Here is a 64,355-nt window from a genome sequence, read left to right on the forward strand (position 1 = left end):
ATCATGGACTTCTAGCCTCCAGAAATATGAGAAATAGATTTCTCTTGTTTATAAGCGATATACTCTATGGGATTTTATTATAGCAGCCCAAATGGATTAAAACAGGCACCATCCCAAGTGTCTATTAACAAATGAATAGATAAACAAAATATGGTCTATACCTACACTGCAATGTTATTCAGCTTAAAAGGGAAGGCAATTCTGACTATGCTATGATATAGAAAAATCTAAAGACATGCTAAATGAAACAAGCCAGTCACAAAAGAATGAATACTACATTCCACTTATATGAGGTACCTGCAGCAGTCAAACCCAGAGAGACACAACTAGAATTGCAGTTGTCAAGGCCTGGAGTTAGTGGCTAAAGGGTACAGAGCATCAGCTGCAGAAGATGAAAAGTCCTGGAAATGGTGCTGGTGATGGTCAACAGCAATGTGAATGTACTTAATGCCACTGAACTGTACACGTAAAATGATTAAAATGGTAAAATTTTGTGTTATGGATATTTTACCATGATTTAAAAAAAGTCTCAAACAAACTCAGAATAGAAAGCAAATCTCACAAGCTGATTAAGGGCATAAAAGTATTCTATAGTTCACATTATATCATCTTTATAGCATCATTGATGAAATAGTAAATGCTCTTCCCCAAGACTGGTAACAAATCAAAGATGTCCATTCTGGTCAGTTGCATTAAATACTGCAGTGAAAGCTCTAAGCCAGTGAAATCAGGAAAGGAAAAGAAATAAAAAACATCCTGATTTGAAAGGAAGAAGTGAAGCTGTTTTGGGTTTTGGTACATGATGATTATCAATATAAAAAGTCAGATGGAATCCACACAAAAAAAAACTACTAGACTAATAAGTGAATTTAGCAAGGGTGTAAGATAAATATAAAAATAAACTGTGTGTATATACAAGCTGTGAAAAATGAAATAATAAAGACAACATCAAAAAGAATAAAATACTTAGAAATAAATTTAGCAAAAAAGTCTACGTCTTATATATAAAAACTATGAAAACACTGTTTAGCAAAATTAAAGATCTATCTATCTATATATATATATATATATATGGAGAGAAATTCCATATTTTGAATTGAAAGACTTGGTATTATTAAGATGGCAGTATCACCAAACTGATCTATAAATTAAATAACATATAATAATTACAGCAGGCTTTTTTCCCCCCAGAAATTGACAAGCTGATCCTAAAATGCTCAAAGAAACACAAAGAACACAGAATAACCAAAACAACTTTAAGGAGTCGATTGGGGGCCTCCCTGGTGGCGCAGGGGTTGAAGACACAGCGCTATCAAGCTATCGCCAGCCACTGCAGCGTGAGTTCAATTCCCAGCCAGGGAACTGGCCCTCATGACATGGCAGACTGCTCCTGTCTTGCCCGCTACTCCCCTCAACAGTGTATTTCAGTGGCTCTGCCAATTCTGCTCCCCACTCTGTCTCTGATGAATCCTCTCACCCCGCCCCTGTACCTCTGGCCTACACCCCAGTTTTTCTATGCATAAATAAAGTCTTTTTAAAAAATAAAATGAATAAAAAATAAATAAAAAGTTGATTGGAGAAGTTTTGCTTCCATATTTCAAAACTTACTATAAACTCACAGTTACCAAGATGACATGATAATGACATAAAGACAGAAATATAGATCAGTGGAACAGAATGGAAAGTCCACAAACGAACCTTTATATTATGGTCAATTGATTTCTGACAAAGATGCCAAGGCAATCAATTGGAAATAACAGTCTTTTCAGCAAATGGTGCTAGGACAATTGGATATCCACAAACAAAAAGATGAATTTAGACCTTTATCCCACACCATACACAAAAAATAAACTCAAAATGCATCAAAGCTAAAATAAAAGCCAAACTATATAACATTTAGAAGTAAACACAGGAAAAAAATCTTTGTGACCTTGGAAAAGGCAGAGATTTCTTAGATACCAAAAGCACAATTCATAAAAGACAAAATTGGTAAATTAAACTTTATCAAAATTCAAAATATATACTTTAAAAAACCAATAAGAAAATGAAATGGCAAGCCACACACTTGGAGAAAACACTTGCAAATCACATATCTGACAAAAGATTTGTATCCAAAATAAAAAACTCTCAAAACTCAATAATAAGACAAATACAGGAAAAGATTGAGCAGACATTTTACCAAAGAAGATATATTGCTAGCTAATAAACTCATCATCATTAATCTTGAGGGAAATGCAAATTAAAATCACAAAGAGATACCACTATTAATCTCTTAGAAGGCCATAATAAAAAAAGATAGACAATAACAGATATTGACAAGAATGTTGAGAAATAAGAATCCTCATATACTGCTAGTAGAAATGCAAAATGATACAGTCACTTTGGAAAACAATTTGGCAGAGTTTTCAAAGTCAAATACAAATTTACCATATAATTAAATGATTCTCCCCAGGTATCCACCCTATAAAATGAAATGAACCTATATGTCCCCCAAACATTTTCATTCAGTTTTCAGTGCAGCAATATCCAAAGGTGGAAACAAATAAAATGCTCATAATCTGGTGAATAAGTAAATAAGATATGGTATGTCCATACAACGGAATTCTATTCAACAATAAAATGAATGAAATATTGGTATATGCTACAACATAGAGCTCAAAAGCATTATGCTAAGTGCAAGAAGTTGAATATAAAAGACCACCGATTTTATTATTCCATTGATATGAACTGCACAGAAAAATCAAAACTATAGAGACAGACAGTAGATTAAAGGTTTCCTGAAGCTGGGGGTGGGAAAAGGACTTAACTATAAAGAGCATAATAGATCTTACTAGGATAATAGAAATGTTATAAAATTATAACATGGTGGTTGCACACTCAGTACATTTACTAAAGATCACTGAATTGGTCATTTACACTGGGTAAATTTTATGGTATGCAAATTATACATGCCATTAACTTTTTTTTTAAGCTCACTTTTTTTTTTTAAGTTAAAAGTAAAAGAAAAAACATTCCAGGCATACAAAGAAGCAGGAACATATCATCATAATGAGATCAATCGATCAAAATTGACCCAGAATAGGGGTCTAACAAATTAGCAAACCAAGAGCATTTGAAGTTAGTGTAACTATGTATTCAAAAAGTTAAGGAGACGTTTCTCCAAAGAAGATATGCAACGGACAAATTAAGCCATAAAAAGATCCTCAACATCGTTAGTCATCAGGGAAATATGAATCAAAATTACACTGACAGAATATTTCACACCCACCAGAATAACTATAACCAAAAAGACAGACAACAACAAGTTTGGACCAGGATGTGAAGAAACTGGAAGCTTCATACATGCTGGTTGGCAGGGAAAATGGTGCAATGACATTGGAAAATAGGTTGGCAGATCACTACCATAGATCTTTGCTTGTTGATTTTGCTGTTTCAAACATGTTATATGTATATGGCTTTATTTAGACAACATTCTTGTTTTGTTTTATGTAACGTTTCTTGAAATGACAAAATTACAGAAATAGAGTTTAGGAGGAGGCAGGGCAGGAAGCACAAGGCCAACAGGACTGATCCTTAGGGTGATAAAATGTTTCTGTACCTTGACTATGACAACATCAATATACTGGTCTTAATATTTGAGTTTTTCAAGATGTTACCATTAGAGTAAAGTACATAAAGGATACATAGGATCTCTTTATATTATTTCTTCCATTGTATGTATCTACAACTATTTCAAAATAAAAATTTAATAAAATGTCATAATGGATGTAAAAACATCCTCTTAGTCTGTTCAGGCTGTCTTAACAAAATACCATAGATTACATGACTTACAAACAATGGACTTTTATTTCTCCACATTCCAGAGTTGGTAGTCCAAGATCAAGGTGCCAGCAGAGTTGGGGATGCATAGCCGAGACTTTCTTGCTGTGTCCTCATAAAGTGGAAGGGGCAAAGGAAGCCTTCTAGGGTCTCTATTATGACACCATTAATCATTCTTAAGGGCTCCTTCCTCATGATCTAATCACCTCCCAAAGGCCTAATACTACCACCTTGAGGATTGGAATTTCAGCATATAAATTGTGGGGGGTGGGTAGTGGTGTCGTATAGACACAAACATTCAGCCTATAGTGAGCACTCTGTAAATGTTAAAATTTTGTATAAATAATAATTATTATGTATCTTTAATGAGAATAAATTGCATGGCACCATTATGACTTTAATCACTAATTCAAAAACACACTATTGAGTACCTACTATGTTGAAGGACTAGGTTAATGTTGTAGAGCATACAATGTCATGAATTTATGGTAAAATCACAATTGTTGCCCTATGGCAAGTTTTTGCTGAGCCTGGGTCCTTTTTGTGATATGCAAATCAGTTGAAATATAAGCATACTTGAGGGGGACATATATTTTTGTTTGCTAATCATCACTAATAGCATTAATCAAGATCAAAGGTTCTGAACTAATTGTTTTCACAACTCAGATAGCCAACTACATACTTGATATCTCCACTTGCTCTCAAATCTCAAAAATACAAAACTGAATTGTTGGTCTCACTCCTCAAATCTGTTCCTTTCATCACTCGTTTTCTGCATCTCAATAAACAGTCTACCGCCACTCATTTATTCAAGTCAGTAATATAGATATAAATTTCCTTCCCTAGCCTCCCACATTCCTCTGATGGACCCATCAAAACCTCTATCTCCACAGCTACCACCTTGTTCCAACCTATTACTGCCTTGCTGTATTATACAATAGCTTCTGACAGGTCTCTCTGCTTCCACTCGAACCCCACTTGAATCCATTCTCTGTACAATAATGTGATTTTATTAAAATTTAGTTAATTCCATTCTCCTACATGGCCCCTGTATTAGTGGCCCATTTTATGTAGAGTAAAATTCAAACTCTACCATGGCCTGCAAGGCCTCACAAGACCTGACCCCTGGCCATTTCTCCATCCTCTGTCATATCTACCTTCTTGTGACCTCATTCACTAACAGCTGATTTTTCAGTTGCTAAAATGTAACAGGTTCCTCCCAACCAACTCAGAAGACCTGTGTACACATTGTTTCCTTGGTCTAGCATATTCTTACAAACCCCAGTTCTTCCCAATGCTGATTTCTCCTACTTTATTAATACAGCTGAAGTACTGCACTTACTGTCCATAGTTCTTCAGAAGAGGAACACAGGGCCGCAATCCTCCCAGAGCTGGAAAGGAGTATGCGAAGGAACTCATTTCAAAGCTGCATTTGCATAAAAAAACACATTGTCTTCACTGAGATTAAGTGTAGATCAAAAAAGTCAATGTTTATTTTAAATATTTGTGTTCAAATTTTATATAACATTAGAACATCAGCTGTCCATAAAAATAAAACTTGGAGTGTCTTGGAGGAAGTGGCAATTACAAGAAGTTGGAGAGCTAGGCAAGAATGAAAGTTTTTTTTTAATTTTGTATCTTGAAGATGATTCAGATCTAGTTGCATCTTTTAGGGGTGTGACGTGGTGTTTGGATGAAGAGAAATTAAAGACTGAAAAGCCAGTGAAAAGAACTATTACAGCTAATATTTCTTGCGCATTTAATGTGTGACAGGCATTCATCTAGCAGCTTTCCATTTATGCTAGCAGTTTATGTATATCAATTTATTCCGTTTTCACAGCTACCCAATGTACTAATAGCATCCTCATTTTAAAGACGAGGGGAAAAGGGTGCAGAGAAGCTAAGTGACTTACTCAAGAATTATAAAGCTAGTAAGCAGCAAAGATTCAAACCCAGAGGGTCCTGTTAAAACTCATGCTTTTCATCCATAGCCTATCCATATTCCCCTTTCCAGTAACATTGTGATGATACCACAGGTTTGCAGGGGTCTGCCTCCATGGCAATAATGATGGGAAAGTGCAGAGAGAGATTCAGGAAGCAAACCTGACAATGTGACAGGACAACTGTGAGGCATAAGAGAGAGGAATCTAAGCTGACTCCAAGTTGTCTCACTTACCTAAGTGGGTAGTTGATGGTGCTAGTCATAGAGATGGACAATACAGATGAACCCTGGTGGAAAAAAATAAATTATTGGACACTTCATTTTGATGTGACTGTTGGACAAAAAGGATTGCCTAGAGACAATCAGTGGTACAAGTCTGGGGCTCAAAAAACAGTTCTGGATTAGAGATGTTGATTGGGGAGTTCTCGTCCAAGTGTTAGGAAGAGCAGGTGTAATAAGCAAGGCTAGGGCTAAGGACAAGATCAGGGAAACATCACTTATGGAGTAAGTACAGAAAAGGCATCCGGCAGAGAAGACTGAGGAAGATGACCATGAAGTTAAGATACCAGAGAAGAGTAGTGTCAGGGAAGCCCAGGATGGAGTTTCAACAAGACAAAATTGTCTTTTATCCCACTAGAAAGCAAGCTCCATGAGGCCATGGCACGTGTCTGTTTTGTTCACCAATGTACACCAGCGCGCAGAGGCCTGACACAGATGATCAAATAGACATCCTGGATATGAACAGGAAAACAAAGTGCTGTATAAAACCCCACACAAAGTTCTGGGAAGACAAAGACTGAGAAGTGTCCATTTGATTTAGCAACTTGGTGGGGGTCACTGACAATCTAATCCTGAACAGTTTCAGTGGAAGGGTGGGGCGCAAGCTAAAGGGACGTGGCTTAAAAGGATAAATGCGACGAATGTTTTGTGTATTACTTTTCTACGTTTTTGCAATTAAAACAATTCCTTAAAGGTCGACGGGAGGTGAGGAACTTGCAGCCGCTGACACAGCCCATTCTTGGCCGAAACTTTGTCCCACAGTGAAGGAGGAACCTGGAGCTGCAGTGGCACGGGAACACAGGCGGCTTCTCCCTGGAAAGGAAGGAAACGTGCTTTGTTCGCGGCTGGCCACTTCACAGGCGTTCAGTAAAGCCTCGGGCCGGCCGGTGGCGAGCTGGCAGGACGCGGAGGGACACAGACAGGCGCGGGGGGCTTTCTTTTCGGAGGCGGCGGGGCAGCGAAGGCTCTGGCCGCGACCCCCGCCAAGCGGCACCTGCGCCCTAAGCTCGGCCACCTAGGGCCACGTGGAAACTTGGGGCGGGGAGGACAGACACCCGCGCCCCCAAAGCCGAGCGGTAGGCGGGGACAGCGGAGCTCCGCCCGTTGACAGGCTTCGCTCAGGTCTCCCCGTTTCCCACAGGCCCCTCCTCCGGCGCGTGTCCGGTCTCTCGCACGCTCGGGGGCGGAGCGGAAGTGACGCAATGCGTCGCGCATGATTGGCGGAAGCAGAAATTGCTTTGCGGCCGGCACGGAAATTGCTTTCCTTTTGGCTTCCGCTCCTGACCCATGTGAGAGACCGGTGGTGAGATGAGCGCGATCAGGGCTGCTAAGAGGTGAGTGGGGAGCGGGGTCTCGCTGGGGACCTGGTCCCCTGGCCTTTGTGAAATGGAAGCCGTCTATTATCAGACGACGATCGTTCCCCTCCCCAGCTCTCGCCATTCGTTACTATTTCCGCGATCCAGCCTTTAAAATCCTCTTAATTTAACTTAAGTCACTTTCTCGGCTCCCCAGCTTTTTATGCCTTCTCCCTGTTAGTTTTCTTTCAGCCTTTCCCTCTCCAGCTAAGTTAATGTAGCACTTTACTCATCACGTGACCCCTCTGCTGCCACTGCGCGTCTCCGCCCTCTGTGCAGACAGTGCATGTGTTATAAACTCCTCTTGTCTTGGAAACCTTTGCTGACTGGAGTCATCCAAGACGTTTTCTTTCCGCTGGTGTTTAATGCCTCCCAGTCTGTTTAGTAATGGTTGCCTTGCAGAAATTGATAGTAGAGTCTGATTTGTTTCTGGGTACCAGTCTCCTTAGTTAAGCACCCACTTTGCCGAGAAAGCCCCAGGAAAAATTACTTACTCAGCTGATTTCGTCGAATTCCCTGGTTCCTGGGAACGAGCGATCAAATGTTACTTTTGAGTAAGCTGCGCCTGGAAAGGCGTCTTCCATGTGGAAGATGCTTAGAAATATTAATAGTGACAGTCTTGCCTGAAGGGCCAGCAACAGGGCCTTCTACCACCTTACATAGGACCTGATGTTTTTTACAGCCTCCCAGAGGTCAGTGGAAAATGCAGTGCCAATCACTGAAGAGTGTTAGATTCCCCCCACTCCCGTAGTTGTTGCTGCTTGCCTTCTGAAAGTGCTGCCTGACTTCTGCAGTCTAAATATATCTTGACTGATTTCCAAAGTTGCTTCCACTGTGTGGTTGGCCCCTCTTCCAGGGAATAGGGCTATTCTGGGCTAAGAACTCTAGTTATGCTATAGAGATTGTTTTAATAGAAGAAAAGTTTCTTCAAGTGATAATATTTCTGTTTTATCTCCTTTATAACAGCCTTCTGGCTTTAAGCCAACAGGAGGAACTAGAAGATTTGCCAAAAGATGATCCCTTGAGCACCAGTGAAGATGAGGTGGGTAACAGCTGCTAAGCTGCCTCTTTGAATTTCCCTTCTGCCTGAAAATTGAGGCAGAGGGCACATGGAAAAGATGGGAACATTGTTATTATTTTCTCCAGTTTCGCAAGTAAATTATAAGCAGTTATGTAGGGTTCCATGTATAAGGTAATGTATTAAGGACTGTGGGAATTTAAAGAGACTTAGTGAATTATCCTATTGAAATATACATAATTAAACTGGATCTCTGTTAGATGCTGTCGAATTCAACTCTTTATTCCCTTGACAAAACTATGTCAGGATTTGTTTTTTGTTTTTGTCAGTTTCTGTGTCGGATCACATATCTTCTACACAGAAATATTACTCTCACAGCACTTTTCTTGCCAAAGTAAGTTAAAACCGGAATGATTTTAGCTTCTAGTTACTAAGGCTCTATGTTCCTTATAATAAGGGAATTGGATTTTTGAAGCAGTTCTTTTCAATTGAGCTGGAATGCCTGCACACCAGACCCCTTCTCATCCTCCAGTTCCCTACAAAGGAAAGATTTTATGTGGGCCTCAATTTACAGACTATCTTTCCTCTCCTTTCATCATTCTGACTGTTTTTCCTTCCCTGTGTCTAGGGGGACAGCGATGGAGAGAGAAAGCACCAAAAGCTTCTGGAAGCAATCACTTCTCTTGATGGAAAGAACAGGTAACACTCCCTTCGGTTTAGACAGATTATAACTAGCTGATTCCATAAGATTTATCTGCAGCTAACATTTAATGTGTGTAAGACAATAAAGACAAAGTGTTAACATCATTAAGAGCACATACAAATTTTTATCCTTTGCCCCTCTATTTTTTCAACTAAGAAAGAAGGTGAGTAATAGCGCTTACCTCATAGAGTTGTTGGGACATTTAAATGAGTTAATAAAGTAGTGATCTTTAACCAATACCCAGCATATAATAAGCATCATATAATTGTTACTGTAATTGTATGTGACCTTTGTGTTTGAATTTTTAATCCACACTTAAAAGTCTTGAAGCATTAAGTAGGTATTACTTCTCCCCATTAGAAAAGTTAATTAACTTGCCCCCAGTGTCACTCAGCTCATAAGTGGCAGGCTTGGGATTCTAGTCCAATAGCTGTTCCACTCTGCCCATCTTGTATTGCCTTATGTTTTCGCGGTATTGGGTCTACATTAAGAGATAGTTAGACTACCACATTTGAGTTAGGTTTTGCTTTGTGACAAAACCTGACTCTAGAAGAGAAATATGTGAAACCAAAGTCTTGTGTGAAAACAAGTGTTTGTTTCCCCCCGTAAAATGTGTTCATTCCTACCATGTTCTGTTTTGCCTGATTTCAGGTGGAAAGTGGCAGAGAGATCTGAGGCTAGTCTGAAGGTGTCGGAGTTCAATGTCAGTTCTGAAGGTAAGTTGATCAGAGAAAGCTGTCAATGCATGCTGTCTGTGGAGTTCCAAAATCATAATGGTCACTTCACCCCCTAGAGACTGTTTTTGGTGTGATTAATGGAGCCTGCCATAAATAATTAACAGGTGAGTGGGGGCAGAAGGGTAGTTGTATGCCCTTGAGTTTCTTGCATTTTTAGAAGAAGGCCTAGAAGACTATGGTCAGAGTCTTCTACTGAGCTTGATGAATTGCTTCTGGGAGAGAGGGACATGAATAAAGACAGCTGTACCCCACTAGCTTAGTCATACTTGATATTTGTATCGTTCTTTTTAATGTTCGTGATTTCATTTTTTTTTTTTCAGTGCTCAGCATGTTTTGAGTTTGGACAGGCAAATAATCTCAACAGCTGGAGCTCAGGGAAGTCAGTTTACTTACAATATCAGCCATTAGAGCAGTTTATCCAGTAGCTATCTAAAATAGCTGCCCCCTCCCGCCCAAATAAAATACTGGGGAATAAGATTTCATTAAGCTTTGGAGGAACACAATATTTTATAATATCTAAGATTCCCGCCCACCCCCCACCCCCCCACCCCCGCTTTCTCTCCCTGGGTGGGGGAGTGAGATCACCTCTATTGAAAATACATGACCTGGTAAATAAGAGAGTTGAGGTTTTAACCTGCTACCAAGTCTAGATGGCAAGTCTTTTTCACCATATTTACAACTCGGGCAGTTTGAATAAATTACACATTTCTAGTAACCACTATTGTTAACTGCCCAGAAACATGTTAAAATGGCATTCCAGGTTTACTCAGCAGATACTTGTACCACTTCGATCTATCCATATCAGGAACTGTTTAGATATTGGGGCTACAGTCAAAAATAAGACATGAGGTTGCGGGGCTTGAATTCTAATGGGGGGATAATGCAATAGAAGTGACTGGCTACTTGAGATCAACTGGTCGTGAAAGATCTCTGAAGAGACATTTAAGCTGAGATCTGAATGACAAGAAAAGTCAACCATGCAAAGATAGGGTGAGACATTCCAGGTGAGGGGGCAGCTAATACAAAGGTTCTAAGGAAAAAATACACTCAGCATGTTTGAAGACTAGAAGGCCAATGTGACTGGAACATTCGTGGAGATGGGCGGTGACTTGGGGTTAGAGGCAGACGGGAACCAGGTCCCATAGGATTGTGTCCTTCAGATGGATATGGCTCCAGGTATAGCGAGGAGCTATCAGGATCATGACATGGTGTGATTTACATTTTCACAGTACCACTTTGGCTGCTGTGTGAAGAACAAATTGCTTTGGGTCACGAGTGGAAGCAGAAAGGTGGGCAGAAAAGGAAATGACTTTATAAAATAAATCATTCTCTTCCTGCAACACGTTTGGGAATGTTGCAAAGTGACGCTGTCACTGTGGCTATCGATGGAAGTCAGAGTGCCGCTTCCCTGCACATTGGCCTGTCTACCAGCATTTTCTGTGGAGGCATATCCCAATGTGATAGTGAGATTTTGCCTCACTTCTCAGTCTGACCAGAAAGTTTGGCCTTTCTACAGGATCAGGAGAAAAACTAGTCCTTTCAGATCTGCTTGAGCCCGTTAAAACTTCATCCTCATTGGCCACTGTGAAAAAGCAGCTGAATAGAGTCAAATCAAAGAAGACTGTGGAGTTACCCCTTAACAAAGAAGAGGTTGAGCGGGTGAGTTATAGAGAAAGTGGTCCATTAAAGGGAAGAAATTGAATGACAAGGAAAAATCAGGTGAGAAGAAAAGGGTGGGTGGAAGCCTGAAAAACGGGCAAAAGGGAAGTTGTGATTTCCTCACCATGAAAAGGCTTAAGACTAATCTCAGGAAAGCGCAGTCTGGAGAAGTAAGCAGGAACTCCTCTTAATCTCTGGCATCCTGACTCTTTCTTCAGCTAAGAAACATTGCCTTCTAATTTCCTGCTAATCCTTTGAGCTTGACTCTTAATTTTGTGGCCCTTGCCTTTTTTGTGCTTTGTCTGTTTCAGATCCACAGGGAAGTGGCGTTCAATAAAACTTCACAGGCCCTCTCCAAATGGGATCCCATCGTTCAGAAGAACCGGCAGGCAGAACAGCTGGTTTTCCCCCTGAACGAGGAGCCAGCAGCCATTGCGCCTATTGAACATGTGCTCAGTGGCTGGCAGGTGAGTGCAGCCCAAGGGAACTTGGCCTTGGAAGGTGGATGTGTGGCGTGGAGATTGCAGAGTTGGCAGTTGATTTGGCTGGACGTGTTCTGCCTAAATCTCAGCTGTGGTTTTGGGTCAACGGTGGGGTAGGGAGGGAGGGAGGCTCATGGTCAGGCAGTAGCCAGGCAAAGCAGCCCTGGGGTCGCCCTTCATCAGTCTGTAGGACACAGCACACACCTGTTCGCAGGTGTTTGTTTTAAGACATCTGATTTTTAGCAGAGGGAATACAGTGTTCTCTTTTTCATACCCCAGTTTTTTAAGAGCTTTTACTCACATTCTAAACTGGGAAAAATGGAACTCGGCAGCATTGGTATGGCCAGGTGAGCAGTGAAACCCAAGGTTGGCTTATAGAGGAATGCCACACTAAAATACAACATTGCTGACAATGAGTAGACTTCTAACAAGTAACTTATTCTTGATTTTTAGTGAGTTTGCCATTTGGCAAGGGAGTCGTTAGGAGTCTGGACTACAGAAAATAAAAATGATTCCAGAGCTCGGCTTACCAAACACAGATCCCTGGCAGATTTTTCATACTTCTGAAATGAAGGATGCTTGTAAATGTGGTGGATGTGAGGTTGCTGGCGCTTCTGTATTACAAGGGTGTTCTTTCCACTTCATTGGTGTTGAGAAAAAGGTTTTCTTTTATGAAACGAGGGTGGTAGGAATCGATGGGGTTGGGGATGGAATGGTAGCCAAGTTCTTGTCAAAAATAAAAAGTTGGTTATCCTTCATCCATCCTTAAAGTCTCAATTTTTAATCTGAACAACTGCTTCAGAACAGCTAGCCTTTTTTTTCCAAGTCTATGATGAGAGAGTCTATCTTGAGCACAAAAATAGTCAAAAACAGCAGTGTCTAGATCATACAAAGAGGATCGATACCTTCTTTGTGCTTTTCCTCTGCTTTCTGAAATTCCCAGGGTAAGAGAGGCCCATATGTCAGGACGTTGAGAGAAGTAACACTACCTAAGTAAACATGGCTCACCATTCTAACTAGAACTAGAATAAGGAGTTAATTACTATAGGCATAAGCTCTGTTTCTGAGGTTGTTGTTGAAGTCACTACCATTCTCTTTCTAGGATGCTTCCTTTTCCACATGAAACAGAGATCAGGTTTAAAGTGTGGCTGCACGATGGAAGGGAGACTGTAGGAAAAAATTTTAAGAGGTAATGCAATTTGCAGGATTCAAACATTGAAAGTATAGATGATGAATAGTGAAAAGACTGATCTCATGCCTGTCCCCCATCTGTTCATACCCCCATGCTCACCCAGAGATAACCACTTGCTCAGTTTTATTGTTGTTAACTGGAGAGTTTTATCCATGTATTTGTGTTCACTTTGGTTTTTGATCAACAAAGTGCGGTAATGCACTGTTCTGCCTGCACCTTGCTTTTTCCAAATGACAGTGTAATCTTGCAGGAAAATACTGCATTAAAGATGAAATAGAGGAGGTTATATTAAGAATGGTACAGCCTCTGCTCTCCAGGAATTCCCTGTGCAAGGCAGAATGGGGTCCGGGTGCTCACATTGAGCCTGCCGTACCATTTATTCATTCTGAGATTCATTTTTGAGAAATGCCAACAAGGCACAGAAAACAAGGAAGCGTTGAGGTCAGGGGGTGCTTTCTGCCTAGCAATTCCCAATTCTCTTCTTACACCGTAGAGTGCAGAGTACCAAGGACTTATAATACAGCAGTCTTTCTGGAGATTAAGAGTCCCTAGTCTGCACTATAGTTTTGGTCTAGCTTCTTAAAATTCCATTTCACTCTAGCTGAGAAGAATTAAAAGGGATAAATGTGTGAGAGAGCATTTGTAAACTGCAAAGTGCTAGAAATGTTGTAACTTCCCCCACCCCCTCTCTTCTTCCCTCTGCTAGCTGTCTACACTAGCATTTCTCAAAGCCCTAGTTTCTCAAAATGCCCCACCAAATTGAGGTGGCCAGGTTAAAGCTAGAAAATGCTGTGTGCTCCTGCTGATGATTAGCTATCACTGTGTATGCTAGCCCTTTAAAAGCTATGAAAAAAATCATCGAGAACTCCAATTTGGCCTACTCTAACCAGATTTGTACAATCAGATTTCATTAAAGATCAAATAAGTTGAATTTTTAAACTTAAAAACTGAAGTAAATCCTGTTGTCTGATGAAGAACCTGCTTTGGGAAGAGCTGGTCTCCACTGCTGTCTGTTCTCACTGCCCCCTACCACACTCTTGAAACTTCTTTGAAAGGGCATTAGTGAGGGTCCTCTGAATTGCCACATCCCAAGCCTGCTGAGTCCTCAGCCTGTTTTGCCATCACATTGTTAAAAATGTTCCTCCCTTGCCTGCTGTGACATGCCCCTGATATTTCATCTGACTCTCTCGGTCCTTTTCCATGACGCTTGACTGTCACGTGTCAAGGTGACACATCACTCAACCCCTTCTAAGGTTCAGTCCCATCACGGACATCACTTTCAACTTCGTGCGCTCCAAGCCAAGCCCAGTGTTTTGCTGCCCAGGTGGTGCTGTACCACCACCTTCATTCAGTGACCCCAGGCACCCGGGTTGGGGGCCTCCTTTGCCCCTTAACTGCCACCTCTCTCTTGCCCACACTGGGCTGGTACTGTAATTTCTGTCTCTAATAGCTCCCAGGTCCCTGGTTCCTCTTCTCATTTTCTTTTCGCTCCCCTGATTTGGCACTTGATGTGTAACCCCTTAAATGTTCCCTGGGATTTTTTTTTCCTGAAAACCAAAACTGGTTGTCATTTGCTTGCTTAAAATCCTTCAGTGGCTCTCTACTTAGAGAATAAAACAACAGCACCAGCTTTTTACCTACAATAGATAGCACATCGTCCCCTTACATGCCACTCCTCCCACATGCCTTGTGTTGTTGCTCATACTCCTGTTTTTTCCTCCCTCCTTATAGAATTGTAGTTAGGCCTCAAAGCCTAATTCAAAAAGTCTCTTCCTTCCCCCAAGCCTAACCCACCTCATCAGAATGAGTTGTCTTCCTTTGATTACTCCTATGGAATCCTGCTTAACCCGTTAAGTTGTTAGTGGTGGGTGTCTTTCCTCTGAAGGGCTATGAGCTCTCTGAGGACAGGAACGATCTTAATCAACTGTGTATTCCTAGCACCCTGTACAAGTGCCGGGACTGTAGCTACAATCAATATATGTTTTTAAATTGAATTGTATTGGAGGAAGATTACGAAATTGTAATATAAATCACTGTGCAGCCTGTGATTGATGACTACTGAAAATACTAAAAATAGAGGCACATGCACCTTTACTATTCAGTAGGATAGGTTTATGGTTCAATCAGTAGCACCATGTAGTATGTGATGATGTGTGTTTATGCATTTGTCCAGATATTTGTAAGTTTAATATGGACTGTGATGTTTTTGACTGTTGGAAAAAAATGCATAGGGTGTGTGTGAGGTTTGGGACAGGTGCTGTTACCTAAGGCAATCTTTGTGCCTTGCCAGAGTGGACCAGGGCACCATCAGCCACATTATTCTAGGTATCCTCCAACTGTCAGTCAAGCAGCAACTGGGCTTTTCTGTTTGACAGGTGAAGTAACTGCTTCACAGTCTTCGTTTCACAGGTATAGATATTACCTTGCCTGCACAGTTAGCTGGAAACTAAGGAATTAGAGCCAGAGTTAGAAAAGGACTAGAATTAAATTTAAACTATTCAGGAAGCAGGCTAATTACATGAAGATCTTATTTTTAAGACAGTGTCTTTTTGTGCTCAGGAAACTAAAGCACACACCCGCCATAAACTGCATTTGTAGAATGTACCTAGGGATGCCTTGTTCTTGTTTCTCATATGTGTTAATGACACCAAGAACACATAAGTGCATAAATGATTTGTAGCAGCTGGTCGTGATCAGAAAAGCTGAGGCTCCCCTCTGAGCCACGATGCTGGTTGTTACCACCAGTGGCAAATAATGCTTATCTTGTGACCTAACCCCCCTTGTCCTCTAGAAATATTCTTTAAAGGAGTCTTATGTGAATCCGAATTCCTTAACTATGCAACAAGAGTTCCGTGCAAGAGTTCAGATCAGTGTAACAATATTGGGGCCATTCTGTTTTGCGACTGTCAAGACAATTTGGTACTACTTTGCCGCTGTCCTGCTAGTATTTACCTTAAGTTCATCCTGCTTCAATTCTTAAACATTGGTAATCCGAACACAGACTATCCCCTCTATGATATAAAGTAGCCCGAGTTTCCCATTGCTGAAGTCTTTCTTAAATCAGAATTGAGTACGGTTTTATCTACACGGCTGAATAGCAAGACTTCTCTGCTGTAATAGCCAATCTTATCCAGTCAGTGGTTCCAATGACAGTATCATAAAAGAGAGGGTCATAGGTTGTAAAGAGGGAAAGCATGGCTTGAGACTTACAATGTTCTATTACCTCCGTAAGGCAAGAACTCCCCTGGAGCAGGAAATTTTTAACCTCCTTCATAAGAACAACCAGCCAATGACAGACCCTTTGCTGACTCCCATGGAAAAGGCCTCTCTCAAAGCCATGAGCCTGGAAGAAGTAAGTGCAATAGGCCCTTTGGTACACCTACACATGCTCTGCTTCTCCCAGCCCTTGCCTTTGCGCCCAGGAGTCACTGGAAGTGTCATTTGTTGTAGGCTAAGATGCGCCGAGCAGAGCTTCAGAAGGCCCGGGCGCTACAGTCCTACTATGAGGCCCGGGCTCGAAGAGTGAAGAGAATCAAAAGTAAAAAGTAAGGAGTCCTCTGGGAACGGGCCTGGGGTTCCACGGAAGAAGGTGATGTGGCTAATCACAAACCCTTAGGAAGGAAGCTTTGACATGGCCACTGGGATCATGTAGAAGAGGCCCCAAATAGGAGTGACTAGCCTTTTTTTTTTTTCTTCAACTTCTTGGGAGATTTGCCTGCTTCAATAGTGCCCTCTCCTCTGGCTCTGGTTTTCAGTCTGGGTTTTGCTAAAAAGAGGACTGTTCAATTACTTCCTCTCCCTTCCAGGGTGCCATGGAGTGATTCTGCAGAATGAGCTCTGTATTCTACAGCTGTTGAGCCCACTTGGGCTTGCTTCCTTCCTGCCTCTTTGCCTCTTTGGAACTTGTTGTACTCTTCCCTTATGCTATAGAAGCAGAGGGGACTCTGCTATGCAGAGGTCTGCCCCTGGGGGCTGCAGGGCCTGAGAGCCCCACCAGTCCTTCTCAGGCCCCACACTGGCTCCCTATAGTCAGCTAGCTCTGTGACGTCCATTCTAGCCCTTGCGTCAGGAACCTCTTGGGTAGCAGGGGTGCTTCTGTGTGTGCTGTTTGTGGTGCACTTAAATCACTTCCTTGCTGTCCTTTATAGGTATCATAAACTTCTGAAGAAAGAGAAGGCCAAGAAAACCCTAAAAGAGTTTGAGGCGCTACGGAAGGTCAATCCTGCTGCAGCCCTGGAAGAACTGGAAAAAATTGAAACTGCCAGAATAATGGTGAGGTTGCCTTTCACCCCCACTCCTTGAATCAGCTTGCCCCAGGAAGCGATGAAGGTCTTACCTCTGCCCTTTCTCTCTAGGAGCGAATGAGCCTGAAGCACCAGAACAGTGGCAAATGGGCACAGTCCAAGGCGATTATGGCCAGATATGACCTGGAAGTAAGTAAGACACCAGCGGGGGACAGAGGCACTGAACTCAAAGAAAGGAAAACCCATCCATAAGGGTGCTAGCAAGAGGGAGCTAGGGGCTGAAGAGCTAGGAGGAGCTGTGGGGCTGAATGGGAAACGGAGGATCTAAAAAGGAGGCTCTAAAAAGGCACCAGAAAATCTCTAAGGCAGAGAAGAAAATGACCAGGAACAAGGTCAGGGAAGGGAAGCAGCCTTGCAGGCAGGTCTATCAGAAGAGAGAGGAGCCTTTAAAAAAAAAAAAAACAACAACAACCTTGTTTCATGTGTTGGTTCCTAGAAAACAAGGAATTTTGTCTTCCACTTCAGTCCATAGCTATTAAACACAGTGGTATGTGTACAGTTTAAATGGTAAGTGCCCGTTGGCAATACTTAGAAGAGAGAAGGCAGCTTTAAGAACTGACTGGGAAGGGTGTTGTTGGTCACTGGTGACAAGCGCTCTTCCTCCAGGCTCGCCAGGCCATGCAGGAACAATTGGCTAGGAACAAAGAACTGACGCAGAAACTCCAGGCAGCCTCTGAAAGTGAGGAAGAGGAGGAGGCAGCTGTGGAGGAGGAAGGCGAGCTCCTTGTCCCTGATGCGGTGAACAAGGTGCAGGTGAATGGAGCTGGACCCAACCCCTGGATGCTCAGGAGTCACTCGGGTGACACCAAAGAAGATGAAATCCAGGAGGACCCGGAGCAGCTTCCAGAGCCTGTGGCCCCTGAGGCTTCTGAAAGTGAAGAAGAAACACCAGTGGCAGAGGAAGAAATATTGCTGAAAGAATTTGAGGAAAGGCGATCACTTAGGAAAAAGTCTGGACTCAGCCAGAACACTGACTGGGGGGTCAGTCAGGAAACAAAAGGTGAGTTGAGATAGGCCCCAAGGGAGCCATCCATGGTGCTAGAGCTGCAGAACAACTGTGAGAGGAACACTGAGTGTCCACCCACACACACAACAGGGTACCTGGACTCTGGGAACTTACCCGAGTGTGCCCTGGGGTCCTGAAGAGAAAATTGGTTCATAATAGCCATTTTTCTTCAAAGGCATTTAGTTAATGGTCATCTGCATGGCTGTACAAAGTGTACTCAGATACACTTTCTGCTGATAAGGGCTGACAGTCTTCAGAAAGATAGAACAAATCCACCCTTGGAGTCAGGTCAGGCGTTAACATCACTGGTCTTCATAGCCCAAGAGAAGTGCATACGGTAGAGGTGGCAGATGTGGAAATCCATTCAGACACATAGGTGGATTTTGAGGTATTATGAAACATCTTCAGATTATTGCTGCACTTTTCTGTGTTGTTTATAAAGTAGGAGTGGCATTTTTATCACTTCATAATGCTGGTTGTGTGTCGACATGGGCAAAGACTCCTGGCAGGAATGAGTGGCTCCACAAGGCATGTGGGGAGTTAGAATTGTCACCCCGTGCTCACATTTGATATTTTGTATGTTGTGTCTTCTCTCTGTTATCTTGAAGTGATTTTATATTAAGAACATTAGCACCCTTGGGGCAGGCCATAGAGCGCCCGTTCTGGGAACAGGCGGGGTGTTATAATACCCATGCTCCTAAGTCATGTGGCTCTCTGGACAGATTCTCAGGTCTGATGCTCTTTCCAATGGGAATAATGCATTTAGATGATGCATTTTTTTTCCCATTGCAAAAGAAGAATCTTAGAAGCGCTGTCACTGCAAATGTATTGTAGGGCCTTTACTCAAGGTTTTCAGCAGGAGGGTTATGAGATGACATGTTATGAGCAGCCATTCAGAGAGACTTTGAGAAACAGTGCTCACTGCAGAGATTGTGGGCCAGTCTCTGACCACAGGACACCAGCTGTATCCTCCTGAGCCCCTCAAAAGTTGGTCATCTAGCTGAATGTGTAGAGCAGTTGGTTGTGGCTTGAAAGGTAGATTTGGATTTCCTTGGATAACTAAGTAGAATGCTTCCAAACCTTTGGGGAAACCGTATCTTAAATTAGTGGGAATTCCTGGACCCCAAACAAGATGAGCAAGGAAACTTGATCCTTGAAAAATAAACATACATGTGTCCAAAGGCACTTCTTTTACTACAATGGCTTCAAGCCAAGGCTAGACAGCAGGACAAACTTGAACATGGAGGCAAATTGAGTAATTCAAAGGATACTGCCATGTTTCCCTTGGGACTCTGAGATGCCAGCTACTTGACTTGGCCATAGCAGATTCTGAAATGTTGCTTTAAAATAAGGCAATGTGGGGGAATATAAAAATAAAATTTATTATTTAAAAAAAAAGCAAAAAAAATAAAATAAAATAAAATAAGGCAATGATGGGCTTCCCTGGTGGCACAGCGGTTGAGCTCTGGATTGCGAAGCTGCCCACAGCCTCTGTAGTGCTGGTTTGATCCCCGGCTGCTCCTGGCCACCGGAGGAGGGTCCCACATGGCGCGCAGACCTCTCCTGCCACCCGCTACTGCCCTCAGCAGTGTACCTCAGTCCTTCTGCCTGCTCTGCTCCCTGCTCTGGCTCTGGTGCATTCTTTCACCCTCCCCGGCTTCTGACTGTACCCAGTGCTTGTATAAATAAATAAATAAATCTTAAAAAAAAAGAGAGAGAGACCATGCAGCTTTCATTAAAAAAATAAATAAATAAGGCAATGCTGAATAAGGTTTTTGTAAAAAGGAGATCGCCATGTAAGATTTTTATAAATTACACATAATAAACTACAATGAAGTTGCCTTCTGAGGCCACCTGCTGAAATGGCTTTTTTTTTTTTAATTTGAAACTTAAGGCAGTCTCCCCAGGCAGGGTTTACTATACAGGGAAATTAAGCCACAGTTCCAGTTATACAGTGAGTCATTGGCAAAGCTGAGAATAGGACCCAGGACATCTGCTTTCCAACATGCTGCTTTTAACTACTAAACTCAGTTGCCTGCTACTTGACAGGTAACGATTAGTGAACTCTCCAGGAGATCCAGTGAATGGAATCCTCTTACCGATTTGTCCTCATCGGACTCTCTCCTGCGGTGCCTAGCACCCAGTGGGTGTTCCACAAATGCTTGCTGTTGAGTGAGCTCAGCAAATGCCTCACTGGCAAGGCAACTCCCAACCTCCTTTTCTGATGGCTTTCATTTCTCCCCTAGATTCTAGCAGCCAGGAGGTGCTGTCTGAAATCAGGGCACTATCTCAGAGACTCAACAAGGAAAACCATCAGTCCAGGAAGCAAAAAATGACTTCTGTGGCGACGATTCCACCTGTACAGAGTGTGGAACCTGCTGAGGAAGAAGAGGAGCCCTTGTTGATGCAGAGACCAGAGAGAGCACAGACTCTAGAAGAGCTAGAAGAACTGGGCAGAGAAGGACGTTTTCAAAATGAGGGGCTTCCCAGGCCTGTGTTGGAGGGTCAGCAATTGGAGAGGACCCCCAATGGTCAGCCTGGTGCCGCCAAGGAGAAGAAAAGGAAGGAGCAAATGATTGATCTACAGAACCTTCTAACCACAAAATCTCCATCTGTGAAGTCTTTGGCAGTTCCCACAACAATAGAGGACTTGGTGAGCAGAGCCAGGGTTGTGCGCCATTGTTGGGGTTGGAGCTGGTACAGAAAGGGCCCCTCTCACACAGGGAATAGAATTGGTGATGTTTCGTGGTGCTGGTGGCAAATTTCCATAGCTGACAGGTCCGCAATAATATAGGGCTGGACTGGTCCAGGTGACAGTTTAATAACAGATGGAAATAGGTGTGTGTGACCCAGGCTCAGACATCCAAAATCCTGAGTCACCAAACCCTCCCTGGGGTGTCACTAAACCAGCCCTCAGAAGGAGAATGTCACTGAAAACTCTGACCAGACCCCAGGCAGGCAACTCTAAGGTGAGTCATTGAGCTCTTGCCAACATTAATGTTTTGTTCTACTCAGTGGGGCCTCAGCTGGTCCAGGGGTCCCCTGAGGAAGTCATTGAAACTGCTCCAGTGAGGAGCCCTGGTGTGTATCTTTACAGGGGACGCACATGTGGCTAGGATTTCTTCCTCCACCTGGCAGTTGCCTCCCTGAAAGTTTAAAATTGTGTCATATGATAATGAGCTAGGAATATTTACCCTAGAGAGAGGAAAATTGGAGCATGATTGGCTACTGATTGGTTTGTATTGCAAGGCCCATCATTGTTCCACACTTCCCCCTAGAGGGCGCTAAAATGTCATGACCCAAAATTCCAGTGTTCTTGCCACGACCATGGCTCATAAAAGCAAGCTGTAGCTCCGGCTCTTGTTTCTTCCCAGGAAGATGAAGAGGATAGAGATCAAAAGCAGATGATAAAGGAAGCTTTTGCTGGGGATGATGTCATCAGAGACTTCTTGAAAGAGAAGAGGGAAGCTGTGGAGGCGAGTAAGCCAAAGGATGTGGACCTGACTCTGCCTGGCTGGGGCGAGTGGGGTGGTATGGGCCTGAAGCCCAGTGCCAAGAAGAGACGCCGGTAAGAATAGCAAAGAAAATCTGTCCGAAGGGTACGGGGCTATCCCATCTCTCCCTCAAGTGTCCTCCCTGCTCTTTTGACTCCCTTAATGCTCTTAGTCAGACCTCCTGCTGTTGCTTTCCAGGTTTCTCATTAAAGCCCCTGAAGGTCCTCCAAGAAAAGACAAGAATTTGCCAAATGTGATCATCAATGAGAAGCGAAACATCCATGCCGCGGCTCATCAGGTGAGGGATGGTGAGCTTTTCAGCTGCCTCCTCTTTCTGCCTCGCTTTCTTGCTTAGCAGGATTATTCTAGTCATTCTGTGGTCAAGAGGGACGTGTGCTCTTGACCACAGGGTCAAATCTCTTACTTGCACTGACCGGCTGAAACGGATAATTCGGATAAACTCTACTCTTTTTAATTACTGACCAGGTTGGAGGTGGAGACCTCATGATGAGGCCCCCACATCTGCAGTTTCAACTAGTAGGCCAGAGCCTCTGCAGACAGATCTGGCCAAACTAAGAGTAACTGCTCTTCCGACTTGTGTTTATAGTCCAGGTAATGTTCAGAGGCTTAAGATTTGAGCTGCATCTTAAGAAAAACAAAGACAAACCAGCACTTGTTCAGGACAGTGAAAGGATTGAAGATTGTGTCATGTGGTCATAAGCTGGGGATATTTAACCAAAGGAGAAGCAAATTTGAGATGATCATGGTGTTCAAATACATGGCAGGCTGTCGTGTAGGTGCTGTCACATAAAGACCAGATAGGCTGCTGAGGGCCAGAGCTACCAGCATATATAGAGGGGACTCGAGTGAAATTAAACTCGATGAACTTTGTTTCCTTCAGTTCTGAAAGTCTGTGACCCTGAAATCTATCCCCAGCTAGTATAATATAGAATTGTATTTTCTTTCAGAAAAAAAGCCGAGGGTGGGTGGCTCTTTAATAGGTACAAAAGAGAGGTGAGAAAATAACATTTCAGTAATACTCTGTTGATCTTATTTTGTAAACCAATCACTGCAGAAATTGAATTGCAATCACTGTCATCCCAGTTGAGGATACATAACCAGAAAAGAGGCAATCAACAGACATTTATGGGATGAGAAAAGGATGCTTCAACAGTCCAGGATTCTAGGTGAAAGACAGTGAGGACCTCCATAAAAATTATCCATTCCTTTCCGAGTCGTGCCTGTTTTTTAATTCAGTCACAGCAGATTGAAAATAAGTTTTCCGATCTTTAATAAGCCTTAGATTGCAGGTCCCAGCATGCATAGAATATAGAATAATTTGTGCTTTGAGCTGGGGGGGGGGGTCTGAAACTGAATACTTTGTCCAAGTGTTTTTTACTCTCTGTCCCCGGGTGGCATGCACAGATCTAGCTGTCATCTGTCAACCCCAAGAAGAAATTCCCTCAACTAAAGAGAGCCTGTCCTTCAGGAGCACCAGGCAGTACTCAGTGGCTCTTGTTATTTCCCCATTTTTCTGCATAATTTTCCCCCCCTCCTCTATGCCCATTAGGGAAGTGTTTAAAGATTATTTAAATATCTGAAGGGAACACTCTGGTGGAGTGGAGTACTGGGCAGGAATACTGGCTTCTGTTGTCATTTGCTGCCCCTCATTTATTTGGGTAAATCACTTCCCCTCTCCAAGCCAAATTGGGGAGTGGGGGTCATGTCAAAGGGCGATGCCCTTTGACCTTATCTAAGGCCTTTCAGCTCTGACAGGATGAAGCTGACTAAGTGTAACAGCCTAGTAGAGTTTAGGTTTCAAGAGTATATCTTTGTATATATCCTTAAAATATCAGTCCTGTGTGTCAAAGAGAGGAAAGGAAGGAATTAAGAGTATGAAGAGCCCAGGGGGTAATAAAATCCACAGGGATACACAGATGTCCCATGTTTCTTGCAGTTAGTGTTAAATAGGAAGACTTCATTGGGGACAGCAGTCCAGGAACTACTGCAGTGTCCTACAGCTACTGGGGCAGTGCCCATGGCTTTTCAGTACATAGATTGTTGGGTAAGCCTGGTGAGGAGTGTTCCTTACCCAAAGTAGGCCTCTGTCCTCAAGCAGATTGGGATTCCCAAGACTGGATCGTAGTGGGATGCCTTGACCTCAAGTAGCTTCACTCATTGCAACCAACATGAGCAACTGGCCTGTCTACCAAAATTACCTGACCAGTTGCCATTGGGCCAGGCCCACATCAATCACTGCCTTTCTTTCCAGGTGCGGGTGCTTCCATATCCATTCACCCACCATCAGCAATTTGAAAGGACCATCCAGACACCTATAGGATCTACATGGAACACACAGCGGGCCTTCCAGAAGCTGACTACACCCAAGATTGTCACCAAGCCAGGCCATATCATCCAGCCTATAAAAGCAGAGGATGTGGGAAACCAGTCCCCCTCAAAGTCAGACATCTCTGTCATACAGAGGAATCCAAAACGACTGTCGTCGCAGAACAAAAAACAGCTGAAGAAGATCTCTGTACATTGAGTTGCTGGAGGAGTGATGTCCTGCAGGAACCAGGAGCCCCGACTGAGCAGTGGCCTGGTTTTACTCCAAGCTGCAGGATCCATTCCAAAACTGGCTTAGCACACTGGGCATAGTTAAGCCACATTTTAGAAATAAAAGCATTTTTATCTATTTAACCTGGAATGTGTTCTATGTTGTCTCCCAGTTGAATCATTTTTCAAGGGAGACACCTTTAGGTGCTCCCAGTTGTGTTTCTGCAGTCACACTTGTCAGGGGAACCTCATTTTCTTACCAATGATTGTGTAGTTAGTCCCAATCAGTGAAGTTACCCCAGCCTATGATATTAAATACACCACTTCAGACACAAGCTGCCATAGACAACCAACTTGAAGAGTCAGGGATAGTAACTATAAATACTGTATATTAACGTCTGAACCTAACAGCACACACAAACCACACAACTGGATTCTGCCTGGACTGGACCTACAGTGGTGCTGAAGCTGTGTCCAGCTTTAAGTCTAGCCGCTATCATTTTCTTTTGCCTTTGAGCCTTCCAGCTTGCACAGGTTACAGTCTGTGCAAGTAGATAGCTCTTATTTTCTCATTCTTAGGCCAGTAAGGTTTTTACCCTTGGTTTACAAATGAACTTTTGAAAGTAAAGCTCCATTCCCTTTACTTCCAAACTCAGGGCCAACTCCTCATGGGTTATCATTTATTCAAACATTATGTCGGTCGCAATTCATGAGGGCTTCTCAGTTCTGAGAAAACTACTTTTTTTTTCTCAGTTACATCTTTATTTTTTTAATTTTAATTTTATTTTTCTATTCCCCATACAATTGCAACCCCCTTATTTTGACCCCAATCCCTCCTTTCCCTGCCCCCCAACCGCCATAGAGTGTCTCTGGCTCATAGTTGTGTGTTGATTTTGATTTTTACTTTCTTATAGTTATTCTTTTTCCTGGTCTCTTATTTAAGTTTTCTAAATTCCTGCTATGAGTGAGACCATCCGGTATTTTTCTTTTTCTTTCTGGCTTATTTCGCTGAGCACGATCCCTTCCAGCGCCATCCATGTTGCTGCAAATTGCATGTGTTTATCTTTTTTGAACGCTGAGTAATACTCCATGGTGTATATGTACCACATCTTCTTGATCCAGTCATCTATTTTTGGGCATTTGGGCTGTTTCCAAAGCTTAGCTATTGTAAATAGTGCTGCTATAAACAGGGGTGCAGGTGCCCTTTGGAATTGATGTTTCTGTGTCCTTTGGGTAAATACCTAGGAATGGAATTGCTGGATCATATGGAAGCTCTATGTTTAGTAGGTCCAGAAATCTCCACACAGCTCTCCATAGTGGTTGGACCAGTTTGCACTCCCACCAACAGTGCAGGAGAGTTCCTTTTTCTCCACACCCTCGCCAACATTTGTTGTTGCTAGTTTTTTTAATATGTGCCATTCTCACTGGTGTGAGATGGTATCTCATGGTAGTTTTGATTTGCATTTCCCTGATGACAAGTGATGTTGAACATTTTTTCATATGCCTGTTGGCCATTTGCATGAGAAAACTACCTTTCTTGGGGTGACAAGAAATAAAGAACCCCTGCAGCTGAGAATCTAACACGAAAATAAAATCCCGGATTCCAAAGCCCTGCTACTGCATTTCACCTGCCCCGGAGCTTGATTGTCCCAGCCCAGTATCCGCAGCCTTTTTAGACCAAGCTGGTAGGTTAATTTTGGGCTGTCACAGACCCCTCTGAGGATTTGATGTGAATCCTCCCAGAGAGAAATCCACAAAGATACACTATTTTACATAGTTCCAGGAGCTTTACAAATATTTGGTGTCCCTGGGTCAAAAGCTCTCTGCCACTCCACGAGGTTTTTTTTTTGTAACCCACTCCGCCACCCAACAGGCAAATGTGCGCTTCTTCAAGCACGCCACTCCAGATCAGTTCCAAAATGTTTTAGAGCTCAATGCTAACTAGGTATAATACCTTTATTTTCTAGGGAAAAGATTTCACAGTGGAGTAATGTACCCAGTGTTACTCGCTGACAGAGAATCCACTAGGACCCTAGGCTAACTCCGAAGCCAAAACCCTCACCATACATTTCTAGGAAACCCCCTGTGGTAGTGTGGACCCCTACTACGATTGCTCCTGCAGAACCAGCCCGATGCTGGGAAGGGGAATGAATATGTCGATCGTGTTCAGAGCTTGGAGCATTTTTAAAGTTATCCACTGGGTTGAGATTAACCGCGGTACACTTGCTGGTTGACACTTCAGTCAGTAGTCAGCAGGGGGGAATGGAGGACCCCCACCCACTCCTGCCTCGGTGTAAGAGACCACCACCTTTTCCGCTCCTTCGAGCACAAAGCTGCCACCTCCGTCTCACCCACCCCACAGACTGAAGTGCCCAATGAAGCGGCCCCTGTAAAAGGCCAATCCCTGTCTACTTTCCCGGGACCCTCCTCAGCAACGTGTGCTCCCCGTGGCCCGAGAGTGATGCAGGAGACCCCATTCTTCACAGGGGAGGGCAGGCCCCAAAACGTGCTGTAAACGACGCCCACTCACAGGCTTCCAAGCCCCCAAACGGATTCGATTGTTGTTTCGTGGGGTTTTTTTTTTCTTTTCTTCCTCCGAACCTCCGAAGTGTTCTCCCTTCCCATTGGCCGAAGCTGCCCCTTGACGCCACCCTGGCCTTGCTCGCTGATTGGCCCATTCTGGATGTGCCCAAGCCTTTTTCCCAGGGTGTGGCCCCCCGCCCCCAACAGGGTTCTGACCCCTGGCTCCTCCCTTCTCCCCCAAGCCCCCCTCTCAGTTCCGAATGGTACCGCCCTGGCTCGGCTCCCCCCCCACCCCAGGCCCAGGCCGCTGCCCTTAGGGCCCCCGGACGGGGCGGGGCACGCTGGGGACGGGCAGAGGGCGGTGGTGGCGCCTTCCTGCCGAGCCCGAGGCCGCCCCCGCCACCCTTCGGCAGCCCTCGTAGGTCCCACTTTGCCCTGGACAGTTTTCGTCCTGCTCCGTAACCCCGTCCCGTCTGTGCGGCCCCCATCGTGGTCTACTGGTCCTCCGGATCAGCAACATTAAATCCCTGCCCTCAAAGCTCCACACATGCCCATCCGTCTCCACCCTCGGGTTCTCGCAGCACTCGGTTTCCCCGGGTCTGCTCACCCTTCCCCTCCCGAGCCCGCTGAGCCCCGGCCCCCCTTCCTCTCGGACTGTCCATCTCCAGGATCCCCCTCCCTGTGTGTGGCCGTTCCTCCCAGCTGCCTCCCCTTCGCGGCCTACCCCTCCCCTTCGTAGCCAGCGTGTGGAGCACTCCCGGCCCACCTCCCCCCCTTTCTCTGTACCCCCGCGCTCCCTTTTTATGCTGTCCCTTCACGTCCCTCTCTAAGCCCCTCCCACACCATGCCCCCCCACATACTCCTCCCTCCTAGGCGTCCCTTGGCGCCCCTCCCCTACCCCCGTTTGTCTATGCCCCTCCCACCCACCCCGTCCTTTTGTCTCCTCTTTGGTCTCTAAGTCCCCCGCCCCTCCCTCACTCCCGCCCTTGCTCCCCGCGAGCACGCTCTTATCTACCCCAGGTCCGAGCGCCCCGCCCCCTGGCCGCGCCCCACCAGCCCCCTCCCTCTCGCGGCCCCATCTCCGCCCTCAGCGCTCCGCCCTGCCGCCACCCCCCCCCCCACCCCAGCAGCTTCAGCCCGCCAGCTAGCCGACCTCCCGGGTTCCCGGCTCGCTCCTCCCGCCGCCGCCGCTGCTGCTGCCGCCGCCGCTCCCCGACCCACCCTTCCCGGGCCGGCGGCTCGCGCTCCGCGCGCTCCCCCCGCACACGCACTCCCTCCGCCCCGCCTCACTTGCTCGCCAGGCCCTGCAGCGGTCGGGCTCGTTGCTGCGCGCCGCCGCCCTTGGGGAAGCCTGCGCACCCCGCGGCCACCGGCACTTCGCGGGCAGGCGCTCGGCCCGGGAGCGCGAACCCGGGCCGGGTCATCCCCGCCCTGCCCGGCCCTCGGAAGCCGCCTGGGACGCTGGCGCCCGTCGGAAGTGTTTGGGGGCGGGCTGCCCGCGGCCCCTCCCGCTGCACAGGCCTGGCCACCGCGCCCCGGGGAGCCGCCGCGACCGGACCTCCTGGCATGACTTTACCCGGAGCCTCCTTCCCGCACCCGCCCGAAACCTGGGCCACCAACGCTCAGCGCGCGACGAGGACTCGCGGCTAGCGGGACGGGAATGGGGGGCTACCCCAAAAATGCCGCGAGGGGCCTAAGTTACAGATCTGGAGGCCCGGGAACGCGAGGGCAGTGACACCCCTCGGCCACCCAGGGAGAAGGGGGGAGCCCACGACGAGCGCCTCCATGCCCATGTCTCCCCAGCACGCTGCTGCGCAGCGCGTTGATGCCTCTGGCCCTTTGTATCGACCCGCGCGCACGGAGGACTGGAAATGAACCCTCCATCTGGGACGGGGACCGTGGCTCAAGTCGACCAAAACCCAGCCAACACGCCAATACACACACACACACACACACACACACACACACAGTCTGCTGGATGATGCCCAAGTTGACCGGGTTTCCGCGCCTGGATCTCTCCTCTCCCAACCTCTCACTCAGTCTTACCGATTTATCCACCAGACTGGAAGCTCTTTGAAGGGGGCCCTATTTGTCGCAGTGGCTCGCTCAATGGATCCCTTGTGATTGGTGGACAAGTGGGTGTATTTGTTAACTCCCCGCTTTTGGGATCTGTGTCATGATTGTGTGACTTAAGGTTTTTAACTCGGGAGGGCCAGAACCGGGTCGAGATTACTAGCTCGTGCCAGGCACAGCGTGATGCCCAGAGGGGTGGACCATCAATGTTTTTCTGAGACAAATGTAGCTGATTATGCTGGAAGCAGATAGATGCCTACTTCCTCCCGGTCCCCAGAACTCCCTGTTCCAGAGCTGGATGTCCTGAGTGAGGAAAAACTAAGGCTCTGTTTTAACTTATTCCCAATCCAAGGCTGACTTGCTGGGACCAGATCCGCTATACTCACCATCAGAACACACTGGGTGAAGTGACTTTCTAGTACTGGCAATGGGTTTAGAGAGAACCATAACCTCCCCACTTTAATTCCCATCAGTTTGCAACTGGAGCTGGGAGGAATGAAGTAGACAGTTTGTTTTTTTTTTCCTCAGTGTGCAGCAAACTGTCCCATATAAGGATCAAACCCGTAGCTCTTCATTCATTTACCCCAAGGTCAAGCTGAACCCCAATGTGTCAGAGGAGGGAGGCTGCAAACGAACTAGACCTGTTTACCCCAGTTACCCCAGGGGAGGGGGGGATGGTGGAATCGCTCCTTCCTCCCATTTATGGATGCAAGATTTACCCTGTACTTTGCAGCAGCTCATTTGTAACCTGGTCATTTTAGAGTCAGTCCAGCTCCCTACCCTCCTCGCACACACCCCTCTATCCCTAGCATGACAGGTCCTCCCTGTCCTTCCTCACTATCTTCACCCAAGTCAGCCTGCTCTGAATGGACACGGTCAGTGATCCCAGCAGAAAATGAAAACTAACAATCGGACAGTGTCCAGAGACTCGGGCAGAGATGCCTCGGAGCGCCCGGCCTCCTCCTCTGCCTTGGCACAGATGCTCTTATTGTCCTGAAAAGAAATACAAAATTCCCTCCCCAAGTGTGGAGTGGGGATGATCCAGGGCTTAGCCCTCAAGGGCAGAGTTGCTGGCCCAGCCCAGCCTCTTTGCCCCCTAATTGTTCCGAATGGAACCATCACTATCCCTCTTCTCTGTCCTAGCCAGGACTGACCCCACAGGCCATTTGTGCCCCTCACCTAGGAGATTAAGGCGAGTAGGGCTGGAGCTGCAAGAGGAGATTACTAAATCATTCTGAGGTTCTCTTTAGGGGCCGTTAGCACATCAAAATACATATTTGGAAAATGCTCACAATTAACTCTGGGAGAAAAACAGTAAACACAGTGTCACTTTGCCAGCCTCAACAGTTTTGTTTTGTTTTGTTTAAATGCTAATGGCCTCAAATGGGGAGCAGCATCCATCAGTTAAATAAACAAGCCATTAGACTGAGACTAGAAGTGTCAACACATGACTAATCTACTAATTGGGAGAAGGCATGCCTAGTGAGGAGCAAGGCAGCAAAGCCTGCTGGAGACTGTGGAAGCACATAGTATGTAAGTTTAGGAGTCGATAAGACCTGAGTTTGAATCCAGCCTCCACACCAGCTGTGTGGCCTTCAGTGAGTTACCTTGAGTTCTTTGTTTCTCTGAGCCTGTTTCCCATTCTGGGCAGCTGTGAGGATGAACTTGGTACTGAGCTACTGTGTTTGAAGCCTATTAGCTATTGCTGATAATAATAAAATACCTAGCATGTCAGAAAATGTCAGCAATGACGATGGAAAAAGAAATGACTGTGTTTGCTAAATATTGGCCATAAAGGGAGAACTTGGGCCCCTGGTGTCCCCAGACCCTCCCAAATACAACTGGCCAAGGAATGCTTTTGGTTGGCTAATGAAGGCCATTCCTTTAATGGAGAATTAATCCAGGCCTTAAGGGTCCTGTCCCATGGTTGCTGGCTTCTGGGGCCTTCTCTCTTGGCACCTGCCTAGGAAGCAGAGGTTAAGCGGTCCTCCCAGGTGCAGAGCAACCTGACACTGTCCTTACCCAGATCCATGCTCTGGAGAGTATTCTGGGCTGTTCTTGGTTGTCTCCTTCATGTTGTAGAGACAGATGGAGACCACAATATGGAAGAGGGCCAAAATAAGGAAGAAGACCATCAGGGAGGGGCATGTAGGACCCCCAGTAGAAATAACTTGGACCTAGATAAAGTTGTTGGTCTTTGCTCTCTTGCCCCACCCTGTCCTTTTGAAGTCTGAGGGCCTCCCTAACACCTGCCAAGGTCTGTCCTCAGCCAAATGGAGTCTCCCTATTCACTCACCAGCCCTGTTCTTCTCCATTGATGCTCCATTTTGTCCCTTCCTATCCCGAAGGAGACCTGCTCTCCTTCTGAAAGGCGGTAAACACTGGATTAAAATCCCCTCTGCACACATAAGGAGTTAACTGATAGTGGCTTAAACACCACCCCCTCTCCAATGCAAACTATGAATACTATTCCTCAAGATACCTAGAAAAGAAGGAAAACTAATGGTGGGAGGGTCTCTGGGTCTCCCGCAGGACAGGCTGAGGTGGCATGGACAGGAAAACTTTTTACCTTCCGTTGCCCATCATGCTCTGTTTTCCCTCTTCTAAGTTCTGCCCTGAGTTCAGGACCCTGAGCAGATTCACCTGACCATCACCTCCAGTTCTACACCCAGAGTACGACCCCCCCCAACACACACCCCAGCAATCAGGTCAGTCCTCAAGCTCCACCCTCCTTTGTCCACATCTCCAAGCTTCCCTGAATAGGCCCCCTCTTGGCCCTGCACTCAACTAGCAAACAACATGTTAACCTGAGAAGTTAAGCCCTCTCCACAACTGTTTATCTGGTGCTAAGGGGTTAATGTGTTCTCCCTCCTGTCACACCCAACTGGACTGCAATTCTCCAAGGCACACCAAGTCACATTCTGTTCCAGAGTCTGTGCTGCTGGCAACTGTTCCTGAGCCTGGACCACGGCTGCCCCCCACCTGGTCCTCTGCAAACCAAACTCTCTTCATCAAAGGCCCAACTGCCCTGCCTCTCCCTCCAGGAACCTGCCCTCCTTGCAGGCCAGGTGAAGTCATCTTCCCCTCCCTCCTGTCTGGTTGCTCAGCATTCTGTCCCTCTTTGAGGGCCTCCTGGCACATTCTGCCTGGCATAAAAATTAGTTGCTGGTTTGCTTCTCTTCTATGGGATTACAACTTTTTGTGGACAAGAAATGCTTCTGCTTCCCTTAAGTTACTGTGCATGTCAAAGCTACACAGACAAGTGGATGGGACCATGAACCCCCACCACCTAGGTTCCACAAAGATCAAGATTTTGCTTCTGTTTCATGTTGGTACCACCCTCTTGTACAGACATTGCCTGGCACTGCCTTGCACGGCACTTTCCTCCAAGGAGCTGGGACTTGGTGGGAACTGGTGGAAAATCAGGCTTGCAGGCAGGCTGCATGGGAGGGGGCGGGGGTAAATAAGTTACCATCGAAGTTATCTGTGCTGGAATACCTGTTCGGAGCCAGGTACTTTACAATTCATCTCATTTCCCCCTCCCCACAACCTTATGGGGTAGGTATGGTGATGCCCATTTCTCAGAGGTGAAGAAGGGTTCCCCAGATAAGCAATGGCTGGGCAGGGATTTGAATCTAAGTCCTGTGCCCTTTCACTCTGCTGTTCAGCCTGCCTCAAATGGGTGCCAACCAGGCTGCCACCTGCTCGGCTTCAGCTTGAGAGTACAAGCCATGCTTTGTGTATGCTTGCAGGGTCGCACGCATGCACGCACACACGCATGCCCACGCAGCAACCCGCATGTTCACGGTAAGACTGTCAAATAATTTCATTGAATTTTGTCTATGGGATCAGTCTCCTCATCTTTGAAGTCATACTTTAGTCCTGCAAGCATGGAGGGGAGTTCTGAGCCAAGTGTGCACTGGGCCAGGGCCAGGCTCAGGAGTTGAGGGAATAGAGGAAGCCACCCCGCACCATCACGGAGGCCATGTTGTTTCCAAAGGGAGACAAAGTCTATTCCCCCACTCCCACAGGTACATTACATTCTCTTTAGAACTCTAGGGTTACCTTGCACCCTCTTCTTCAGCCTTCTGCCTCCACCAACAAACACTGCTCTCTTTAGCCTTTGTTCTTTTGCACCCCACCCCATACCTCACATGGATTCAACTTGTTCCTCTAGCCTGAGATACTCTCCCCACTGCTTTATACCTAAAATCCACCTGGTCCAGGTTCAAGATTTCTCCTCCGGGAGGCCTTCCCTGATTCTGACCACCTCTCAACATGTCACCTGGTTTGATTTCCTTTTTTAACCCAATCTTGGTGCTCCGCTCTCTCGCCTTGTTCTCTAGGTGTTTCTTATAAGCTGTTTCCTTGACCACACTGTAAGACCCTTCAACTCACTGTTTGGGCAACAAGCTTCCTTTTTCTTCCCAGGGTCCTCTTGCTTCCTCCATGTTGTCTCTTGAGCTTCTAGCTTTGCTGCTACTGGCATCTTTTCTACAAAGATCAGATGGTAAAAAGTAGATTCACGTCTACCTTGACTGTTCCTCTTTATTGTTTTCATTCTTCTCTTTCATTTACCCAGGTGAAAAGAGGGCTAAATGAGGTCTGAAAAGTCATAAATCCCAGGAAATTCACCCTGAAACTACTCTCCAGCTTTGTGGGTCTTTTCTCCTTAGCTTTCGTGGGAGGGGGAACAAAATCTACCTGGTATGTTAATACCCACAACCCAACATCCCACTTTCTCTCTTTTATGTAACTCCCCCTCAAACCAACCCCCCCCCCCATTACAGCTGGAAAAAGGCAGCCCATTGCAGAGCAGAGAAGTATTAGATGACAATGTACCATAGACTCAGATATGGGGCCACCTCATGCCACCAAAGGAACTCTTTCCACGTGTCTAAATGATAGACATGGGGGGGGGTCACCTTAATCTTTGGGCAGTGACAGTTAGGATAGTTCTCCTCTGTCAGACTGGGGAGGCTAGAGAGACAGGAGTTTAGCCCCCACATATATATACCACCCCTGGAAATTTGACCTGGGAGGGGGTGGAGGGGCAGTGTCCTAGCCCTTTAAAAAGGCCTAAAGCAAATGCCCAGCTTTCCAGTGCCTGTCAGAAAAGGCACCACACATAATGGACTGTAACTCGTAGTGTTCCGTGTACCAACCTCCCAGATGAACCTGCAAGTAAAAATGCTTCAAGATGCAGTATGGGATTCCACCTTTTGCATTCTCACTATCCCCCCCCCCAAGGAGGTGGGATCAGGAGGGCTACTGCTGCCCCATTGTACAGATGAGGGGAACCGAAGCACTGAGAGAGACACACTGGTCTAATTTTCTGGCAGGAAGACAAATTTCAGTTTGAGGGACCTACTTTCTTTGGAAGAGTCCCAGTCACCTCTGCCGGGGTTCCCAGCACTGAGAAGTTCTGACGGAGCTTTCTGGCATGGAGAGGAAGAGGGGATGGTTCACCCCTTTCTAGCACTCCAATTCCTTAGCCAGGCTCTGGGGTCGCGTCTTCTTTTCCCTCGATCTTTTCTGGTGCGCGGCCAGCAAGTCTCCACACTCCCCGCCCTGGCCCCGCCCCTGTTCCCAAAGGTCTTTCAAGAACCGCCCAGTGCTGGGCCACTCCCTTCCCTCAGTTCACCAGGGACCCAGGCAAAGGCCTCTTCTCTGGCCCGGCCCTTCCCATCCAGCAGGCTGGACAGACTGATGAGAGGTGTGTTCTCTAGAAGTCAGACTGTCTCCAAGTTAGAGCGCTGGCCCTGAGCATCCTCCAGTGGAGCTATGGACTTCCCCTTGTACTTCTAGTCAAAAGGTGCCCGCCTGCCTGCCAGCCTGCCAGCCTGCCTGCCTGCCTGCCTGCCTGCCTGCCTGCCTGCCTGCTTGCCCGCCTATAAGAAAATGCCAAGCCTTGAGCCCTGAAGGGAGGAGGTAATATTGATTCACTCCTATCCTGCCCTTGTCTCCCTTTGGACCACCCAAATTTGTAGGCAGGTGGGTGGATAGGGTGGAATCAGTGCTCCTTGCACAACACACATGAGAATTCTGACTCTGGCCAGGATTGGGGAGAGTGGTTGTATATGGAGCTGAGGGGGTCCATTGCAGCCCAGATGAACAGGTTAAGGTTAGACTTGGGGCCAGGGTTAGAGGTCAGGGCAGTTATCTCATCCCTGAGGCATCCTGTTGAGAATGTCTCATTATGCGGTGAGAAACTTGGTGTACCTGGGACCACTCCTTCTCACACATGCTGGGAGGTCCCTCGAGTTGGCCTCAGGAACTTAACTTCTAGCGCTGGCTCTGACACTTGTTTTCTGCGCAGCCTTAAGCAAGTCACTTCCCCTCTTTGACCCTCAGTTTCCTCACCTAAACAATGAGGGAGTCAGTCTTAAATCTCTAAGGTTTCATCCAGTTCTGGGAATAAACAACTTTGGGTCTGTAGGAATATTTTTTAAAGCTGTTCTATTGATCTCATAGGGTTAAAAATAAGACAATATAAGGAAACAGAATCTGGGAAAATGTAAAGTACCAAAGAGAAATGAAATACTATTTTTCCTCCATAAAAAAAAAGATTATAAAAGTATCACATGCTCATTGTAGACATTTTCAAAATACAGGAAACCAAAAAAATCATAAAAATCACTTGTGATTCTACCACATAGCTTACCATCATTAACATTCCAGTCTTGTATTTATATTTATTATATATTTTTAATAAAAATGGAATCATACTATGTATATAACTGTATTGTAACATGCATTTTTCATATAAAATGTATATTGCATTTTCCAATGCCATTAAATATGCTTTGAAAACATGATTTTTAAAGATGCCATAGTATTCTATTCTGTGAATGTGCCATAATTTATTCACCCAATCTTTTGTTGAGTATTTAAATTTTAACCATTTTTCCATTATTATAAATATAATTTCTTATCTGCATCAAAAGGTATGAATATTAACATCACGTGCTGGAAACTTTCAACCATATAAAAATGTAAACTCATATAACAGACCCCACGTACCCACCTCCTAGTTTCAATAATTATCAACTGAAGGTCAATCTTGTTTCACCTACATTTTCACCCATTTCTCCCTGCCAGTGGATTATTTTCGAAGCAAAACCCAGGCAGCGGGTAATTCTGGTATGCACATTTTTAATATTTTGACACACAGTACCAAATTGACTTATTAAAAGACCTTGCCAGTTTACACTCCCACCAGAATGTTTATAGCAGCTTTATTCACAATAGCCCAGTCCCCACTAATTGGAAACAATCCAAATGGCTATCACTGGGTGAATAAAATTCTTAAAAAAAAAAAAGGTATATTTATTCCAACATACTTCACTCAGTATTGCAAAAGAACAAGTTATTGATACAAGGAAAACACATGGATGAAAATCTCAAAAATACGCTGAGTGACAGAAATCAGATCAACATGTGATATAGGATATAACCCCATTGTATAAAATTCTAGAAAATGCAAACAAGACTATAGGGACACAAAGCAGATCAATAGTAACCTGGGGACAGAGGTGAAGAAAGAGATGGACTATACAAAACACAGGTGAATGGGCCTCCCCTGGTGGCACAGCAGTTGAGCGCTGGGCTGCGAGGCTGCCCCGCAGCCTCTGCAGCGCCGGTTTGTTCCCCAGCGAGGGTCCCATAAAAAACAAACAAACAAAACAAAACAAAAAAAACCCCACAGGTGAACTATCACAGGTGAACTATCAATGTTCATGGGCTAGGTTTGGGGATGATGGATTTGTTCAGTATCTTCATTGTGGCAGTGGTTTCATGGGTGGACATAGATGTCAAAACTCATTGAATTGTACAATTTAAATGGGCACAGAAAATTGTAGCTAAATTATCTCTCAATGAAGCTGATTTTTAAAACCTGCTTCCCTAAACTCTTGTTGATAATTGAGTATTATTAAAATAAAGAAATATTATTAAAATAAAGTGTGCATGTATTTGCCAACTTAATGAGTAAAAAATTATAGGTGGGGGCCTCCCTGGTGGCGCAGGCGGTTGAGCTCCGCACTGTGAAGCTGTCCACAGCCTCTGCAGCACCGGTTCGATCCTGGCCAGCTGGCGAGGGTCCCACATGGTGCAACAGACCTCTCCTGTCTTGCCCACTGCTCCCCTCAGCAGTGTGTTTTGTCTGTCTGCCTGTTCTGTTCCCCACTCTATCTCCAGTGAATCCTCTCACCCTCCCGCCTATCTGGCCTGTACCCCAGTTCTTGTATAAAAATAAATAAATCTTTAAAAAATATATAGGTGGGTATCTCAGTATTTTAATTTGCACTTTTCTAGTAATATTAAATGTTTTCCTAGTTTATTAGCCTTTAGTATTTTTTTTGAAGTAACATTAGTTTATAACATTGTTTGATTTGGAGGTATAGGTCCACACCTCTTCAGATACAAATTCTACACTATACCCATCACAAAAGCAGCCATAATCCTCCTCCATAGTCCCTTTGGCCCCCTCCCCTCTTTATTCATGCCCAGCCTCCCACTCTGGTAGGCCTTTGTTTTTGTTTTGTGAATTGCCAGTTACCTCTTTTGCCTAATTTTCTAAGATGTTTGTCTTTTTCTTGTGGGTTTGTAAGGCTTCTTTGTATATCAAAGATATGGAAATTTTGTCATATATTGTAAGTACTCTTTGCCTTCTAATTTTGCGTGTGGTGTTATCATTTTTAAAACATGTAAGTTTCCTACTTCTGCATAGCCAAATCTACATTTTTGTGTCCTTCATTGTTTCTTTGTTTACCTTTATGCCTAGAAAGACTTTCCCTACTCTCAGGAGCAAAGGACTAGCCACCTGTTTTCTTTAAGGTTTGTTTGCTTATGTAGTTTATGTATTGTCTATTCTTCTATGATTGTATTGTTGCTGTCATTTTTAAAAATTAAATTTAACTTTTAATTTGATTTAAAATTTGTTTATATTTTTATTGAAGTAATACTGCTTTAAAACATATAAATTTCAGGTGTTCATCATTTAGAGTCAATATGTGTATATACTAATTAAGTTCACTGCTAAAAGTCCAAATTCTATCCTTCATCATACCATTGTCCCCTCCTTCCCAATTTACTACACGGCCCCCCCACCCCCACCTCATTTGCTGTTCTTAACTGCTCAAAGCATAGTGAATAAGTATAAACATTGACTCTGGAGCCAGATGGAGCTTGAGCCAAATCTCGGTTCTACTTACTAGTCATGTGACCTGGGCATCTTCAGCTTCCTCCTCTGTAAAGTAAAGATAATAATAAGGTCCACCTTCCAGGGTTGTTTTCAGGAGTAAATGAAATGATATATGTAAAGCAGTTGTCCTGACACCTAGCCATAGCTACTGCTCAAGAAACATCAGTGACTGTAATTGCACATTTTTAGTTTAGATTGCTCAGTATCCAAACACACGGATGATCTGAAGCAAACACCGCCCAGAGAAGTAGAAGAAAATAGTCCCTCTCCCTGTCCACTGGCAGCTAAGTATCTGAGATGTGGCCCAGGGTCTGCCAGTCAGATAATGTCTCCCTCTGGACTTTGGAATGTATGCATTACAGCGCTGCAGGGGATAGCAGCCTTTATTGCTGGAGATCTCAGCAGCCAGGTACGCAAAAGTGTTGCGGCGAGTCTCTGTGGCATGTATGCCTGCTTTCCTTGTTTCTTATCCTTTTCCTGAAGCTGGTTCTTTATGTTTCCATAGTGAAACTCCCCAACAGAAAGCCTTCCAACAAACCCCTTTTCTGCTTCAGTTAGTTAGAATCAGAGCCTGTGGTTTGCAACCAAAGACCAGAATCATCAAGCTAGTATGATTTAACTCTGGAATTTACTTTTGCAGATGTCAAACTTGCCCCTCCCCAATAATCAGATGTCCCCAAACTATGCATTAAATAATCCATTCTCTTCCCACTGATTTAAAATGGGTGATATTTTTCATTGAATAAGCTCTTGTCCTTGGGATATCCCTTTCACTAGAATTCCATGCCACTCCTAGAACCCCAGAGGATCTTTTATTTTCTTCTCCGCAAGGAAAGTCTCATGTTCTAGAATCCTAGACCAGGTGCTTGATATTGAACTCTCGGGATAGCAAAGAATTTCCCTGCCTTGAAGGTGGAGGACAGGTCAGCGTCCCAAAATCTCTCTGTTGGCTTCAGCCCCCCTCCCAACCCATCCACACACACACACACACACACACACACACATACACAAAGCAAGAGATATATGTCCCAATCTAGAGAAGCTCAAAGGGCCTACAGGGGGTTACCAAATGAAGAAATGAACCAAGACAAGCACCCATTCCCAGCCCTCTCCCCTCACTGGCCCCCTATTCTGTGGTAACATCCAGACACAGAAGCTCAATCTGACCCTTCCAAGGTTTGCCATGGTGACATTGCTCACCTCCAGGCCTACTTTTTTGGTGACATCAAAACAGAGTTTGTCGGGCCTCCCCGGTGGCGCAGCGGTTGAGCGCTGGGTTGTGAAGCTGCCCGTGGCCTCTGCGGCGCCGGTTCGATCCCCGGCTGCTCCCCGGCCACCAGAGGAGGGTCCCACACGGCACGCAGACCTCTCCTGCCGCCCGCTGCTCCCCTCAGCAGTGTACTTCGGTCCTTCTGCCTGCTCTGCTCCCCGCTCTGGTGAATTTTCTCACCCTCCCGCGCTTCGTACTGTACCCAGTGCATGTATAAACAAACAAACAAACAAACAAACAAATAAATAAAACATGCCTCTATTTAAAAAAAAAAACAAAACAAAAAACAGAGTTTGTCAAGCAGTGAAGTACCATGACAGTCTGGAAGGGTCGAAGCAGGACTGGTGTCCAGGAAACCCCAGCTGAGGCTTATGGGGCAGGCTAGGCCTGGGAGAGGCACAAATGGCTAGGGGAAGGAAGAAAGGGTCCTCTGAGGAAGGGGGTGTGTCAAGTTACAACATAGCACCACAAGGTTGAGAATGTCTTGGTTGCCGGTGAGTGTACGGAAAGACAGACACTTGTGGAAATGCCTGCGAAAGGACCATCCTGATAGATGTCTCAGGACATAACTAGATCTGCATGTAGGGAATGGGAACAAGTGTTCTAGAATTATCTTCAGCAAAGACCTGGTATGGGTAAGGTCATAGGGTGGTCATGTGTAAAGGATAAAGGAGACAGTAGGCATAGAAGTTTGTATTTTTTGTTTGCTTTTTATTTATTTTCCTGCTTTATTAAGATATAATTAACATATAACCCTGGGAGCTTTTATAAAAGCAACAAGAATGTATAGTATGGACTATTATGTGGCCACTAAAATGATATTTACAAGAGCTTTTTTTTTTCAATAATGTGAGGAAACTCTTGTTATAATTTGAAGTAAAAATTTAAAAGGCAAGCTATAAAACTATACTGAGCTGAATCACAAACTCTACGGGAAAATATGTATTTTTTAAAGATTTATTTTTATTTATAAAAATAAATAGAGGTGTGGAGGCGGGGATGAGAGGATTCACCAGAGACAGAGTGGGGAGCAGAACAGCCAGATGGACTAAAATACACTGCTGAGGGAAGCAGTGGGTGAGACAGGAGAGGTCTGTTGCACAATGTGGGTCAGCTCCCTGGCCGGGGATCGAACTGGTGCTGCAGTGGCTGTGGATAGCTACATAGTGCTGAGATTTAAACCCTTGTGCCACCACGGAGGCCCAAAAAATATGTATATTCTTTTAAGACTGGCAGGAAATGCACCAAAATGTTAACAGTGTTTCATTGTCTTTGGATGATAGTTATGAAATAATACTGCAAAATAGTATCTGCAAAATAGTAAGGACTTATTAAGTTACAGGTTTACAGGTTCTGTGCTTTGCTTTTTACTTGTATAGATTACCACATATCTTTGCATAACAACCCTGTGAGGGAATGGCTCCCACTTCACAGTTGAGAAACTAGAGGCTCCCACAGGCTAACTAGCTAAAATCCACACACCTCAGAAGTCAAATAATTAGAAATGATTGCTGGAAAAAGCATGTTTTTGTTTTTCTTCATTTTACCAAATTTTGACAATGAACATGTATTTTCTACCCTTTCCCAACTTTCTACCCTTTCTTCATCTAATTTCTTCTTCTTGGATTAGAAACAAAGAAAAGTGTTTTCTCTTGCTCCTTAAAACTTGTGATCTCTCTGCTAACAGAACAAGAACTCCTGGTGGGGAGGGACTCAGTGCCTATTCCTGAGCATAGAGGGCACACCGTAATGCTGAAATGCTGAATAGTCGTTTGCGGAATAAAGGAACTTAACGTAGGAATACGTGAGTAACAGTCATGAAAAAGTTCATTGTGATGAAGTGAATGCCTGGTTTCTATAAGGAGTGGAAAGCCTGTTCACCAGCGTGGTCAGAGGGAGCCAGTAGGTCTATAGCCCTCCAATGAAATTTGGGTCTCCTTGCCTTGAGCCCAGCCAGCTATTTCTCAAGTGGCATCATTAACCTTGCAGACTCCATGTTCTGGGCCTGCCACTCAGGCTTGTAGCTGCCGGGTGCCTCCCCCTACTGAAATACCCAAGTGTTTGTCAGGCCCCATCTCATAGCGGGCTCCAGTGGGAGGGGGTCTAAGGTGGAGATGCTGGAATCTCAGAGCACCCAGCTGATAGGAGGGAATTGACTGTATTTTGCAAGCTAAAAAGGATGAGATAAAGGAACTGGCATGATTAATATGCTAATTTTAAAAGGCCAGGATGGCTAAGGAACACCTGACCTGCTAATAGGGACCTGAAACCTGGATTTGGTATCCCTGCTCAGTGACTTCAATGACGAGGCCACGTATGTGATGGGGGGTGGGGACGGGACAGGATTGAGGCAAAGCTGTGTCCCTGGTCCATACTCACTGGGTGGGTGGCCACCTCTGATCCCTGTGGGGTAGGGGAACAGGGGACAGGATACTGATTTCATTTCCTCCTGATCTGTGCTTCCCCAATGGAAAAAGCAGCTAAAGAAAGTTTTCATTGAACTGGTTGGAAAATTATAGCTAATTCCCAGGAATCAGCACCAATAAAGGGCCATTAGTAGGGCCCACAATTAGGTTAAGAAAAATAGCAAAAGGGTCTCCCCAGTGGTGCAGCAGGTTGAGCGCCGCACTGTGAAGCTGTCCGCAGCCTCTGTAGTGCCAGTTTGATTCCCGGCCAGGGAGAAACCCACATGGCAAAGGCAGACCTCTCCTGTTGTGCCCGCTGCTCCCCTCAGCAGTGTCTTTGGTCCGTCTGCCTGTTCTGCTCCCCGCTCTGTCTCTGGTGAATTCTCTCACCCTCCTGCGCCTCTGACCTGTACCCCAGTTCTAGTATAAATAAATAAATCTTTAAAAAAAGAAAAAAAGCAAAGTTTACAATCCAATCTGTTTTAAAACAACAGATTTACCTTTATAATTATGAATCAGTGTAGGTTCTTAGTAGAGGGAGATGGCCTGTGCTTCAGCCCTTCTGCTCAGCATGATTCCTCTACCTGCACCTAAATCCCCCAGTACCCAGAGCTCTCCTCAAACCCTCAAGTCCTAGTTCAAACTCTACTTCCTTCAAGAAGCCTTGAAGTTCCTCAGTCAATTCTCCTTCCTCTCTACTCCCTCTAGAACTGGGTGGAGTCCCAACATAGTCAGCTGTCTGTCTGTCTGTCTGTCAGTCTGCTTGTGGCCACCTCTCCCTCCAGAGTACTCACTCTAAAGTGGAAATGGAGGCCACCACAGTCCTTCAGCTGTGTTGTCCATCACAGCAGCCCTCCCCCACAATGCCTGGCACAGTGGACTTATTTGCCATTGTCTAATGGAATGGTCTCGGGCTCCCCAGGGCCCCCAACTCCTTGTGGACTTGGGGTGTGGGGGTAGCTCTAAGGTCTGAGAAATTCCAGATTCCTAGGGCCCTGGTGCAGCCCCGTGTGGATAACAGGCAGTTGCCTGAATTTTACAAGTTATAAGGCCCAATTACAATTGATTTTTGTCTTTGCAAGAGTGGAAAGCTTTAACCTAGGTGACTGGGCAGAGTAGGCTATAGTGGAATAAAGGGCTCTCTAGGCGGGAGGACGGTGTGGGGGGGGGCGCACCCCAAGAGGTTGCGGCTGCGGGGATGGGCGTGGGTAGAGGGAAAGGGAGGGGGAGGGCCTCTCCCCCTGCCCTCCTCCCACTAAGGGTCCCCGCCAGTCTTCCTTTGGGCTCTTTGTCTGTTGGTCCTTCTGTCTGTCTGTCGGTCTCTCTCTCTCTCTCCTTTCGATTCACGTGACCGCCTGTTCTCAACGGCTCCGATCACCTCTTCCTGAGGCTGCACCTTTCGGTTGGTAACAGGAGACACTCGAGTGTTGGGGGCAGGATGGGTTTCCTTCCTCCGCTTTTCCTTCTCGGGCAGCTCCGGCTGCTCCTCAGCGCTCGGCTCCTGGCCCTCCACCCCTCCAGCCTCTCCTTTCCCAGCCCCCACAGTGCTCGCTTCCCTCTCCTCTCCCCTGCACCCCCCTGACCCTCCTCCCCTCTTCTGCCAGCCCTCTTTGGGGCGGGGGGGGGGCTTCAGCGCGGGGAACGGACAAAGGGTCTGGACAGACTCGGGGGCACCCCTCCACAGCTCCCTACCACGTGGCCCCTCCCTCCGCGGACTGCAGGCAGCTCCCCGCTTCCCTCCCCAGCTGAGATCTGGGGAGTTCGGGCCCAGCAGGCATCCTCCTTTCCCGGCCCCTTTCGCGCCAATCGCTCCTTTGCGGGTGCTGAGCCTCGGGGCGCCTCGAATGCCAGGAATTCACCGGGCGCGGGTGGGGGAGATGCGGAGGCAGCTCTTTGGGTTCCCAGGCTGGGGAATTGGCCACCCGAAGGTGGTGGGGGCAGGGAGACGTGGCCCTGACCGAAGGCTCCAGTTCCGGAGGGAGGGGGGTTTCCAACCTCAACCAGCCTGAGCCTCAGGAGACCGACCCAGTCTCCCTCCCCTTTGCAGGACGAACTCAAAGGAATAGGACGAACTCAAAGGAATAGGACGAATGCAAAAGTGTGATAAAAGTGCCCTGTAAAAGCTGAGCTGAACCTAACAGATTCCTGAATTTCTGGCAGAACCAGATTGCGTGGCCCTGCTCTTCCCGCCTGGCACTTAGCGACCTCCCCATCCTCCCAATACCCCGCCAAAGTTGGGAATTAAAAGTGGACTCTCTCTCTCTCTCATTCCATAGCAGAGTAAAATTTTAAACAAAGGCCATTTAAGATCGAAGTTATCAAGCAAACCAGACAAAAACTGTTCAAAGCTGCCTCACTGTAAATGCACACTTAGTGGCTAGACCCTTGGTACTAGCCTGGCCCTAGGTACCATGGGCATGCATTTTTGAGCCTATGGAAACTCTAATAAAATGGGGGCCTGGAGCCCCATGGTTGTCACCCCCACAGCTGACAACTAAAACCATTTTATCTGTAAAGCAAAATGTCCGGAGTGGGGGTGGGGGGATATTGCCTGTGACCAGAGTTACACCTGCTGCACCTTCAGCCTATCCCAGGCCAACCCAATGACAAAAAGCTACCCAAATGCTAGGAGGAGAGGGGTGCCAGAAGGAATCCCATCTCTTCAGGATCTTGGGGAGGGTTCTTAGGTTGAGAAACATCCCAGGCTTGACAGATATCAGACAGAACAGTACTTGCTTACAACAAAACCAGACAAGAATGGTCACCACAGTTACCATCTATCGGTATTTACACAGTGCCAAGTAGATCATACAACTTGTATTTAATCCCAAATACAGCCTCCTGTGGTAGATGCTATTATCACCTCCCTTTAACAGTTAAGGAAACTATGGATCAGAGAAGGAAACTTGAAGAGGTCACACAGCTGGTTAGTGAGCCGCTTGGTTGGGAATCCACTGAAGAGCCACCTCTTTCCCACAGGGAGTGATTCTAAAACTCAGAAGAAACAAGGACAATCATGGGCCAGGACACAATCTTGTTGGAAACTGGCTTTTTACCAAAATGTGGAGTGGGTCCACAAGGGCCCCAAGTCATACTGCTGGTTTTGTAAATGCCACAGATTCCCAAAGAAAAACCCAAGCTCCAAGAATCCTAACCTAGACGCCAAAGGACTTGTTCTATCAGCCCATCCCCACAGAAATCATCCCACTTCCGGTTTGTCTTTCCGGGGTAGTTGTGAGATTTACAGGATGCCAGGCCATGAGTGAGCCCTTTGGAGGCAGTGTTATGGGGGTGGGGGTGCGTTTGATAATGGACCCCCACTGCCCTACCCCCAGTCCTCCCTGGAGGGAGGACAAATAGGCCCATTGATTCGAAATTCTCCCAGAGGGCATTAGAGTAATGACTCTGGACTGTGTGATGCCTACACCCCCTTTGACCTCCTGACTGACCCCTGCCCTGGGAGGTTCCAAAGGCCACAAATCTCTGTTGCTTGTGGGCCATGTGGTTTGTGGCTGTTTGTAGTTTTGGAAGGGAGGGGGTTTAAGGGACACTGCTTCTCACTGTGCCCAGGGTCCCAAGAGAACTTGCAAGGGCTGGGCAGGGCCCCTTCCAAACCCTGCCAAGACACACTGCAACTACTGATAGGGCTCCATCATTTATTTTTGAAAGCAGCAGGACTCCTGGCTCATTTGCATATATGTTTGCACTGCCTGCTATATTTTGGTTAAAGAGAAGGGCACCAGGGCACAGAACATACATAACAGACTTCTAACTGGGTGGTTGAGCCTGCCCCTGGCTCAGTGAGCTAACCAGCCAAAGATGGCTCCTAACCCTGTGTCTACATTTGAAAGCCCCTCTAAGTGCAGAGTCCCGCAAGGGGTTATGTGGCATCAAAAAGATCTCGCCCCTAAATGGGTACTTTGAAGCCAGGTGTGTAGGTGGATGGGTAGATAAGGCAGCAGCCTTTAGACTTGAAAAAGTTTAGGAGTCTGGACTCCTGATTTCTGTCCTTTGATAAGAACACTTATTGAGATTCTTGTATGTGCCAGGCACTTTACTAGGCGCTGAGGTGACATAATAAAGATTAGTCTGTCTCCATCTTTGAGGTACTCATAATCTAGCATGGGTCACAGAAATATAATCAAATAACCTTGGTTCAGTTAGCCATCGGAGAGAGGATGGGAGAGGATTGCTAAGGGGGGGGGGTCGGGTCATCTGGAGAGATTTGTGATTGGTTAATCTGAGTCTCAAGCATCACCCCTCCCCCCCCAATCTCCAAACAGCTTTCAACTTCTTACTAACTCCTTTTGTGAGCTCAGCAAACGATTAAGCTCTCTGGGCAGCCTCAGTTTCCTCACCTTCAAAAATGGGGCCAATAGTCTGTGAAGGGACCCCTGTGTGCCCTACCTCCCACCACACCTGGCCCTATATCCAACATCTACCTCCAGAGTGAGAGCATAATGACCATTCTCCTCACAATGCCAGGCAAACGTGTGGCAGAGATGAAGAGCAGGGGTTTTTGAGAGCGAGCGGGGATGGAAGAGGGATGCGGTGGTGTGCCGGGCGCGTGGCCCCAAGGGGGAGGTGCGGGTGGAGGTGGAGTGAACCTTCGGCTGCGAGGTAACCATCATTCAGTATTTAACAGTCTTAACGCAGATCTTCCTCTTCCCCACCGTCCTGAATTGGGAGCTACGTGGAAGTACTGCCGGAGGAGAGCGGGGCTGGTGCGGGGGAGAAGGCACTTCAGGAAGAGCAGTCAAGTGTCCTCTGCCCTCCCCCCATCCCTGTAGTCGTTATGGGGACCGAGACACCGAGGGGGGACGGCCTGTTCTTTCCGACCTCAGTTCCTCCACGACTGGGATCTCCTTCGCTTCTCCAGGAGTCGAGCATTCGCCCGTAATTCCCCCTCCCGCCCCGCATTGATCCCCAGTTGGGCTCGCTTTGGGGCAGGGGGTTACCGGTTCCGTTAAGTTTTCTCCTCGCCGTGCAAAGGACTTCCTTTTACGCGTCCCAAGCGTCCCCTTAACGCGCTTCAGGGGGCGCGTGAGCTCGGGGCCGGGCCCTGGCCGAGCCGGCCGGGCTGCACCTCCAGGATTTCCTGCACGCCGCGCGGCGAGGTCGACTCGCGCTTCGGCCTCCGACGAGTCCACTCGGCTTCCCGGGAAAATGCAGAAACTCCCGGTTCCCCCATTCCTCCACCCCGCCGGGCGGCCGCCTCCTCCCGCTTCCCCCACCGCCCGCGCCCCGGCTCAGGCCCCTCCCCGAGCCCTCGGCGCGGGGGCCTCCCTGCCACCTGCCCGCTGCCCAGCCCACATGCAAAGCGTGACCGCCGGGGAAGGAAGCCGAGAGCGCGCCCACACCGGCCCTGCGCCCCGCGCGGCGACAGCCCCGGCGAGCAGCTCGCCTACTCCGGCCGTCTGCGCTTACCCAGCATGCACTTCCAGGCCCCGAGCTATCTCGGAGCAGCAGCCCCGGGGTCAGAGCGGCCAGAAGAAACAGGAAGTTTGGGACGGTCCTAGTAGTGGGGCCGGGAGTCCTAACCCGCAGGCCCTTAACTCCGTGCTGCCTATCCCTTCCCCCGCTCCTTCCCTCTGGCATCCTTCCCTGGGGTCCGTTTCGGGGGCTGGCCCAAACTCCAAAAATCCAGATGTGTTTGGGGGTCATTCAAGGCACACTCCCAGGGTTCTCTTCGCCTTAGCATCTCCCGGCTTTATGAATCGAAGGGTGGGAGGGGGAGAGAGTGCTCCCGCCGCAGTAGGGTGATAGGCCTCAGGGGGCTTGGATTTCTGGGCAGCGCGAGGTAGAAACGAGAGATTGGGTGGAGGTGGGGGGGCTGGAAGTTAGCCTCCCTTGGCCATCTCTTGAGCAGGTAAGGCAGAGGATAGAACCTGGGGCTGAGCCCAGGATTATTGTTTTTCTGCCCTCCACCGGTTAACTGCTGAAATCTGCCCTCCAGGCTAACCAAGGCTGCTCCCAATATCCTCAGCAACCACCTCACTAACTTGCTCTCCTGATCCCTTGGGGCAGGAACAAGGGAGAGGGGAAGCCCATTGCAATCCATTCCTAGGAAAGAAAAAAATGCCAAAGGCACGCCCACTGGAGGTGATCACCATCTCAGCACCCCTCCGTCCAGGCAGGAAGAACTGGAGTCTCAGTCCCCTTGACCTCTCTCTCAGTCTCCACCCCTACCCCAACATGACCTAAACCAGTGATCTCAACTATGCCCACTTGAGCCTCTCCAAGCTTTCTCGCTGAAAGGGGTGTGGATCAAGATGGATCTCAGTGAACTGTGTTGATGCTACCACGCCATTTGGCCAATACTTTTTGGATTGTGCAGACAGGTCTTTTGTGTGACATGCTTATTCTCTTCCCACAGCCTTACACTCCTGACCAGGGTCTTCTCACACCCAGCTCACTCAGCTTTCCTTGTCCTCCTGACTCACTGTGCATTTTCCTTGATTTTCTGAGAGGAGGAAGGTGAGGAGAACAAGAATGAATATTTTTTTGTTTTTGTTTTTGTTTTCTTTTCTAAGGATGAATATTTTGGAAGTAGGAAAGTGAAGGTAAACACTCATTGGCTGTAGAATGTTTGTGAGACGTAGCAGGCAGAGTTTTTCTGTCCCAGACACCTCCAGGCAGAATTAATTGGTCTTTCCTCCGGTGCTTCCATAGCATATGATTTATACCTCTATTATCACATTGTACTGTAATTATTTGTTTACATGTTTTTCTCTTCTACTAGAGGGTAAGCTCCTGGAGGGCAGAAACCATGCCTTGTTTATCTCTGCAGCTTCCTGCACAGACCCTAGCTCACAAAAGGGCTGTTGAATAAAAGAACTGGAAATAGAAGGGATTCAGTTAGATGACCTCCAGAATTTCAAGCAGCTCTAACATTCTGTGATGCAATTTAAACCTGCACCCAGGATGCACTCACAGCCATGTAAACACACAAACAGAGCAAATGGATAAACACCATCATGCTTCTTGCAAAGTGAGTTGCTACATGATACCAAATACCGGCCTTTGGAAAGCTGAATCTCCAATTCCAAATATCTGAAGTGTAGACAGCCAACATCACAAGTGGTTTGGCTTTTTTTTTTCACTGCCTTGACTTTTTTTTTTAGCAGTCAAAGCCCTCCATGTAGAAAGTGTGAACCTCTGAGCCCAAAGGACCTTCTGAGATGCTTTGGAACAAGTTTCTTCATTTTACAGATGAGAAGATCTAAAGTCAAACAGGAGCAGAAATGTCAATTCCCCAATCTGTAGTGCTTGGAGCATGCGCGTGTGTGATAATGTTTGTAGGCAGACACCTACCTGGCCCTGCACACATGGCTGCTGACAGGCAGAGACCCACAGGTGGGGGTGTATCCCTGAAATGTGTGCCAAACTATAGTGGGGCACACTCTTCCCACAAACAACTACCTAGCAAATGAGGCCCGCCCCCACCCCCATGTGGCTGCTGGTTAGGGCACGGAGGACAGGGGTCGACCTGGCCTAGGAAGTCCTTGCCCGAGTGCGAAGGGGACAGAGACGCCTACAGGTTTGCAGCTGTCATTTAACGTGCTCGGCTGGCCCAGCTCCCCTAGGCTCTCCTCCGTCTGCAGAGGGCGAGGAGAGGAGACATTCCGGGCTCATTCCAGCGAGCCGTGTGCACGCTGCAGGCGTGGTATGTGAGTAAGCGGCGAGCTTCCAGCTGCTGCCTTACACTTCGAGGGCTGACAGGCAACCCCCTCCCCCCAAACAAAACTGTTACCCACCGCTGGCCTCTCTTCACGTGGGCATGATTAAGGCAGCCAAGACTGTTGTGAGCTCTCCTCAAAGGAAGAAATTATGGCTTTTTCTCCACCTAGCTCACCCCCCTTTTCCTAGGGGATCTCCTCTCTCAGACCCACCTCTACCTAAAAGCCAATGCAGCCTTAACACGCCCCCCCCCAACACACACCTGCCTGTGGTAGCCCTATTACAGTGAGCTCCTTTTAACACTCCTGAGAATAGTTTGCACCCTAATCTTTGCTGCCTTCTCATTGTTCCCCATCAGGGTCGTCTCTCCCACCTCCACCCCACTTAACATGAGCATCTACTCCTTGCCTTTGCAGAGACATTTATCAGTTTCAAAGTGCTTTCCCAGTCGTGTCTTATTTAGCTTGACCATAACTTGTCAGGCGAGGATTAGCAGCGTCATTTTACAGACCAGGAGACTGAAGCTCAGAGAGGATAAGCCAGCTGCCCAGGGTCACACAGCTAATATCTGGGGATGGGGCAGGGCCACAGCCTCCATCTTTGACTACAAAGTGCAGGCTTCACCCACTCTTCCTCCCTAATGCCCAGCTGATGTCCAGTCCCCCCAGGAGGGAGCTGTCTTTCTGCTTCTTTTGTACCTCCAAGGTACCTGATGTAGGGCTGGCTCTGTACACAATGGATATTCCAAGGCCAAGTTAGATCGACAGACCCATCATACAGCCAGCCAGCCAATCCTGCAGGCTCCAGGAAAGGAGAGGTGCTTGCAGGCTAACGGTGCTGTGCACCACGCGAGTCTTTTCAGCAGCTCCCACCCCTTCTGTCTCTTCTAGGTTAGAACTTGCTCATAGGGAGCAGGTCCGAGAAGCGAGAGAAGAGCATCTACGATGTAGCCCCCGACTCTCCCCTCCCCCTCTCCTTCGGGGCTTCGGAGTGTTTAGAGCTCATGAATAAAGCTAATAATGCAACTAGTCGTATACTGGCCGGAGAGGGACTTTTGTCTGGATCCTTTGCAGGGACGGATTGTGCCCATAGAATACCCCGAGGCCCCAGCCCTTTCGCGCCGGCTTGCTCGACCTGAGGGGCTCCCCCTTTTACGAGTCAGCTGATTTCCCTTGAGGGCGGCCCCACTTGGCAGCTCCCCCCGCCCCCCCACCGCCGCCATCGGACTCCCTCACTGTACCTGCGCCCCGCCCCGCCTGTCCTCAGGGGCGGGGCCAGCCCTAGGGCGAGCTGGAGCAGGAAGTGGTTGCAATTACACACTCCCGCCCCGCACTGGCTGCCACAGCCCGAGCGACAACACTAACTCGGCCGGCCCCAAACGTCAGCGGAGAGGCTGGAAGATTCGGCCGGGGTCTCCTGGGCTGGAATGAAGCTCCTTGGAGTTTCCAAGGTTGGCCGAGGCTGGAAGCCTTAACTGACTGCTGGCCACATCCAAGAATGAAGGGAGGGGTCGAGGGTCTCCGTCCCCACTCCAGCGTGGCAGCCACTAGGCACTGTCTTCCCCTTTTAGCTTGGCCACTAGCTAAAAGCAGCTTTTTCCCTGCTGTTAGGGCCCCCTGCTCGCGACTGCCTGGACAGCCGGCACTGGCCCCTCCTACCAGGAGGAGACAAGCTTTGATCCTTTCTTGCCGCCAGCCGGCAGAGTACAGTAGCTTTATACCCCCCTATTCCTCCCTACTTTCTGGTCCTCCCCATCTGGGATCGGCTCTGGGCGCGGTGGAGAGAGTGACCGGGCTAAGTAGCATGTGGAGAGAGGAGGGTAGGGTGAGTTTGAGAATGTTGGGCCGTAATGGCTTCCGAATTCTCTTGGGTGGGCTTTCACTGAAAGCACCCTTAGCTAAGAAAATTTGGGCTACATTAGAGGAGCTGCGGCAGAAAGGGGCTCAGTGAAGAGACGTGAGGGTGTGAGAGGGGCAAGGGGATGAATGAAGTAGTTAGGTTAAAAAATGGCCTTGAACCCCAGTGGCTCCAGTGGGGGCTCTTCTTGGACCTTCACTGGCATCTTCTGTAAGCCCTCGTTCCTTGGCTATGGCTACAGCCTGCACTCAGATGTTGCCTCTCCAACCTCACAGTCCCATTTCACATCATGGCACCCTCCTTTCCTTGTTCTATTCAAGCTGTCCCCTTCTCCCAGGCTAGGCCTGCCCAATCTTCTGGGGCAGGCTGGGACTCACTTTGGGGCTGTCCAAAGAGGATGAGCTTCCCCACCCATCCCCAAGTAGGAGCCAAAGGCTTTGCAGCCCAGCCTGGGGGGCTACTAATTAGCAGTCCTTTCCCCTGGGGTTCCAAGCTCCCAGGATACTGGGAAGCTGAGTCATAAGCAACTTCAGGCTCCAAGGAAGACAGCACAGTAAGAGAAAGAAGGAAGGAAAAAAAGGAGAAATGTGCAAAGAGACAAACTGTCCATGGTGGTGAGGTGACAGGAGGGACTCTCAGCACAGCCTTAGTCTTGCTCTGCTCACAGACTGAGATCACAATCAGAAGATTGTCTTTGAATTTGAAAGATGATGACAAAACACAGGATCAAATAAAAGAATAGAAATGGAGGTGTTTTGTAAGCTATTTAGTTCTATATAGATGTGAAGGATTACTATTATTATTACTATGCATTACAAATTTTCATTTGCACCTATGAGTCTGGTTTATTCAACGTTCTCCTTAACAGAGGAACAGTTAGGTTAGTTAGTTAGGTTAGTCCTGGGACTTTTGAGGCCTTGACTGTAGCATACTCTGTGTGTGTGGGGGGGGGGTTGGTAGCATGGGAGGGAGTGAATTGGATGGAATCCTTTCCGTTAGCTATTCAACAGGAGCTCAGAACACTAGCAAGATGGGATTATAATGAACAAAAAGGGAGACTTGAAGGGGAGAAGACCCCTTACAAACCATATAGGCAGAGGGTTCTAAGAGACAAGTTGTGTTCATTTCTGTCCCCTCAATACCCAGAACAAGCTAGAGAAGGAGCTCAAGTGCTAAATGTCTGTCGATTGAATGACCGATGGAAGGAAATGAGGGGGTGGGAGCACTCCAACCCTCCTGCCTCCTCTGCTGTTCTTGCAGTGCTGTTATGTGCAACTGAGTCTCAGCTCTTTGGAGCAGTCAGAGCCACATTCTACCAGCCCAGGCCCTCTAAATCTGACAGCAAGTCTTTGCACCCTTGATGTCTCTGTCACCAGAAGAGGCGTGGTATCCAGGGCCCCAACACCCAGCCAAGGCTACTAGCACCACACATGTCATTGCTCTCAGATTCTTCACCAGGCTGTCCAGGCTCTTGCAAAGACCTGGAACCATGTGCACATTAGTCAACAAACAAATGGGGCTGTGGGTGGGGAAGCACTTTGTGACCTGTTAAAGTGCCATACGAATGTAAGGGGTTATTGCATTGTATTGCAAAAAAAGCATTCCTGTTCTTTGGGGGTTGTGCTTGTTTGAATTTTGGCAAACAGGAGTTTACTGCATCATAAAATGTGTGTGAATGTTCAGGGGTAAGGCCCATAGATAGAAACCTACCTAGCCAAATGGTATGAATAAAGCCATCATTTAGACTGTGCAATAGCAATATTGGTAAGTTAACAAGAATTCCCTGGCCCTCTATCTTTTTCAATATGCTTTTATATAGGTGCTCTCATCAGATTCTCCCCACAACACTATGCTACTGTTAAGTCCCTCTAACTTGAGCTCAGTAGAATAAAGCTCACAGTGAGCTTGGACGAATCTACTTTTGAGACTTGCAGACTCTGAGAACTTGGCCTGGGAGAAATTTTCAGACAGAGAAAAACATGGTCTGTGTAGGTCCTGGCAGGGCACTCCAGGCCCATGCCAACTTCCCTCCATTCTCTGTCCCTACAGAGCTGCTCTACAATACCTCCATAATGACCTCCAGCCCAAGGAGTGGACTGACTAAAAGGCACTCTTTTAGTCAGTCATTCAATCAACAAACATGTTTTGAGTACTTTCCCGTTGGTGCCAGGCCTTCTGCGTGGCCCTGGGGCTTCAGAGATGAAGAGTCTGTACCGTGCATTTTGCGCCTCTCCAGTGACATGTTTGGTGGCAACTTTTCCCCTTCAAGGCTCTCCCTCAAGTTCACTTTATTCTGCTGAGCGAAGTCAGGCTAATGGTTTTGAGCCAGCCAGGTTGTTGGGTCTCTAATGGGGCAACAAGGGACCCCTTTGAGAGATGGTGCTCTTAGCAAGCTCAGAATGAGCAAATGGGACTCTCAGATGTGGGGTGCAGGTATCACAAACTTCTAGAGAAGGTGCAAGCCTGATTTTTTTTTTTTTTTGTCCACACCCTTGAAAATCATGCGATCAGCATTGTGTTGGAATAGCATTCTCACCTAGGGTTCTGACAGAGCAGTCACTGTGGGTCTGCAAGACCTTTCTGGAAAGCCCAGCTTGGGAACTTGGGAGGCAGTTACAGGACTGTCTTTTCTGCCCCCCAGTACATAGCCATGTCATCCTTGGTGGAGAAACACTAGTTAGTTAACTACAACGTTCAAGCAGAATGACTTCCTGGATTTTGGAATTTTCTAATGGACTGACTGTTAACCTCCACCCCTTTTTTGTCTAGCTGTTTGGTGTGGAAATCTTTGTAAGATATATGAGCCCATTTCATAGATTGTCAATAGAGTCTACTGAAAAACTTGGTGAAACCTCTCTTTGTTGCCTGGGCTTATGACAGGGATTTGAAATCAATGGATTACAAACTGGGGGCCCTGAACCCATAAAATCTGGTAGGGAGTCTATGAATTACATCCACATTTCACAGAGTCTATTGAAATGTACCTGTAAGAGGCTACATAAGTTCATTACAACATCAAGTGCTTTGGACTTTGGCTAGAATTAAATGACCTCAGTGTGGCTATCTCAATCTTATCTGAAATTCTAGTGCCATTTTATATGTATTAGATACATTTTCAAATAGTAAATAAAAATTATTACTTGAAAACATATCCTGTTTAAGTAGATGAGTATTTTGAGCTCAGAGGGTTAAGGCCACAGACTGTGGAGCCAGACTGCCTGGATTCAGATCTTGACTTCAAAACTTATTAGCTGGGAATGGATAAAGAGATGTGGTATATCCATACGATGGAATACTATTCAGTCATACAAAGGAATGAAGTATTGATGCATGCTACAATGCAGATGAATCTTGAAAACATTATCCTAAGTGAAAGAAGCCAGAAACAGGAAATCACATATTACATGATTTAACTTAATGAAATATTCAGAACAGGTAAATTCATAGAAACAGAGAACAGACAGGAGATCACCAGAGGCTGGTGGAGGGAGAAAAGAGGAGCAACTGCTCAGTGGGTACAGTTTCATTTTGTGGTAATGAAAACGGTTTGGAAGTAGGTAGAGGTGGTGGTTACAGAATGTTGTGAATGTGTTAAATGCTACCGAAATGTTCACTTGAAAATGATCAATTTTAGGTTATGTGAATTTGATTTCAATTTCAAAAACTTACTAGCTTGGCAACTTTGGGCAAGTTACTAAAACAATTTAGACCTCAATTTCTTCATCTGTGAAAGGGGAAAGTAATAGTATCTATCTGATGGGGTTGTTGTGAATATTACATTAAATGAGTTAATATTTGTAAAATTCTTAGACTAGTCTGGCAAATACTAAGCGATATATAACTGTGTGTAAATTGGATTCATGAGGGGAAAGAAATAATATAAGCCTTGGTAGTGAAAACTTTGGAGATCTTTAGTGAAGACAAAAATGGAAATAGTGCTCCACGTCTTTCAAGCATCCCATGGCTCAGAATTCCCAGTAGAGATTATTAGAATTTGATTATGAGGCACATCCTACCTCAAACCTATTCAAGAAGACACTGGGTGAGAGGGTGCCTCGGAATCTGAGTTTTAACAAGCTCCCCTCCCCCACAGTGATTCAGATGTGTATTAAAGTTGAGAAAATTTGGTGTGTGAATGTGTACTGAAGGCAGACTACTGGCTCCCTGGATTTTTGAAAAATCTAAAACTAGGGTCTCAATTTGTTTTTTAATAATTTTGTGACTTTCTTTCTCAAATGGACAATTCTGCCCCTGGAACCCCTTGCAGTTCAATGAGCAAGAACAGACACACGAGAAGACATATAAGCACATACACCCAAAATAAGAATGGTATCTTTACTGAGTTATCTATAGCAGCAAAACTATGTGCTTACTCCAGTCTGTGAATGTTGGAAGCGCTGTGCTGGCCTGCCTGGAGGATTCAGTAAGACATGTTTCTTGTCCTCCAGATACAAGTTCTGAGAGACAAGATGGCTACTGAGAAAGCTGGGGCTTCAGTCATGTGAGTGGTTGTTGTGAGAACTGTGGGGTGGGGGTTGGGAAGTGGAATGGTGGGCAAGACTTGAGGGGCCCATCGCTCTCCATGAATGATTACTGTCAATCAGTTCCAAAGTATTTATGGAGTACTGTCTGCTCAAACGCTGGCATGCATTGTGGGCGGTGCTGCTTTCTATGACAAGGTACCCATCCTTAGATGGGGAGGTAGAACTAAGGTGCAGAGCACAGAAAATCTCTCTGGGCTAAGTTAGATAGTGCTTACCTATGGACTTGATTTTCTCAGCAGTGAGCAGAGTTCAGAGGCAAAAGCATCCAGAGAAAGCTTCGTAGAGCTGGGGCTTGAAGGATTTGGCTAGGTGGGGAAGCTCAGTGTAGGCAACAGGAGGGAGAATGGTATGTGTGGGTCAGCAGGGTACCTCAGTCTCATGCTAACATCCCTAAGCCTCCAGGGATCACCACCACATCCAAAAAAATGCATCCACTCTAGGACCTGGAATTGAGTAAGTCCCCACTGAATGTGGACCACTGAACTGGTACTTCCTGAATATTCTTTAGCCTTTTTTTTGGAAGAGGTAATAGTTTTACTGAAAGGACTTGCTGGATTTTATTTCATTCCCTTTTGCCAGAAATACACCTTCTTCTTCATCTTTTTTTAAAATGTTCAGGTTATGGCTTTTATTACCAGGGCTTGAATTAAGCAGGTGCTCACAAATTTTTAACTTAAAAAAAATACCTCAAGTTAAAAATGACAACAAATACTACAGAGTATCTTTTTAAGCACCAAGCAAAATGCTACGTGCTTAAGGGCAAACATACTTGATCCTGGAAACATTTCCAGGAGGTGTTCCTTAGCCCCCATTTTATACATAAGGCTCAGAGAGAAGTTCAGTGTCTAAGGGATTATCACTGGGGAGTTGCAGAGCCAGTATTTAAACTATGTCTGACTTCAGTAACTTTGCCTGTAACCATGAAATGGGAAGAGAAGGACTAAAAGAGACCCAAACTTGGAACTGAGTCTTTACCTGAAGACAAGTCTTGGCCTGTTTCCCTACCATAAAATAAGGGGGTTGGATTAGGTCATCCATTCATTTAGTCATTTAACAAACACTTGTAGAGGGCCTACTCTGTGCCTGGTGTGAGAAGAGAAGAAGGAGGCTGTGATCTGCTGCTGATAAATACTGGGCCCCTTCATCCACGGGAGTGAAAATCTAGTTCGAGAGAGAGCTAGGCAGAGTGTAGAAGTGCTAAATACAGTGCAAGCTCAGTACTGTAGGGATGCTCCCAGGCACAGTTAACTTGGGGTGGGGAGAGGAAAGGTCAGGAAAGTGTCATGAAAGAGCCTGCTTGAGAAATAATGGTGGAGTGGGATTTCAACAAGTTGAGAAGGGCATACAAAAAAGCTTAGGGAACAGTCAAGAAAGTGTTTCTCTTGTCCAAGGAAGGATGAGAGGGCAGGTTTGGTGAGAACAGAGGCTTGTGAGGGACAGGGAAGGAGAGGAGGCTGGAATCTGATCAGGGATGGTCCTGAAACCTAGATGGAGGCTCATGGACTTGATTTTCTCAGCAGTGAGCAGTCCCAGGCAACTTTTTAGTTTAAGATGGCAGATGATTTCTCAGAGTCCCTTCCACTTCTAACACTGTTTGATTAAGAACCTTGTTAAGTGCCTAGCAGTATTAGGGAAGAGGGGAGGCTTGACCTCCAGAGGCCTCTGGGGTGATTTTAGCCTCCTTCCTATTTTCTCCCCTTTGGCTATAAACTCCAGAAAGGTTGTTGGTTGTTTACAGAGTTAAGTTTAACCAGACATGCTGTCTCCCCATGTAGACTGGCGCTCTAAGAGAGCAGAGACCAGACCTTCCTCAGCCTGCAGTGGGCCCCTGGAATGTATCCCCAGCAATAACCTGCTGTAGGAGGTGCACAAGAGAGAGTTACAAATAGCAAATAGGGGTGAATAGGGGCAAGGAATTTCCCCCCCTCAGCCTCTCCCAGAACATAGAGGCCAACACTGGAGAGCACATAGTACTGTAACTCAGTCTGTCCTGCTGACCTAGTACCAGCCCACATTTTCCCCAGCTTTGCAAGGCTTTCTCTTTTCTGGTCCTCCTTCAACTTAAAACCAGTTCTTTGGCAGTCCTCAGTTCCAAACCTGACTTCACCTTCAACTGATTGGGGTACCAGAGGTGAAGAGCTGGTGAGAAGCTTCACGTTCACATCATTTGCACACTCTAAAGATCTAAACCACTGGAATTTTGTTGTTGTTTTCATAAGGGCTGGGCTATTTTACCAAGGAGACAAGGCCTCTGTTGCAGAACAAAGCAGAAAATTGAAGCAATTATCTCATGAATTTAGTTGAAGGTTGTTTTAGGGCTTAAATGACCCTGGACCCCTAAATGCCTTGTTTTGTTTGGTAGGCTTCGGGAAAGCAGGGCCCAGACTGGTATTACCCCTAGAGTTCTGTGTTCAACTGAGAAGGGTGGTGATGCTGATGTTGATAATAGCTCTTACGCAAGTCCAGTCATTTATGATGTTAAATTTCTTCCCCGTCTATTATCTCCTTTGACATCAGGGGTATCCCTGCAAGAGAAGTAGGAGAGAGGCATTGATTTCCGTATTTTCAAGCAGGGGGCAGACCCAAAATGTAGTACCTGGCATTAGACTAACACTATTCAAATATTAGGACTTTCTTGAGGTCCCACTGCTAGCTAGCAACACAACAGGACTAGGGCCTGGTTACTAGAACTGCCCAAATGATCCTCCTTCCATTATACCACACTGCCTTCTGAGAGCCCAGGCCCAGGGCTATAGCTATTATGGATGGGAGAAACCATTAGAAACAAAAGCTGCCCAAAAAGGAATATTTGGGCATTAAATTGAGGTGCCCCATGTTGAAAAGAACTGCAGATGTGGAGTTAGTACTACTAGAGTCGAGCCTGGCTTTGTGAGTCACAAGCCATGTGACCTTGAGAGAAAGCCAATCACATGCTCATAGACTCAGTTTCCTCAGTTACAAAATCCAGAGTTGTAGTGAGAAACAAATGAAATAATAGAAGTGAAAGGGCTTTGTGGACACTCCGAGGTTGTACAAAGGTGAGAAATTTTTATGATGATTATGTTGAGTTCTAGCCTTAAATAATCATTAATATCTCCATTCTTTACAAGGTTTCCCATAGTACCCCCCCTCCTTGGTTTCCCATCATCTCCTGTGGGTCAGGAAGCATGGTCCCCAACAGGAAAGGGCTCAGAGAAGCCAGAGCTTCAACCAGGAAATAACCATTTTGCCCCAACCTTCATTTTACCAGATAAATGATGCAGCCAAATGGTGAGACACAGACCAGTGGAGACAAGGTGTCCAGAATCCACTTCAGCCTCAAACCAAGGGCCAAATTAGCCCTAAGCCCTAAGAAGAATTGGAGATTTAGTAATTATCAGATTAATTAAAATCAGTAAAGACAGTCAACTGAAATCAAAGCAGAGTTCATAGGGCCTACATTATAAGGCCCATTCCAGAGGCGATTTCCTCCCTTCTTAATAGAATGCATTTTGTGTTCATATGTTGATCAGCTTAAACAAATCACTCCCAAATCTTCACTTTCTTCTGGTACAATTTAGGCCAAACACTTTTTAAGGTGTGTGTGTGTGTGTGTGTGTGTGTGGTGGGGTGGGGTGGTGGTGGTGGTGGTGGTGGTGCAAGGGATGGTGGGAGTGGCCAAGTTAAACAGCCAGGGAAGTAGCTCCCAAAGCAAAGTAAAATGGCAGGGTTAGGGCCACGTTGCTGGCAGGAGATTTTGAGGTTGCCCAGGACAAGAGGGCACAGAGAACATCAGGTCTCAGGCAACAGCAAGGGCACTGCAGCCTCTGTGGCTCCCCCTCCTCTCCCTGGCAATACTCACGGACACATCCTTAAACCAGGTAAAGGAGACATTCCAGGGAGTCTCAACTGCCATCTCTAAAGTCCTTTCAGAGGAGACAAGACACCTCACAGCTTAGAGATGGGATTTCTGGGCCTAGGACAAAAGGGGGGGGGCGGGAAGGAGGAGGAGGAAGACATTAACCCTGCAGCGCTTCCTTCTAGTCTCAATGACCCCCAGCTTCCTTACTATAGATAAATATATCATAAATAATATCAATATATTTGCACATAAAGATTTTTTCCTAATTCCTACTATTCATTTCACATTCCGCTTACAAAGCCCCGAACCCTCCAGGAACTGCAGGGCACCTCCCTAATACCCTCTCGGCTTGAAGAGATGCCTTTGAAGTCCTCACCACCGGTTCAGAGTTGGAGCTGCTAGGAAACACCCTGAGACTGAAAGCCAGTCCGCTGGCAGCTTCAGCTCCATCGCAAGCTGCTCCCCTCCTCAGAGTTAATGTAAAGTCATCAGAGTTCCAATGTGGACCGCAGGCTTGTCAGCCCTTCAGTCCGGGGATGGCCTCGGATGTAAACACTGACAAGGATTTATTCCCTTGGCCAAGCGGGGCGTCGTTAGGGTAAAGGGTAAGGGTCAAGGGGCTCGGTTTGGTGACTGAGGAACCCTGCGAAAGCGGGCAGAAGCCAAGTCCTCTTGGAGGCAGGTTTACGGCCCCAGTAGTGCAGGCTTCCCGGTTTACAGACCTTTCGTCCCCCTCCTCCCCTTCCTCCCCCAGGCTTCTCGCCCCCCCCCCCAGTCCAGATTGCTCCACGCTCAGGCGGGGGGCTGCCCTTTGAGGGCCCCAGGGGTTTGCAGCTAGGGAGGTTGCCACGAAGGGTGGGCCTCGCGGGAAACGCGAGGCGAGGCGGCGAGCCCCGGCATTTTCCCTTCCCCAGCACCTGTCCCACTTCGGCGCCGGGGCTGGGGCTGCGCCCGCGGGCGGCCTCAGTGCCGGAGCGCCAGAGCCCTGCACCGAGGTCGCTCGGGGTGGGGAAGTGGGGGGCCGGGGGAGGGGCGGGGCGTCCGGCGGGGGCGCCCTCCCGCACGCAAGACCCTACGTCCCCCCACCCTATACACTGAGGCTAAACGCCGAGAGAGTCACACATAAAGCACGAGCGAAAACGCTCGCTCTCCGACCCCAAGCGGCGTTGCTCGCCCCCCCCTTCCTGGAGCGGGGGGCTGGCCGGAGAAGGTGGCTCCGTTCTTCCCCCGTGGCCAGTGCGGGGTCTGCGGCTGCCGGGCGAGGTTCCGGCTTCCCCGGGGCTGGCAGGGGGAGCCCCGAGAACTGCAGGCCCGCCCCCCCTTCCTCCTCCTCCTTCCCCTCCTCCCCCACGTGTCCTCCCGGAGCCCAGCGGCCTGATCCAGGCACCCCCCGCCACCTCCCTCCGCCTCCCGCTTCGCCCGCTTCCCCGGCGGCTTGGAGAAGAGCAAAGTTGCGACAGCGGCCGGGGGGCTCTGCCCAGGTGAAGGGGGCGCCATTGGGGGGGGGGGAAATCGGCGCGGCCCTGCGTCGGGGGCGGAGGGAAGATAAAGAAACTTGCTCTCCGCGGCCCCCACCCCGCACGGGTTCGGATCTTGCGTGGACCGAGCCCTCGTGGCGAGACGCGGCAACGCCGGCGGGACCGAGGCCGGCACCGGGACCCGGACCGCGCGCCTGGGCCGGCTCAGCGGGCGCAGGCAGCGGGCCAGGCCGGCACCCAGGCAAGGGCGGGGTGGGTGACCGTACACCGGACCGAACCGAGGGCTCCGGTGGCCTGGGCGCGGGCCGAACCCGGACCGGGCCGAGTAGGGTGGCAGAGTAGGACGTGGATTCGGGGGCGGGGCGCGGCGGGAGGGGGAAACCAGGCCGGGCCGGACTGGCCTGGGCGTGGGGGCGGGGGGCGAGTTCGGGGCACTTGCTCGGCTCGGGACCGAGCCGTAGGGCGGGGCGGCGCTAGGGGCTGGGCCGGACCCGCGGGGAGAGGGCGAGGGGAGGGGGAGCCGGGGGTGGAGTAGGGGCGTGGAGTTGCGAGCGGGGTCTGGCCTCGGCCGGGGGCGAAGGTAGATCGGCGGGGCCGCCAGCGAAAGGAGGGAGGCCCGCGGCCGCCCGGCGGTGGCGAAGGCCAGCTTCCGCGGAGTTTGTGCCCGGGCTCCCGGGCTCCGGCCGCTTCATGCGCACAAATGGGGCTAGGGGACGGACTGGTAAGCAACTACGAGTGTTAGACGGTGTTAGGCGGCGATTCCGGGAAAAGCGAGGCAAGACACCGTTCGCAATTATGCCGCACCCCCCACCCACCTTTTAGCATCTGGATTCTGCTCACAGGGGGCCGCGGACCCTTCCCGTCACTACCCTTTCACTCTCCAGCACTCCCACAGCCTCCCCCCCTTCTTCAACCGTCTGACTCTCTTAGGGGTGTGTGTTTGGGGGTGGACGACGGCTGGGGGGGGGGACTATACTTTTCCTCCCGCGGAGGTAGCCTAGTTCATATCTTATTCCTGCATGTAGCGTCGCGTCGAGTCGCGTGGACCTTGGGGTTTAAATAATCAACCTCCCACTCTCTCCCCCCCACCCCCAAGCGGTTTGATGGCTTTTACGGAAAGGGACGAATCCCTGGGTTTACATGCCTGGGATGAGGTTTGAGGATTGGGATTCACCCCCAGCTCACTTCCAATGCCAACCCTTTTCCTGTGCGACATTTCCACGGTGATTCGAACTTGGGGGGGGGGGGAACGAGAGTATTAATGTACTTCTCTATCTATACGCAGGGTCGGCGTGACCAAGGACGTCTAGTCTCTGAGAGAAAGTAGCAATCAGTCCAACTCGGGTCGCCCCCATTATTACTTCGGCGAGAGGGATACTGGTAGGTCGGAGCCCCTGACGGAGGGGGCTGGGTAGACTTCCCTGGAGGGACACCGTTTCTTGGCGGGGAGGGAGACGCGAGCCCCTGCTTCAGGGGAGGGGTTCCGGGGCAGGGAGATGGGGGGTGGCGACGACGGGGGGGGGCGGAAAGAGGGGGGGAGTCACGCCCTTCCAGCAAAGGGAGCCTCTCTCAGGCCCCAGGGAGAAGGGGACGGAATGCGTTTGTTTTGTGCTACCCGACAGGGGCGATCTGGGGTCTTCGGATTTGCACACCAGATAGGGCACCAGTGGCCTGAGAAACTCAGGTCCGGGCTTAAGGCGGACAGCGTTGGAAAAAAGAGGTTCCCCTTGGCCACGGTGTACTGATCTTTGCCTTTCCTCAACCTCCCTCTTCAAGGGGCATCGAGGGTGGGGGCCGTGGAGCTCTTACAGCCCCTCGGATTGAGTGCCTCCGCCTCTCCTGGGAGTCTAGCTTTTTGCCCGGCTTGCTGCAGCCACCGCTGCCTCACTCTACAGAATCCGCTCGGTCCTCGTAGCGATCCCCTCCTCCTCCCCTACCCTCCCAGTGTCACCGGGGCTGCTTGGCTCTGCCCCCTTCGCCGCCGCTTGCTCCCTGCTTTCGTCCCTCCCTCTCTTGCTGGCTCCCTCCCTTCGCCTCCTCCTCCCCATTCCTCCCCCCGCAGACGGCATTCTGGGAGTTGTAGTCTGGTGGAGTTGGGGTTGGCGCCGCCCGCGGTCCCGGCCGGACTCAACTTCCCGTCGAGCCCTGCGACCGGCACCCACTCTACCAGGCTTCGCTCGCACACACAGACACACACACACACCGCTCTCCCCCTCACTCTTTCGCTCGCCGCGGCTGCTGCCAGTGTGTGGCTCTGTCTCCTCCGCTTTGCTGAGCCCTCCCTTCTTCCTCTCAGTTCCTAGAGTCCGACCGCCGCCGCCGCGGAGAGAGGAGAAGGAGGTCGGTGGTGATAAGGGACGGAGGGGGGCGTCAGATCGGGGCAGTACTAGCCGGGTGGCGGTTCTGAGGGGATAAGACGGAGCCCGGGTGGCGGCCTGAGCGTCCCCGCGGAGCCGACCCGGGAACAGGTGCGTCTTTTTTCTCTCTCCCCCAACCCCTCCACCCCCTTTGACTCCCCGGCTTTCTCGTATCCCCCCACCCGCTTCTTTCTATCTTAAGCCTTTCCTCAAGCCTGTCCCTTCTTCGCTCCGCGGCCGCTCTGCTTGCCCCCCGGGGGCGCCGTCCTCTTCGTGTCCCCGGACGTAACGCTCCCTGGAGCTCGCTCTGTCCTCGCCCCTCCCTTCGGGACAGCTCCCCTCCACTTCCCACCTTAGTACCCCATTCCTGCCCTACCCTACCTCCTCTTAGCCCCCTTCTCCCTTAGCCAGGTGATACTTGTTCACCACGATCTGAGAGAGTCTTCTCGGCTGGGCGGGGGTCTCCATGGAAACGGGGGTCGGGTAGATCCTGGGGGGAACCATTGGAATTACCCCACTCCTCGAAAAGGGAGGTGAGGGCTGCGATCTTGTTAACTACCTGGTCCCAATCTCCCC

At 47.6% G+C, this 64,355-nt stretch overlaps 1 protein-coding gene across 1 annotated transcript; it reads left to right on the forward strand.

Moving 5' to 3' along the window:
- Nucleotides 1–7,348: 7,348 nt before the first annotated feature.
- On the forward strand, nt 7,349–24,655 carry UTP14A (UTP14A small subunit processome component; the record flags this gene model as incomplete). Its single annotated transcript, XM_084258662.1, has 15 exons — nt 7,349–7,374; nt 8,362–8,437; nt 9,042–9,112; nt 9,768–9,832; nt 11,370–11,512; nt 11,824–11,979; nt 16,419–16,538; nt 16,637–16,731; nt 17,335–17,458; nt 17,542–17,619; nt 18,097–18,490; nt 20,743–21,149; nt 21,871–22,064; nt 22,189–22,288; nt 24,263–24,655. The coding sequence occupies 15 exons, from the start codon at nt 7,349–7,351 to the stop codon at nt 24,533–24,535; spliced, it is 2,322 nt and encodes a 773-aa protein (XP_084114788.1). The 3' UTR covers nt 24,536–24,655.
- Between the last annotated feature and the right edge of the window lie 39,700 nt (nt 24,656–64,355).

The sequence above is a fragment of the Talpa europaea genome (genome assembly GCF_964194135.1).
Source record: "Talpa europaea genome assembly, chromosome: X".
NCBI classification, from domain to species: Eukaryota; Metazoa; Chordata; class Mammalia; order Eulipotyphla; family Talpidae; genus Talpa; species Talpa europaea.